Source organism: Perognathus longimembris, chromosome 6, assembly GCF_023159225.1.
Source record: "Perognathus longimembris pacificus isolate PPM17 chromosome 6, ASM2315922v1, whole genome shotgun sequence".
Lineage (NCBI taxonomy): Eukaryota > Metazoa > Chordata > Mammalia > Rodentia > Heteromyidae > Perognathus > Perognathus longimembris.
This window is the reverse complement of record NC_063166.1, coordinates 83,112,749-83,182,618: the sequence shown is the minus strand read 5'-3', so window position 1 is coordinate 83,182,618 and position 69,870 is coordinate 83,112,749. Positions and strand designations below refer to the sequence as shown.

Genomic DNA, 69,870 nt, shown 5'->3' with positions numbered 1-69,870 from the left:
CGCTCTCCTTCCCAGCGCCCCCGCGCGGCCCGGGGCCTCGTGTCTGGCGGGCGCCCTTCCGCCCTGGCGGGGCTAGGCCCGGGCTGGCGGGGCCCTCGGGGACCCTCTGCTTTCAACACCGGAAGCGCGGGCTCCGGGGCCTCGCCGCTCCCACGGAAGCGGGGTCAGGGGTCAGGGCCACGAGGCGAGGCGCGCCGCGCGGGCGCGGGCCTGGGGCCTCCGGGGCGCCGGGCGCGGGCCCGGGCGCAGGTGGCGCGGCCGGGGCGGGCGGGCGGGCGGCCGGGGCGGGCGGGGCCGGGGCCGAGACAATGGCCGGGCCCGGGTGCGCCGGGGCCTGCGGGCGGGACGAGGCGGGGCGCGCGCCGGGCCGGGCCGGGCTCCCCGGGCGCGGGGCGGCCGCCGCCCGCCTGCTCACCTCCTCGGTGACCCGGGGCTGCAGCTTCCCGCGGACGTGGCTCCAGGGCACGCGGTGCAGGTGGTGCAGCCGCCCGAGCAGCAGCAGGGGCCGGCTCTGCGGGTCCGCGTCGCCCGCGCTCGCCTGGAACTGCAGCCCCACGTTCGCCATCTTCCCCGCGCACCCCCGGCCCGGCCCCGGCCCCGGCCCCGGCCCCGCGCCCCGCGGCCCCGCTCCCCGCCGCGGCCCGGCTCCCCGGCGCCGCCCCGGCCCGCCCCGCCGCGCCTCCCCCGCCGCCCGCCGGGGGCCTCGGGCTGCAGGGCCCGCCCGGGGCGCGAGGGGGCGCCGGCGGCGGCGGGGCGCGGGGCCGCGGGGCGCGGGGCGGGGCGGGGACGGCGCGGGGCCGGGCGCGGGCGGGGAGCGGGGCCTCCTCCGCCCGCCTCGCTTCCAGGCCCCGGCCAGGCCTGGCCGGCCCGGCCCGCTCTGCCCGCCCGGACCTCCGGGAACCCCAGCGCCGGGTGGACGGCCGGGAGGGGAGCCCGGGCCCCGGGGTGGGGTGGGGGGTGACCCCGCCGCCCTCCAGGTCCCCCGGTGACCCCGCCCGGCCGCCTCCCCGTGGCTCCAGGCCTCGACGTCCACCTACCTCCGCCCGGTTCCAAGGGCCGTGCCTCGGACTCGGTCTCCACCACCCATCTTAAAACAAAACACAGCAGAGCCGACGCCGCAGCCCGGCTGCCCCCACCCCACCCACCCATCCACCCACCCACCCACCCACCGTCACCAAGCCACAAGCCAGCCCCCCTCCCGCCCAGGCCAGGACCCAAGGAGCAGCGCCCTGCAGGCAGGCCTGCGCCCGGCCCCGGCCCCTGCCGGGCCCACCCGCGGGTGCCCAGCCCAGAGCGGGCATCGCAGCCCAGCTGCTGAAGGAGGAGAAGGAATTCCTTTGAAACCCTGTCCCCCCACCCGCACCCCCCAAGTCAACACTAATTGGGTCTTATTTTCGTCAAAAGATGTCACAGCATCTGAATGTTTTCACACATTGGTAAAGGGTACTAAGAGCAGCGTGAAGATCGCCCGCTCTTTCTGTTGGCAAACAGGCTGCAGACAGGCCCGGGGAGGGGCTGAGGCAGCTGGGAGGATCGGGGGGGGGGGGGGGTGACAGGCGTGACTTGGGGGGCCCGGGCCAGGGGGTCCCCAACAGGGTGAAGTCCTGGGGAGCATCGTGGAGGGGGGCAGGGAAGTGCACCCCGCACTTGCACACGCAAGCCGCCTTTCAGAAAGGGAGAGCTGGCAAGCGCGTGCATGGGCGGCTGGGAACCACCAGTCGAGGTGACTGGGGAGAAGTTTTTCCTTTCTAATTCTCCAGTATTTACAAACAGACTGAATCGCCTCCACACCCCCCAAAGAGGCTGAATGAACAAGATGATTTATTGAACACTACACAAGAGAGCGGGAGGAAAATGGCGGCCGCTTGGAAGCGGCAAACAGTCCTGACTCGAAGAAATCCAAACCAAACGGAACACCAACGAGTCACTTCACTTCAAATGCCTGCCAATTTCCTCAAGATACAGCTTGTGACAGATACGAACGGATTCCAGGAAAGTACTCGCCCCTTCCCTGCAGACTGCACAGACTGTAACATAAATAAGACAGGCAGTACTTTGTGTAGATAAATTTTTATGAAGGTATTAATCCCCAGCTTAGTATATACTTCACTGCCAATGAAAAATTCACCTCTATTTTCTTTTTAAGTGAAAGTTTAAAATAAATTACCAGATCTTTAATGCAACCCAAGAAGCAACTTATGTTTTTGATGACTTGAGACCAAGTCTATACTCAAAGTGGGTGTGCAGACTTAAAAGATGAGGAAAAGATCTTAAAAGTCCTGGAAGAAGTCAGAATAAAGTTCCCAGGACTTATTAGGAAGTGTTTTGGGGACCATTCACACTGTAAGACGCATTTCTGCAATCCTATCTGTGTAAGATGGTGCTACGTGTCTGAAATGTACCTTTCTACTTTAAACTAAATGCCAGAGCCTCTCAGGGCCTGTTTAGGCTCAGCCAGCTCCCTGATTTCAGTATACCTTATATGAGAAAGCAACCCTTGTGTTTTTCCATCGTCTCTGCTGTTCATTCATTCATTCATTTGGTGAACTGTGAGTTCAGAATAGCTCCAGGCGCCATCAGGCTTGGGGAATTCAAGGGTGGGTGGCTGTCCACCCCGGTGTACGTGGAAAGGGGAGCACCTGGGCACTAGCCGAAGGCTGAGTTACAGAAGGGCCCGCAGACTACGGTGGTGCGTTTGACTTGGCTTTGGGAGTGGGGTGGGGTAGCGGTGGGGATCAAACTAAAGCCTTTCAGTAGGATAGTGTCCTACCACTTGAGCCTCAGTTCCAGGCTCAACCCCGGGCTTGTTTTCTGAGATAGGATCTTGCTTTTTTTTTTTTTTTTCCTTTTGCCAGTGCCAGTCCTGGGGCTTGAACTCAGGGCCTGAGCACTGTCCCTGGCTTCTTTTTGCTCAAGGCTATCACTCAGCCACTCCTGGCTTTTTCTATCTATGTGGTGCTGAGGAATCGAACCCAGGGCTTCCTGTACACAAGGCAAGCACTCTTGCCACTAGGCCACATTCCCAGCCCCTCTTGCTTTTTGTCTTAGGCTTGTTTTGAACCATTACCCTCCCATTCTCCACCTCCTGAGTAGCTGAAATTACAGGCAGGAGTGGTCATGCTCAGCATTTGAGTCTCGAGGGCTGAAGGGAAGAGGCCAGGGAGTCCGAGCTCTGCCCGGGCGGCCGCTCGCTGGGAGCTGGGAGGTGGCAAGGGGCATGGCGCGGCTGGGCGCGGCTGGACACGCACGTGGCTGGGCACAAGTGGGCCTGAGGTGCACCTGGAGCCTTAGCGTCTGCACCCGACCTTGTGGGGGAGGACTGAGGCGGAATCCGCGGTGTAGCGGGCACAGGGGAAGCCGAGGCCCCCTCTACCCCGCCCACCTCCCGCCCACAGTCCCACGGAGCCCTGGATCCCGCGTGACCTCCCTGATCACTGCCCGGGGCTGTGGAGGTGTTTGCCTTCCCTCGCGGAGCCCAGGATGTACCTCGGGGACACCCCGGAGCGGGCGGGACTGGGCGGGCGGGCCACCTCGCTCACCACTGAATGTTCTCTGGAGGAAGGAAAAGAAACCCACACAGCCTTGGAAAGCCATCGAAGCAGTCATTCACTTACGGAAAGGCTGAAAGCCATGACAAGCATCTAGATGTCTTCAACTAGACTGCCACACGTAGAAATACAGCTGTCGCATCTGTGTGATGTGTGTGCGTGTACATACGTGTGTATGCGTATGCACACGCGGTATCCGTCCCACACATCTACGTGGTGTGTCCAGTGTTCTCCTGCATCATTTAAAGTAATAAGTGGCATGTGCTTGTCCCTGGTTATCATCGGTGTGCGTAAGTTGGGAGCAAGGACACTGGCCCCCCACAGTACGGTCCCGGTCACAGCACGGTGAGCCACAGTCCCCTCATTTAATATATTCAGCAGCGCACGCTGTCCCCCCGACGTCCTTCATGGCCTTTTTCTCTTTCAATCCAGGATCTAAACAAGGATTGAGCACTGTGCGGCTGGCGGGCCTCCCTGAGTCTGGATAATCCCTGTTTTTGTCATTTATGTCATTGCCGTGTCACACTCTGGATTTGCCCACTGTTGTCTCCGTGATTGTCGTCTGGGTTCAAGGTTTGCTTCTTTTTGCAGCAATGTGTTTGCGTCAGTGTTTCCCGGTGGCCGCCCCCCCCCCCCCCAGGCCGTGCGCCCCCATCTCAGCCCGGGGGCGGGGGCGGGGGCCACGGCTACATCTCTCCACAGTCAAAGTGCATTTCTACCTTTTCAAACTGACAATGGTGACCGTGCACCGCGGCTCCTTCTCGGGGGACGCGCCGCGGGGGCCGACTGTGCTTTGCTAACCTGCTGTTCCTGACCCAGGGCCCTAACTAAGGGATCCCCATTCTCATCAGCTGTGTGGTTCAGAGGTCACTCTTGTGTCCCGCCCCCCCCTTCCAGATGGGAAACCGAGTCCAGGGCTCGGCACTATGAGAACATTCCAGCTCCCCCCCCCCCCCCCGCCCATGTCTCCAGCGTCACTGACGGTGGAGGCCCCAGTCCAGGGCTGGTTTCTAGCTTTCCCACTCCCCTGCATCCCCAGCTGGGATGAAGCCTGTCGGCAGAATGTGTGGAGCCCGCACCAGGCCGGGGTGCACAGCCGCCATCCCTGAGGAGGATTCCGAGGTGGCGAGGGCCGAGCTTTCCACCGGGCCCAGGGCCCAGTGGCTGCAGGACCCCACCCCCACCACGGGTGTGCTCAGCATCCTGCTCCCAGGGGGTGGGGGGAGGCCCCCCAAGATGGCTCCCAGAGGCCCCTGCTCCGTTACCAGCTTTGGAGAACTTTAGTTCTTTGTGAAATAAAGCAATCCTCTGGCTCCCTTGTTCCTTTCTCGGCTCAAATCTAGTCAGCCATTTCTCCAAGAAACCTGGCCCTGGGGGGAGGGGCGGGGCCGGAAGGGAAGCGCTGGCCCAGATGTGCACATCTGCTCCCCTCACGCCGCAGAGCAGACTCCTGGTCGAATCCCACCCTGCCTGCTAGCCTTCCCCTTGTCTATTCCCCTCCCCTGGTGAAGCCCTGGCTCTCAGTAGCCCTCCTGCGGGGGCCCCCCACCTGCCAGACCCCAGGCCTCCACCCCACAGTGCACCTTCCCCTCCTCGGTTCTTGAGGTATATTCCCACTGCTGGGTTAAAATGTGACCCCATCTTGGCATAGTTCATCAATGTGACCTACACACAGGTTCAACTATTGGTGTTCAGTATAACCAGCCAGCCATGATCGATTTCGATGTTTCCTTCTTGCTGGCAATGGGGACTGAACTCGGGGCTCCTGTACTCGCTAGACAGGCGAGCTACCACCTGAGCATGCTCCCACTTACTCTTCCGCTTCCTTTTTTCTTTTTAATACATAAAACATTTATATAGTTCCAATTAAAATTGTTTAAAAAAAAAAAAAAAGGAATGCTCCCAAAGCCGTTCTCCTCAGTGCAGTCCCCCGCGCCCTTCCCGGACCTGAGATTATCCCCTCTCAGGCAGCCATTTTCATCAGCTCCGGGCTTCTCTTCGCCGTCTCATTTTGAGAAAAAGAAGCCTACACATCTTCCCGAGCCTCACACACGTCCGCTCCTGGAGCTTGCAAAGGGCACGCAGTGATCTCATCTGCAAGCCTGTGTTTTCACTCTGCTCTTAGCAGGGTGAGAGAGGACATGTTAATAAAAATGTACCAGCAGCCCCATTTATTAACAACAGACAGGTTCCCGTGGACAAGGGGCTTTAGGACTTCACGGTAAGATGAAGGCTGAACTCGGAGTCCCTCGTGATTCCGGCAGCCTAAATTACCCTCCCGGGGAGGGCGCAGCGCGAGGTGGCAATAACCCTCGCGTCACGGGATCGAAATTCCTATTTACTTCTCAACACCAGCACAATTGTTTTTGTAGCTGCAAAAGTTTTCAAGGGCATATTGAAGCCCTGGAGCCCAGGGATTCAGGGGTGGGCTGCAGGGAGGAAAAGAGAAGTAATTAACAGACCAAACGTGAGTCCACATTCTTTTAAACCAACCCAACCTATGGACAGGGAGGTGGACAGCACAACAAAACGAGCGGTGAATGTGGACGGTGAGCAGGCCTCTTTCCTTCAGGGAAGGCTCTGCTCACAGGGCCCTGTTAGCCGGTGTGCTCTGTAGTGCACCGAACATGACTCAGTCTGCAACCTGCGTCATATTCTCCCCAGAAACACCCCGGGGTTGATTACACATCTGTCGGCGGTGTCTTGATGCAGACCTTTTCAAAGAATCACAAATCTCTTGCTGAGGATTCTGGCAGAGAAGCAGCGTGAGGAGGGGGTGGGGTGGGCAAAACTAACCAAAAATGATTGTGTTTTCCCCCTGACGCACACACATCTTCAGGGCAATGAGAAGGAAATATATATATATATATATTTTTTTTAAATTTTTTCCTTGCTGTATCTGTAAGGCTCCTCATTTGGGGGCTGAGCTGGTTCAGACAGGGACAGAAAGTAGCAAAATGGCCAGCCTCACACCTGTAATCCTAGCTCCTCAGGAGACTGATCTCTGAGGATGGCAGTTCGAAACCAGCCTGAGCAGAAACGTCCCTGTGAACCTCTCACCTCCAATTAACCACTCAAACACAGGAGAGTGGCACTGTGGCCGAGTCTAGGCTTGGGCACAAAGAAGCTGGGGTACAGCTCCCAGACGCTGAGTTCAAGCCCCACAACTGGCCAAAATAAAAAAAGAAAGTAGCAAAATGTGTCTGCCTCACTTACATTATAATGAAGCTTCAGATGCTAGATTGGAAATAAAATCACCTCTCTGTTCTCAGTGATTTGTAAAAGAGCATTCCGACTGGGGGTGCTGAGCTCCCCCCCTTCTTCACAAATTCAGTGATACTTAAAACATGGTCAGGAGAACCATCCAGAGACAGTCTGAAGTCACTGTCTTGACACAGTAGGAATACTGAGTCAATACGCACCACAAACTCTTATTTTTAAAACAGGACTCACTGGTTACATTGTAAACGTGGCAACACAGGACCCCAGTTGGTGTCTGTCTTCTCCCTGGAGGTGACCCTCCATTTCCCAGTAGTCGTGGGGCCATGGAAGAAGGGGGGGGTGGCCATCTGCTGAGACCAACTCTCTCTCTCTCTCTCTCTCTCTCTCTCTCTCTCTCTCTCTCTCTCTCTCTCGAGGAGGCTAGGAATTCATGAGGGGGGGGGAGGGGCACCAGGGCCAGCAACCAGAGAAGACTCCTCAAGTTGGGGTCTCTAATTTTCTGGTACAGCCGAGTCCCCTGTGGCTAGGGACCGAGATGGCTCATGGTTGCGTGGGCACAAAAATGTTGTCTCTGCAAGGCCCGATGCGAGGGCTGGAGTTCTGTGTAAATCGAATTATTAGCATGAACCGAAGGCACTGTCATTGTTTAACTCATCCGACCTTTTAAATGGATAACCAACCTTGAGGCTTAATTGGATTTAAAAAAAAATCAATTTCTAGCCATTGCATAGTGTTGAAATGTACTGCATTCTCGAGCGAATGTAAAATCAGTTTTGCTCAAGATGATTTTTTTTTTATTATTTACAACTTTAAAATGACATTACCTATCTCGGTAAGCATTTTATGTATACGTCTACCTTTTATAAACAACCACAAACTTGTATATACACATACCGAGTCACGTCACAAAAGAATCATTATATTTTTCTGTTCAGCAGCGCTTTTCTTCACACCAATTACACACACACACACACACACACACACGGAGCTAAGGATAATGACACACCACTGTTTGCAAGTCTCTCTCTGCTGCAGCCTGGCTTCATCTTTGTAATAAGAAAAAAAAAATCCTTGAGGAAGCTTCTTCTCAAATCACATCTTGACCATTAAATCTTTCTTGAAGAAGGTCATTTAATTTTATGGAAAGAAATGAACAATTAAAATGGCATAAGCAGCGCGAGTGCTGGTCTGGAAATTAGCAAGCTGGTGATCCTAGTTCTAGCCTGAGTTAACTCAATGTGTGACCTTGCTAAGTGTAGGCTACCAGTCTCAGTTTCCCCATCAAGAAGAGGGGAGGCTCTGCTGGAGCCGGGGTGATCTCTGAACCCTGCAGTTGATGAGAATGGAATTCTATTCGAGGCCTTGGGTCAGAAACAGCAAGTTAGAAAAGCGCATTTGGTTCCTGCAGCTCTTCCTCCGAGAAAGAGCAGGGGTGCACGGCGGAGAGCCCTTTGCCTCCATGGCATCTGCGAGAGAAATCCTGCTCCTAATGGTGGAATTTGGACGATTAGCTAAAAGCAATTATAAAATTGTAGTTGACAAACAGAAAATGCTAAACCCAGTGGTCTATTTTAACCAAGCCTGATTTAAATGTGCATTGTGTTGAATGAAGCTTCATCTAAATGGTCCATTTTAGCCAGATTATAGAGAACTGTGTAATTATCCCAAGCATTCAGGACAGTCCAGAGAGCTAATTTGGACAATTGGACAAATGATTATTTTCTTTTGCCTCAATTGACCAGATAATTGTGCACAAGTCTCTGCCATTTGGCTCTGTGGAATGTCCCTTTGTGTGGTAAGGAAAGTCAGGCAAAGACTGGTATAATGACATCCACCTGAAGGTGCGTGCAGCCAGGGACGGGAGGCACAGGCCAGCGTCAACGCTGAGCCCGGGATCAGAAACACCGGACTGAGACCGTCTCTGCGCGCCCACCCAGGGCCCCGCGTCAGCCCGCCTCGATGGCTGTCAACTCCAAGGGTCTGTGTTCCCTCACTTTCCACACAGAACTAAACAAAAACATGAGGCACGAGGTTAGAGGTGACACGTGGGTGGTCAAGAGACTCCGGAGAAAACCAGGAGTTCCCAAGAGTCAATAAACACAGAGGAACAACGCAGGCACACACGCCTGGCAAATGAACCCGATGTCAGGCCAATCGATTGGGTCTGCCTCCCCAAAGCTTAGAAGGGACCTTCCCAAGACTGATGAAACGAATTAGGATGTTCAGTGCTCCCTACCCCCAACTAGGGACGGCCCCTTCTGCGCACAGCTCTTTCTGGTGGCTTCCCAGGGCTCGACTGGAAGGGACCCCAGTGTTGAACAGGCTGTCTGTCCCAGGGGCTTCCACTCACGCGCAGGCCTGGGGAACCGTCTCGCTGGGTCCCCACGGAGCCGCCAGACAAAAGCGATCATTCCAAACTCGGGGTTATGGCGGGACTTCACTTAGCCGAGTCGATCCACACCAGCCTGTTCTACCACGGAGGTGAGCACTCCCGGGAGACGAAAGGCCACCCCCCAGCCAGCTCCCCGTCGGCAGAGCCCCCCGCGCAACAGGGCCGCCTGGAACCTGTCTGCCCGGCTCGGTGGCACCCCCTCGACGGAGCCGCCGGGCGGTGGCGTGGAACTGGAGGGGCTCTGCTGACCAGCCCCACGCCGGCCCCCGCAGCCCGAGCTCGCAGGCGGCCGGGGCCAGCCCGGAGGGTGCCGCGAGGCTGTCTCAAACCAACAAAAAGAGCCACTGGCGCCACGGCCCCCGGTCTGGATGCCGACCACTTCCAGAGAAAGATGCCGGCGGGCGGGCGGGCGGGCGGGCGGGCGCCGCCCTCCAGGAGCCTGCCGCTGGTCCCGTTAGTAACTGCATGGCCAACGGCAGAATCTCAGGACTGCACACACCCCGCCCTCTCCTCGGACTCCGACGTGTAACGAGAGACTCCAGCCACTGGGCTGGGCACACCTCGCACCAGGTGTGCGTGAGTGGGTCAGCACCCAGGGCTGCGGAAGGGCCCTCCCGTGGCTTGAGTTGGGCTGACGCTGGGCGGAAGGGCTGAGGGCCCCAGAGGCTCTCGGGAGGGAGGGTGGGCCGGAGCCCTGGGCTACAATGACCTGTGAGTGTTACTCAACGCTTCCCGGCATGTGCCCGGGGCCCGTGTCGTCACAGAGAGAGAACGAGCTGTTTGGAAGGTAGGTAGCAAGTAGAAGGGTCCCCCCGCAGCACCACGAGAGGGGTCAGCTTCCAGACACGGGGCAAAGGCCTTGGGGACGAAACAGAAGCACCCCAAAGATTCCAGACCTGCCCAGGCCCTCCCCCAACACAAATGAGTTAGCAGAAAACGTAAACCCATCGTTAAAATGAACACTAGGATCGCAGGATGTTCTGTCATCTGCAGGATTGCTTTATTGTACAAAAAGTTTCCAGTAACAGTAAATTCGTTTTTTAAAAAGGGACAAAAAAATGTCATTTTGGATAGAAGCGCTTCACTAATTGCTTTATTTAAGCATACAAGAGAGAAAAAAAAGTCTTATCTGACCAATTAGGTTGAAGGGTTTTATTACCTTTAAGAAGCCATTAGCTGAGATAAAACACTGCAAGCACTTGTGTCAAAACAAATAAATAATGCTCTCTCAATTAGCAGAGAAAGCGGTACATCCGTTAAATTAGAGACACACAGCTTCACACAGCCTGGTCCAACCAGTACTCCCCACCCCCCAACACAGACAGACAGACAGACAGACAGCAGCTGCCTCGGGGACGACCCGGAGCCGGGAGGCTGGCACACGAGCCGCCATTCCCCCCTGCTTCACTAGACGGCCTCTCCAGGGCTGGGCCTGGGGGGGGGGGGGCCTGCAGCGGGCCTCCCTCCCAGCCGGGCCCCTCCCCTGAGGACGAGGTCCAGGTCCAGGAGACCGGCCCGGAGCTGAGGGGCAGGACAGCCCTCCCCTCCCCTCCCCTCCCCTCCCCTCCCCCTCCCGAGGTGCCACGCCTGGAGTGCGGATCTTCCCCTCCGTCCTCAAACACCACTGCCCCCTCCCCCAGAGCAGGCTCAGGGACCAAACGCAGTAGTTCCAGGAGCTGGGGGTCCCCCTGGGCTGGCCAGCGCCACCGAGGTGCAGACGGGAGGCTCCCGGCCCCACGGCAGGTGACTTGGGTGAGCTGCGAGGGAGCAACCCACCCGCCCTCTTCGGAATGAACATGAATACATAGTGACCCTCTCTCTTAAAGGGTCACTGTTCTTCCAGGTTAGAAAGAGTCAACATTTCCCAAGGCTTTAGCCACAATCTAGAACGGCCTCTGCGGTCCACCTTGAGAAGCCCCCCCCCCCCCCCAATCTGGCCAGGTCCGTTCTCAGGAGCAGCTTACCCAACTGCCACCATTTGACCACTGAATTCAAGTCAGCTGTGACTCTGCACCCATCCCGCTGCCCTCGCCTGAGACAGGACCCCCGGAGGCCCAGGAAACCACGTGGCAGGGAAGACAGGGGCGGGCTGCCGGCGTGACTTGTCTCTAGATCTCAGGGTGAATTCTGGAAGCCACAGCGGTCCATTCTGGAGAGGCGCTTTATGTGACTGGTCCAAAGAAAACACGCCGTGCTCATGAACAGGGCGATTGTGCTCCCTAGCCACTTTCGATGACACACACAAGAAGCTCATCAAAACGTACACCAAGGCCACTAGAACTAAGCTTGCGTTGTGAGGGGCCCAGAGCGCCACGGCGGCGGTGGGGCGGGGGAGACCACACCCCGCTTTGGGACCTGACCCAGGCTCACACCAGGAAAGGATTTTCCAGCCCTCGGGACACGCCTGCATTCTGGGCATGTCCAAGTGACAACTGAAGAGCCAATAAATGAGAGCACTAGTAGATATTGTACTCTGAAATGGAGTGATGTTTGGTTAATAATTTGAAATCTTAAATGGGTGACCCACTTAAAATGGAGACTGGTTTGAACAGGTCATTACGTACTTTGCACGTGGTAAGGGAGGGAGGCCTGGAAGCCGAGGACCAGGTAGGACACTTGCCTGCACCTGGCAGGGCTGGGGCCCAGGCCCCAGGAGGGGGCGGCAGGGCCAGAACAACAGCCAGACCGCCTTTCAATGGGAGTCTGGCTCCAATCAGCAACTTTTAAGCTTAGGTGGTTTTGCTTAGTAACAACCCCTTTTGGTTTACAGTAGAAAATGCAGTGCAAAAAATTTTTAAATGAGGAACACTCTATTTACAATTAATTTAAACTTATGAAGCTGATTTAACTGGACTATCTAAATGTGTTAATTAACATCAATGATGGTTTCTTATTTCTCACACTTTGTTACGCTGATCATTCACAGTGATGGAAAAGCTAAATTAATGGGGAATGAATTGTAAGTTTTTAAAGGGACGTCTAGGCTGGTTTTCAACCAAAAGAATAGAAGAGGAAGATGTGAAGAGGCATTTTTTGCCTGGACTCATACGTGTTTGGTACAAACGTCTTAAAAACCAAATGGCTTAAAAAAAATTCCCCCCCCAAATTATTTTGACATGCTACTCAGACACGACTGCTGATAAAACAGCATCCACACAAATAACCCCGAGCAGCTTTAGCAGCGCCTGTAAACGTTAAACTCATTTCACTTCGTAAAGAAAAAAAAAAAAGATAATCATCTAAGCGATCACAGAACCAACCAAGCTCTTCTGCAGTGGTGTACCACCCTCAGCCTCCACCAGGATGGAACGACAGGCCGGTGCCCCCTCGGGAGTGAGGAGGCGTCCTTGGGAGGGCGGGCCCTGCCTGGGCCGGGCCCCGGCGGCTCCGGGCCAGCAAGGCTGAGGGGGAGACAGCCGCGCCCCCAAACCCGAGGCGTCCTCGCCGCCGCCGGCGCCAGAACCCAACGCCAACGCCACTAGCGAGACTTCACGCCGACCAGGACAACAATGAGGACAATGATGATGACAAACAAGATTAAAATCACAAGCATCTTCCGATTCTTCTTTTGGTACTGCTCTGCCTACAGAAAGAGGAGAAAACGCAGTCACTATCCAAGAACCCCACACCACCTCCGGCGCTCCCGCCGCACCGGGCGCGAGCCCCACACCACCTCCGGCGCTGGCCTGGGGCAGCCGCTGGGCGTCTCTGCGGCGGCCAGGCCACACTACCAAAACGCCAAACCTCCCTCAGCGCGAGCCGGCGGCACCTTGCAGGGCTCCATGGCCCACGCGCCGGCCTCTCTCTACTGTTGGGACAGAGGCTAAGCGATGCCCAACACCGGGGGTGGGGGGGCAGCCTCTCCCCACCCTAGCTTCTCAGGAAGAGCCCTGAGCCTGGGAAGGAGGGTGCACCAGTGCCGGCTACACACCCTCGAGGAGGACGGCAGGGCTGCGGGGGTGTCCAGGAGAGGACGCTGCGGGAACAGCAGCCTCATCCGTCCTCTTTGGTGGCCCACCAGCCTTCTGACTGGTGACCGGGCTTCGGCACTGGGCCACCCAGCGACTCCCGGGGGAGGCCCCTCTCCACAAGGGAGTGGCGGGCGGGGGACACCCTTCGAGGAGGCGAGGCGCAACTCTAAGCAGGGGAGCGGCTTGCCCCAGGCGCAGCTCAGTTTCCCTCTGCACGAGAAGCCCCGGCACCAGGGGCCGACAGCAAACAGCACCGGAAACTGGTTCAAAAGGATTCTCAGAGTAGAAACCACAGAGCTTCCAGTTCTCGCTACATTTGTTCATTTCTGCAGAAGCCTTCCCATTTGTCTGTTGCGTGCAAAGCTTATTTCACTAGCTTGCATAACTCAGCTATATATCAAATCTGGTGATTGCAAAGCAAGACACTGAAGTTAGTTAACACCGTTAGTGCCCAGGGCTTGGCAATCAAGTTCATCTAAATACTTAAGCTGTCTCTGCACAGCCAGCAAGGCGTCTCTTTTCTTCCCCATAAGGGTGGGATCGCTCCCACCGCAGAAGACCCCACACGGGAAGAGTTCTGAGGAATTCTGCTCAGACTTGCAAGGCTGGACACTAACTCTGACAACACTACCAGGGTCCAGCTCTGCGAAGGACACAGCCAGTATCAGAAATGTGACAGCACAGGCCTTAGTGCACTGGGAACATGCTCATGAGAACCCCAGAGACACAGTGGGAATCAGCAACACACGGAACTAGGCAGTTTGTTTTTTCTGTGAAGAATTATTACATTCTCTTGAAGGAAATACGCACCCAATTATATACAAGAACTTGTAAGTTTATGAATGTTTCTCCCAATTACAAGATTTCAAAGATGAGTTGCAAAACAGTCAGAAATTAATATGAAAACACCCTGAAATGGAATCCCATTACTACAAGAGAGAGCATTAACCACCGCTCACCTTATTAACACTAGAGACCACTGACTACTATTCAATTCACTAACAGGAGTTAAAACACTGACCAGGAATCTATATTAACAAGGGAACACTAACTACCACTCACTAATTAACACGAGAAAAAGCAGTAACTGCCACTAACTTCATTAACCCTGCAGAGAACACCTATGATTCCTTCTGCAACACGACCTACCACTCCCTTCATTAATGAGAGGCCACTAAACTTCTCCCCACGTTAACACAGTGTCCTAACTACTACTAACTTTATTAACAAAAGAACACCACTCACTTCATTCACGTGAACATTACCACTGACTTCCATTATGTGAGAGGGAAAGAGAACACTACCACTGACTTCAACAACTTGAGACAGAGAGAGAGCGAGAGCGAGAGAGAGAGAGCGCACGAGAGAGAGCGCACACTGCTCGGGAGAGAACGTGAGCCGTGCCCCGAGCTTCCCTCGCCCAGGAGAGCACTGACGCTCACCTGCAGACTGGCTCTGGAGGTGAGGCAGATCTGCAATTAGGGAGAAATTTAGACTGCTCCTCGTCAGGGAGGGCCTGAGTCAGTAATTATGGCAGATCTCTCCGTGTTTCTTCCAAACTCCAGTTAACCCCCAATAAGAAGAGTAAGAAAGAATGAACAAGGCAGAGCTCACAGGCACGTAGAACGTGTGCTCACAAAGGGAGAGGCAGACTTGGGAGGATGACCCGCAGCGGAGAATGATGGGCATTCCTACACTGCTGCGTAAAGAGCTGACCATAGTACTCAAATGCTAAGACAGGTCTGAAGAGAATCCTCGTTGGAATTCTTGAGATTTGATAACTGTTACCTTGTGAAGCTGTTTCAAGCCATCTTCGGTTTTAACACAGGACTGTTCAACGTTATAGTCGATTCTATCGAGGACTGTACCCTGAGTGACAGACAGTTACAGAGGATCAGCACCTGTGCTGGGAGCCCGGGCACCGGCCTCACCCTCCGTCAGCGAACCGTGGGCTGCTGTGTGTACGTGAGCACCCGGCCCCTGCAGGGAGTGGCGCTCAGGAAGAGAAAGGACTGGCAAACCGAGCTTTCATTTTTGGATTTAGCCTCTCTGGGATCTGCTACATTCAAACCTACTGGGGCTTAGAAAAACGCAGGGTTCGGTGGAGACAGGTTGCATGCAGCCCAGGGCCTGCATCAGTGCCTGCACGCTGCTTAAATACTTGGGTGAGGGGGAACCACGATGAGGGCCACAAAGTGACAAGCCTACAAACGGGAGCGTGGTTCTCCGTGGGTCAGCGGAGAGCACAGGGAAATCTAATCCATCTGGAATGAAAACGCTGGTCCGGTGGAGCCGCGTTGAATTGTTTAATCCCCTAGCTCTGGTAGGAAGATGGAGACACTGAGGCTCTCAGTGAAACATGGTGGTGAGGAGAGGCCGAGTTCATTGGCGCTCACGGCTAACACTCCATCCTGCAGTTGGTTTCATGGGGACCAGGTCCCAAAACCCTCAGGCAAGAAAATAACATGCTCTAATCAGATTCTAACAGTGGACAACCACTTAATTCTACTTGAAAGCCAGTAGTTCCAATTGCCCTTACACAATAAGCTGCCAAAATGAGAAGGGAACTCTTCAGTGCGGCCAGACTCAGTGCTGGGCTTGGTGGAAACCAGCCAGGGCTCCAGAGTGCTCCCACGAGCTCCTCTGCGCCGGGGCAGAGACGCTCAGACCCTAGTCTCCTTGTTCAATCTCGAGAAAAAGGCTTATTCTTATTTTATGGGAAATGTCAATAACCTAAGGAGATGATCCGAAATCACACACACACACACGCACGCACATCTGTACAGACACAAACACGCCCGTGAGGACTTCAAGATGACAGACCCTTGGACCCGGAGGGCCACCTGCATACCTGTTCTACAATCATGGCTCCTAGGTCCCTAAAGATCTCGTTCAGGTCGGAAATGGACTGCACGATCTGGCAGATCTCCCGCTCCCTCTCCTCCACCAGCAGCGTGTTCTGCTCCACCAGCACCAACTGGTCATCTGTGAAGCCCTGGCAAGACAACAGTGCAGAGCCCCGTGAGGGCGCCGCGGCCCCTGCGGGCACTCGGAGGCGGGAACTCTGAAACACGGACGGCAGCAAGCGTTTGTTTTTCCTGACAGGAAAGGCCCGCATTCCCCCAAAGCAGCGGGATGCGCAGCACCGCGGCCCAGGCAGGGGTGGCCAGCTCAGCCCCGGCTGCAGCCATGCAAGGGTTCAGGGATGGCCCTGTGCGCCTCGGGTTCTAGCCCTGCTTTCCTGAAGGTTCTGGAAAGCAGATTATAAGGCCTCTCTGTGGCTTTGGAAACGAAGAAACAGTATGGCTGCCCTGTGCCTGCTGCAAAGACTACTGGCTGGACAGTCAGCAGTGCGCTCCACAGAATGCGAGGTCTAGGGAGAGAGGGAAGCAGAATGGAGTGCGAGTGAACCAACGCAGTCGCTTCGCAGCCCTTCACATACCCGGTCGTACAGAGCATTATCGCCTCCGCCATCCATTAGTGGTACTGATGTATCAAAAAAATGCTGGGCTCTTTCCTCCCGGTTCTTCATGCCTATCATAGATAGGAATCCACTTTACTCCAGTGTGGAGACCATCCTGGTTACTGCTCCACCATTAAAAGGGGAAGATCTAGAGCAACACTCAACAGTCAAAGCGGAGATCTCCTGAGCCGTTCTAGAGACCTCACCTCCAGGGGAGGAGAAAGGAGCACAGTTAAACAGGCGGCAGTGTGCAAGCAGCTGAGTGATTCAAGACCAAGTCACACCAATTGTGTACAGTTCACCTGACGCCGAGACAAAATGACACAACCATCTGAGGATGTCTGCGACAGAAATGTGTACTCTAACTGTTACAAAACATTTCCAAAAAGAAAAAAGTCCGTGTTTCTCTCTAGGAGCATCTCTAGTAAGAATTCCACATGGCCCTAATCAAATCTTAGAAGTCATAAATCGGACTACAAATGCAGCAGTCGTCAGGGGAAAGGACCCTGGGGTTCTCGGGTTTGGGGAGTAGGGAGGACTCTTCAGGTACAGTGACAACAGAGCACCCCGTTCAGAGAGGAGGTGGAATGAGGGTACAGCTCTTTGGAGCTGGAGACGGGAAGGCCTATTGTGGCCAGGAAGGCTATGGCACCCTGAGTGCTCATAACTGGCTCACAGCTATTTACACCCCAACATCTGGAAGCTGATACGTTTTATAAACGCGCTGGGTGGACTTTCAAGTTCTTGGCGCCTGACCTGGGGTACAGTTTGCTTACATCACAGAAAGCTCTTCTGCACGGAGCGCCCTCCCTCCGGGCTCCGGGCCGGCCTCCGGAGGCCGGGCGGGGAGGGGGGCAGGCGTCTCCTGCAAGGACGCGCGCACTCACGTTTCAGGTAGCCGGACTGTGCGTGCCGGAAGCCGGTGGAGAGCTCCTGCAGCGCCTGCGCCAGCGACGCCACCACGTTGCGCAGCAGCCGCTCTTCCTGCTCCGTGCGCGCCCGGCGGGCCCGGCTCGGCAGTGCCCGCACCGCGCGCTGGCACCTGTGGAAGAGCTGAGAGAAGGGCCTGGCTCAGGGCGGGGCGGGGCCCGGCGGCCAGGGCACGAGGTGGGGCACCGGACGCCGCGGCCAGACCTCAGGGCCACCCTAGGGCCCGCGCGGCCCCGGGCTCCAGCGCCCCCTCCCTGGGGCCGGCCCCGGAGCCAAGCCTGGCTCAGAAACGAGCCGGCTGAGTATTTCCAAAGAAAACGTTCCGCGGCGCCAGGCTGCTCTTCAGCGACGAGAACTGTATTCTGGAATAAGAAGGGTCTAAGCACGACGCGCACGACGCTCGAGCGACGTTACGTTTCAACCCGGCCGAGTGAGTTCGCTGCTATTCTGATTTGTATGTTCACTGAACTAGCCTGTTAGTAGCAGCTCGCCAGTAACTGAAAGAGAAAGATGGAACGACGTCCAGTGAGCGCCCGCCCGAGCCTGCGCCCCGGGGCCCGTCGGGGGCGTGCGCGCCGAGCCTGCGCCCCTGAGCCTATGGGGAGCGTGCGCGCCCAAGCCTGCGCCCCAGAGCCCATCGGGAGCGTGCGCGCAGAGCCTGCGCCCCTGTGCACACCGAGCCTGCGCCCCAGAGCCCGTCGGCAGCGTGCGCGCCAAGCCTGCGCCCCTGAGCCCGTCGGGGGCGTGCGCGCCGAGCCTGCGCCCCTGAGCCTATGGGGAGCGTGCGCGCAGAGCCTGCGCCCCAGAGCCCGTCGGCAGCGTGCGCGCCAAGCCTGCGCCCCTGAGCCCGTCGGGAGCGTGCGCGCAGAGCCTGCGCCCCAGAGCCCATCGGGAGCGCGCACGCTGAGCCTACGCCCCTGTGCACACCGAGCCTGCGCCCCAGAGCCCATCGGGAGCGTGCGCGCCGAGCCTGCGCCCCTGAGCCTATGGGGAGCGTGCGCGCCAAGCCTGCGCCCCTGAGCCCGTCGGGAGCGTGCGCGCCGAGCCTGCGCCCCAGAGCCCATCGGGAGCGCGCACGCTGAGCCTACGCCCCTGTGCACACCGAGCCTGCGCCCCTGAGCCCGTCGGGAGCGTGCGCGCCGAGCCTGCGCCCCTGAGCCTATGGGGAGCGTGGGTGCCGAGCCTGCGCCCCTGAGCCTATGGGGAGCGTGTGCACGCTGAGCCTGTGCCCCTGTGCACACCGAGCCTTCGCCCCAGAACCCGTCGGAAGCGTGCGCGCCCAAGCCTGCGCCCCTGAGCCCGTCGGGAGCGTGCGCGCCCAAGCCTGCGCCCCTGAGCCCGTCGGGAGCGTGCGCGCTCCAGCCTGCGCCCCTGAGCCCGTCGGGAGCGTGCGCGCTCCAGCCTGCGCCCCAGAGCCCGTCGGGAGCGTGCGCGCTCCAGCCTGCGCCCCTGAGCCCGTCGGGAGCGTGCGCGCTCCAGCCTGCGCCCCAGAGCCCGTCGGGAGCGTGCGCGCTCCAGCCTGCGCCCTGAGCCCGTCGGGAGCGTGCGCGCTCCAGCCTGCGCCCTGAGCCCGTCGGGAGCGTGCGCGCTCCAGCCTGCGCCCCAGAGCCCGTCGGGAGCGTGCGCGCTCCAGCCTGCGCCCTGAGCCCGTCGGGAGCGTGCGCGCTCCAGCCTGCGCCCTGAGCCCGTCGGGAGGCTCCGGCCCCGCTTAGCCTGGGACGCCTGGCCTGGGTGCTCCCTCACCTGCGTGATCTCCTGCGTGGCTATCTCGATGGCGTGCTCCTCGGCGCTGCTGTCGTCCAGGGTGGGTCTGTTCAAATGCTTGTCGTGAAGACTGGCTAGTTCTTTCATCTTCTGCTTAATTCGCCCGACGTCATATTGTATCTAGACAAACGAAGGCACCGTGCACACCTCCACCCGCGCCTGGCAGCTCTCATTGGGTTCCCGAGAGACCATTAGCTACACTCAGAACACACGGGTGGGTGCCCCACAAACCGGCCTTCTCACCCAGAGGAACAGCTATCATTCCAATGACCGGGACACACTCTTACACTCTTCCAGGCTGCATGGGGTTTACATGTCTATGATTCAGGCAGTGGCTACCAACGCTAAACCTTAACCCAGTCATTCTAGCACACAATACCCTCCCCCCCCCCCCACCACCCTGAGCTTTTCCTGGGTTATGTAAAATGGATAAACCAAAGCTCTCCAGCAGCTTGGGACACACCCTAAGCCCAGCCAACTCAGTTCCAATGGCAGACATCTTAAAATGTGTTGTGATTCCAACTTAATAATAATAAAGGCCCTCGACCATTCGCACTCGACCTACCTCATCGACTCCATCCACCCACTTGGGCGGGGAGCGTTTTGTCACACCAATTGCTGCTTCGGGGTCTAAGCTGATGCCGGACACCAGGGCCATTCGGTCATCAGCAAGCTATGGGGAAAGAAACAGACACGGTTTAGATGAGGGAACTCTTGGGTCTTAAAGACAGAGACATGTAGGAGTAAAGACACGAGCCTGTATTGTGAGCACACCCTGACATGGCTGTGATTTGAAACTGTCCTATTGTTTCAATCTCCAGTTCTTAATTTCTTTGGCTATACCTGTGAGCATGAATTTGACTTGATCTGGCTACAGAAATGTAATAAGCAAGTCAATGAAAGATCCCTAAAAGAAAAACTCTCAGCACTAGACCATGAACAGAACAGAAAGGACCTCAGCCATCAATGTGGTCAGATGGACACAAATTATTAGGTTGAGAGTGGAGCCCACACTAGCTCTCTATCAGTGGATTCCCATCTGCCATGCTTACTTTGGGAATCGTTGGGATGCAGTCATCTCTACACACGGTCACAGTGCTGACTAACGTGGGTGGGGGAGCAGCCCAGAGGGTGACCTGAGCATCCTGACAGGACAGGGGCAATCCTCGCATCGGTGGCCCGCCCCACCCGGGCACCTCCTTCCTGCTGCTCAGTATGCACTGGCGACAGTTCTTGTTTTGAACTGGCCTTGCTTTTTAAACCTATAATATGGTGCCTTAGTAAGCTTTGAAGATTGGGAGGGAGATTTCAGGAAAGGGTCTTGAGGAGCCCTCCCGATCTCAGAATTTCTATGTGACAGTTTCAAAACATCCAAATGATAAGCAAAATATAATGGGAAACAGTCTATAAAAGGTAATACTTTGTAATACTTCACAGGTAATACTTTGTAAATTATCCAATTCTAGACAATAACTGGTAAATCTTCTAAACAGTATAGAACTGGATGAGGAATTTGTATTCCTTTGTTTTCCCCTTCTCTGAAATTTAACTGAATTTGTTTTCCCATGCTCTTAGTAAGTATTTATTTGCTTACCAAATGACAAAGAACAAGACAAAATGTTAAAATGTGTAAAGGAAGCAGGGAAATACCCCATATGGAACAAGGTGAACAAGAAGAACTCTTCAAGGGACAGAGCCTGTCTTGGACACACGTCTCACATTCCAATTCCTAAAAGCCAACTGGTACTTTCCCCTCCTCAGCTGCTCGAGAACTTTGCACAGTAACCACAGAAGGGACCGGAACCTGGGACGGCGGCTCGCTCTGCCTGTGTGTACAGGCATCCTTCAACTAGGGGTTCGTCTCCCTAACCCCTAAGAGCTCTCCAAGTGGTGCCTCTCTATCACACTGCTGTTTGTTTCCAAGAGTTTACGAACAGGACTTGTACATTCATTTCATTATCTCAATCCTTACAAAAATCAGGCAAGCTAGGAATTATTACTCACACTATAAACTTGGAAATTGAGACAGAAATGTTAAGTAATTTGCCCAAGGCCATAGAGCTACTCTGACAAAATATGTCTAGGTCAGCTGACTCTATCAGCCCTTTCCACCCTATAAGTTACCCATCAGTCTGGCAGACACATGCACTATAACTGCAATTTACTAAGAAAATGAAGCAGGTCAACATATCAGATTAAAACAAAAGGAAAGTCCGGCCTTTGATTCATCCTCCATCAACTGCACAGGGACTGGAGGAGACTCCAGATGAGCTCCAGTACACACCACCAGAATACACCATCAGTACACACCACCAGTACATACCATCGGTATATGCCATCAGTACACACCACCAGTACATACCATCGGTATATGCCATCAGTATACACCACCAGTACACACCATCAGTACACACCACCAGCACAGCACACACCATCAGAATGTGCCATCAGTACACACCATCGGTATATGCCATCAGTACACACCATCGGTATATGCCATCAGTACACACCATCGGTATATGCCATCAGTACACACCATCGGTATATGCCATCAGTACACACCACCAGTACACGCCACCAGCACACAGCCACTCTTGCTGGCCCTGGAATGGTGAGTAAGGAGCGTGCTGCCTCAGGACGCTAGGGGCAGGGCCGCTAAGAAGTATACAACTCTGCACACACCGAGTAAGGCTGGGAACAGACCACCTGCCAGACTCTCGGCCTGTCAGCTCCTCGGCAGGCCCCAGACAGTCTCTGCCAACTACACAACTGGAACTCACATCTCCAGCCATTGGTGCAAAGCCAAGCCTAAGATCAGCGAAGAGCCTCAACACCACCGCCCCCGCCCAGCACCTCCCCTCCACTTCCTACCACGCCGTAAGACCGACTGGGCGTCGCTGCGCTTAGTTTCTGAGCTCAGGACAGAACGACGTCATTCTGTTTACAAATACACACGAACTAAAAGGACACAGGAGGATGATCTAGGTTTACCTGGGCAACTCCTAGCCCATTCCATCGGAAGCAAGTAAAACAAAGCTAGCTGACATGGGCTTAGTTCTTCTATTTTATTCTTTATTTTACACAATATGTTCCCCCAAACTCAAGTGTAAATCAAAACCAGAGAATGGACACTGCTGAAAAGGAGAGGTCTCTCCAGAAGGCCCCGTGCCAGGCTGTCGGCTGTCGGCTGGCTTTGCCATGCCAGCGTCGGCTGTGACAGAGAGAGCAGCCGACACTTGGGGCCTTGTCACTTGGCCCTGTAAGACATGGTCCAGAACAGCAGCACAGTAGCTCATCACAATGAAAAGCGGCTGCACGTGTGGGTGCCCACAGGGGACTCCTCCAAAAAGAGGAGTGTGTCTGGGGGGGAGGGAGCAACTGGGAATAAACACACACATGAAAATACCACACATGCACAAGAACGGTCTTTTCGCCTTCCACACGCCAGTGCCCGGTTGCACGGCGTATTCCTGCTTGCTGGCATGCGGCGGCGCCTCCGTTTACCTCGCCCTCCACACCACGGGCGTCTCTCAAGTTCTTCTTGCCTAATCTCAATTGACCTCTTCCAAAAATATGACCGTCGTGGTGAAAGCTCTCCTGGAGGAAGGCTGTACGTCTCAAGTAAAAGGTCCATCCCCGTGCATAAGATGAAAAACGTCATATAAACTAAGCCTTTGAGGGTGGAGAATTTCTGCATTCTTACCTACTTGATTTGTGGTTGTCTTCCAGGAACTCTGGGTACGCTGCCCCCACCCGGTCGTGTTCTAAGGGAACGTAGAAAGTTCTGGCAACGCTCAGGGCAGCCCTCTGACAGGCTTTCACGCTTGCTATCTTTTGCCCTTAATCCGTGTTTGATGAGGATATGTGTCCTCTTAAAGAGTGCCAGACGGTATGGGCACATTCTTCATCTATGGAACATGTACACAAACACTCTCTCTCTGACTCTCCTATAAATCTTGCTGTTCCCAGCGCACACTCCTCCCACCTCCCACGCAGGCCCGTGTCGTGTGTGGTAGGGCCAAGGAGGGGCCGAGCCTCGGCAGACACGCTGAACCCGGTTCAGCCACAGCACGTGAGAAGGAGAGCCTCGCTGCCTGCTGGCCAGCCACGGTCCAGAGGGGCCCGGCGGGCGGGGCCCGGGCGTGAGGCAACTGTGGTTGGCAACTAGTGAAAAGCGGCTAGAACCGCTGGCCAGCCCCTGACCACCACCCGCTGGGTGGTCCGTCTCCTTTGAGGCAGAGGGGTGGGGGCCCCTCCCTCCCCCACCAACACGACCTTTTGGGGGTCACAGGTACAGACTTGCACATTGCTCAGGGTGGCATGCCATCTGGAACATGCTTAGCTGACTTCCCGTCCACTGTACTCCAGGGCCCCTTCACGGTACGGTGTGGGAGCCAGAGGTCTCCCGTGTGTGCGGGTCCCATGCCCACGCAGGGGGCCGGCCGGCAGGGGAGGGTCCTCAATGGGGGCAGGAAATGGCTACTCAGGTCTGGCCCTGGCACCTGCTCAATGAGCTTCTGCCCAAAGATGTGTCTAGAAGAAGACGGCTCCCGGTGACCCGTGGTTAAAAGTATATGTTCACCCTAAGGAAAGGATCTGCAATGGAAGATATCCCAGACCCCACACCAGGGAGGTGCCCACTGTGAATGGGTTCTTAGGCATCTAATCAGAATTCTTCTAAGCACACAGAAAAACAGATCAGGGTGGGGTGGGGTGGTGTGTTTGTTTTTAATCTTGACAGGAAAAAAAAAAAGTCCCATAATAAATCTCATGTTTGGACTCGGCTCTCCCCCGACCCTGTCACGTGCCAGGGAGCTCGGCTACGAAGCTCTTCTAGACGGGCCTCGCTCCGTCAGAGGACTAAAGAGCTCTAGTATTTATTTAACTGGATTGCAGTGAGGAGATTTAAGTTGTGTGTGCTCTGTTGGTTTTATCAAGTAGTTAAAGCTTTTTCAATTTAGAGTTAACTCTGTCTCACTCTTGGTTAGGATCTGGCTGCTGTGGAAAGTGGTGTTCCCCACCCCTCGGCACCCTACGAGGTTACACATTAAAACCCACCACCCCTTCCCTTCCATTACTCTTTAAAAGGGAAACCCTCGAGAAAAGGTGTCCTTACTGAGACAAACAGGGTGACAGCTGAATCTCACTACCCCTCAACTCATCTAGTGGAGCTACCAGAATACAGTCCTGGGGAAGCATGCTCGTTCCCTGTCCCCAGGTCAGATCGTGTGAGCAAGGCAGAGGCTGAGAGCACGCTGCCAGGCAGGTGCCCGTGTCCCAAAGCACACAGACCATGCCTGCTCCGGCCCCAGGCTCGAGGGGCTAGGGAGGCCTCGGGGTCCTGTGTCCGTCCAGTCCACCTCCTTGGGGCTGCTGGCAGTCGGCTGTCCCCGCTACTCCCCCGAGCGGCGGCCCCACTCCTTGCTCAGACGTTGGGGTGTCGTGGCTGGCTTCGCAGGGAGGAAGACGCACACCCTCGCCTGCTTCCAAAGATGAGGCCCTTCCCGAAGCAGGAAATAATGCTTCTAATCCTCTTCCTAAATCATCAGCTCGGACGGTGTGAAGATAGACAACATAAACCTCAAGTCTTAAGTCAGTAAACACATACCATAATCAAAACAAATGCTAACTACGCATAAGCCCGATTAGCATTTCACAGACGACCAAAGGTGTCAGCAGAACAGGTGTTGTGGAAGCTAAGGTTACCTAACGTGCAGAGAGATCCGGAAGGAACACTGTACCTCATCCAGCTCCTGCAGATGTGTCGTCGCCATCCAGCCGGCCCAGGCAGGGAGAGCAGGAAGGCAAGCATGGGGCAGACAGACAAGGCACCATCAGGTGAGAAAACAGGTGGTAAACAACTAAGTCGACTACAAAAGCAAACATCTACTAGCCAAGGCGTTTACAAAATCCCCTCTGATCATCCTTTCTTAAAAAAAAAAAAAAAGCTCCACCAGCTTATGTTTTTCTTTTTATTTACTTAAATTGTTTTGGTGAGACTGGAAACAACAATAGCTGGAAAAATGGAAACAAAATACACTTGTTTTGGCTTCATTAAAATATACTGTTAATCTGCTTCACACATATAAAATATCACATTCTAAATTTCCTTACAAGATTAGAATAAAAGTTAAAATATCATATTCTAAATTTCCTTAGGAAGAAGAGAGTGAAAACGCAATGTTTGGAATTCATGCATATTTTAGCACATAAATCAGTTATGCAAACAACGAGATAAAGAAACAACCAACACAGTGTCTAGGGCTACATTCCGATATTAGTGTGAACACATATACAAACTAAGCCCCACAGACACAGCTTTAACTCTGGTAATGGAAGGCTGCGAAAGCCGTCGCTCGGAGACACACACAGGTGGGAAAAGAAAAGAACGCTTATTTTCCTGCACATATTGTTATTAGCCTAGAAAGCATGGGTTACGGGGTAAAGCAGACAAGCAAGAAAAAAGACAAAAGGTGAGGAAAGAAACCTTTACCGGGGAGGAGAGGGAGTGCAGGGCACCAGAGAGTTAAGTTCCAATTGGAAACTAAAGATTCTTTCTTAGATCAACATGGAATTCTATCTTCCGATCAGACAGTTACTAATGACAGATAATCTACACAACGAGGTCTTTTTGTTTTCCTTCACAGTATTGATCATGGAAATAATTAGTGGTGAATTTCAATAATCAACGGTGTTGATTTTTAGCAGTAAGTTCAGAAAAACAGAAAATATAGCATTCTTATCTAAAAATTAATGGTGCAGATGAAGCTGGGCCATCAGAGTAAAATATTATTACATAATGATAGCACTAAGTGAAATCAAACACTCCTTCGTGCAAAACTTCACTCAGATGGCATTACAGAAAGAGCAGACCCCCCCTCACACACACACACTCCTACGATGTGCTGAGAGCACACAGGAGAAATGTTTGTGCAAATGTTTGTGCATATTGCTGCTGCAACAGGGCTTCGAGAAACAGCGGTAGAGAAGACAGTATCAATGGAAATCCTGTCTCATTTGCTTTTTTACTTTAAAAAGGAAAAGTGTGTGTATTTGTAAAAGCCCAGTACCTCCAGAAGTGCTCCTATCAATAAAACCAGATGCAAGGCAGAGCCCCCCCAGCGAGACAGGGAACCTGTTTCCGTCCCCCAACCCCCCCAACCCCAGCTCCCTGGCAGGAAATCTCTCCACACTCCTCGAATCCACTGTCAAAATCTAGACTGGGCAAAAAGCCTAGGTGGCTGGGTTATTAGCCCGGCACACACATCCCAACCTTTTGATTTCTACAGTTATGAGATGATAAGAGGCAAAATTGAAGTCATGAGATTTAGGAAGAGAAGCAAACTCTTTTCAAACAAATAAGAAAACTGAGATTCAAAACGTGCAGACGCCTTGCCTGACATCTCAGGACATGCTGAAGGCCAGGCTGGGGACGGCTCGGGGACCAGGCCTCTGCCCACCCCACCCGGAGCCCCTCTAATTGCATTAACAATTCGGGGAGTTAGCTGTAACAGGCAGCCTCCACACCACTGCTCCAGGAGTTAAATTCACAAGACCGTCTTTCCAGACACCGCTCCCCCACACCACCCCTTAAAAGAAAAGCTTTCAAAACTCCCTCTGCCACGAAATTGCCAGGAAATTTAGTCAAGACCTGAATGCAAACACTAAAACCTGTTGCTATGCACCGTCACCTTCTAAATCTTTAATGTCTAAATCCCGGGTTTGACCTGCCCGTGGTGTACAATCAGGCAAACAGTGCAAACTCCAAGCAGCTTGTGGAATTTGCAGTTTAAAGAACCTTCTACATAAAACTGAAAAATGAGTGGAAACCCATCTGTGTTTACTCAGGAAGTCTGGAAAAGTTGAGCAAAATGAGTTGAAAATACAGGTCTGTGCTATCGTGATATTTACCTCATTTCCATTACTGCCAAAATAAAAGCTCGCTTCACTTTTATCCCACAAAGTGCCCTTATTCTCAAGCAAACCTCCCTGCTCAGATGGAATCTTTACAAGTAGAAAAGCAAATAAATCTACAGGGAAACATACAGTGATTTCATACTTGGATCCTAAAGCCCTGATTTTCCAGCCGACTCGGCCTGGGCAAGCACTGAGGACCTTTGATATGCCCGTTCACACGGACGAAGGGAGGCTTGTGAAGCAGGATGCAGAAAGGACCTTTCCTACTCCACAAAGTATTTACACAGTAAATCCTGCCACTTTCCAAAACCTGCAGTTTTCAAGTCCTAGAAAACAGCGGGCCCAATGCAGCCCCGGAGGCTGCCCAGGGCTCCCTCGTGAGGTGACGGAGCCTGGGCCCGTCCCAGTTCTTCTACTCCTCACGCTCCTTGCCTGTTCTGAGCACCCACTTGCTCAAAAACTAAAATCAAATCTCAGTCTGTTTTGAGCAATTAATTTTACTTAATTGGGCACCGTGAGGAATACATCTGGTTGCATACAGAAAGGGCTCAGCCTAATGCCTGGCACAGAGGAGCGTTAATACACTGTAGACTGAATAAGTACCTCCGGTTCCCTAGAACCACATTAATTGTTTTTATCCCTAAAGCACAGGTTTTATTAAAAAATAACGTGCGAGTTTCAAACTAATCCAAGACCAATTACCTCTAGCTTCCACTTATAGATTACGAATTATTTGAAAGTAAGAGTATAGATTAGCCAGTAAACACCAACAAAGTGCTCCAAGCCCCTGTATTAGACTCATTCCAAAAATCAAAGGAAACACCAATCTATCAGTACCACACCAGATCAGAACAGCAACTCAACTTCCACTTGTCATTCATTAAGACTTTGCCCTTTAAAAAAAAAAGAAAGAATTATTGATTTGACTTTATCAATCCAGTTCAGCTTCCCGAAGCCAAACTGCTTGGCTGAGGTGCTGCCATAGGCCGGCCCTTGGCCAGCGAGACGGCAAAGTCGCTTCCGCCCAGTACTGGGGCTACTGGTGGGTATTTCTGCCAGTGAGGCCGGGCAGAGGCTCCACAGCGTGGCCGACTTAGATTTCTTCTTTGCAAACCAAAGTGGAGGCTGTCCACTCCGGTCAGTGAAACAGCATCTCAACACAGCACTCGAGAAAGTGTCAGACATCACCGCAGTCAAAATCCTCAATTTACAAATGAGTGATTAAGCCCTACACAGAGTGGAACTCATCCTAAATTCCCTCGCTACAGACCCAGGCTCTTTCCTTCCCCCACGCTACCCTGGGCTCGCAAAACCGAGGGCAAAACGGTGCCTCAGAATTAGCAGTACCTTCTGCTCAAAGGATTAAAAAAAAAAATCAAACCTCAGTCTGTTCTTAACTGCTAACTTTACTAGCATTAATATAACAGAAATCACACATAGGTAGAGCTTTGTTTAGTTCTGGATGTGGAGGTTTAAAAAGGATTCAGAAAAACTAGACATTATTCATAGAGAAGAAACTTAGCCGTGCGTCCGAGCCGGGATTGCTGAGCCTAGGAAAAAAAAACAGCAACAACAAAAAAAAACTGGGTCATCAAGCCACAGCAAGAGGCGTCCTCGGCACAGACCCTCAGGGAGAGAAGTGGGGGGCAAGGGCCACCGAGGGGAGACACTGACCCCCACTAGGATCAACACACAAAAGACTTGGTAGTAAGAGGTTTGCAGTGCCCCGTCGCAGGGCCTCCTCACACCGACACCCCCTCCAGCCAGGGAAGCCCGAGGGCCGTCACCATCAGGGACCCAGGGTCAAGTGACCTTTAGGTCCCCTCTGGCCATTGGGCTTGATTTGTTCCTTTGGCTTCTGCACATACTTAAATTGCTGCTCTAAAAAAAAAAAAAAAGCCCCGGTAGATTTACTAGTGCTGCCGCCATCTGCGCCCATCCCTGTGGGTACCCGCCATCACCCTACCACCAAAGGACACCTCGTTTCTCTTCAAAGTAGTGTGCAAAAAAAAAAAAAAATACTGCCTTAATTTTCTCTTTTAAATGATAACATTTAGGTGTGCTTTCCTCTGAGATGCGTGAGCCACACACCCCGACACGGCAATTCACAATCAATTTCTGCAGCTTCTCTTCAAGCAAAATATGAAGATTCACCCAAAGCTACAGTTTAAAAAAAAATCTACTAGTTTAGGTATTTATTTTTAATTTTGCATGAAATAACAAATATACCAAAATCTATTTCTATTGTTTTTCTTCTAATTAGAAACTTAAAAGTCCCAGGAATAATTTTGTTAATTTTAAGTTAAATTCTTAGGTCTTGTCCACTTCTTTTTAAAATGTCCAAGTCTAAATAAATATTTACAAATTGTCTTTTTAAAATTGTCTTATTTTACTATGTCAAGTATATTTCTTTTAAGTTTTTATTTATAATTTTTCAAACTGTGTAAAATGGTAGTGTCCCTGTACATATAAGCCTACAGAAATGTATGTAAAATGATAGTGTCCCTATACACTTTAACAAAAATAGGAAAATGTGTAAAATGGTACATATATATTCACCAAATAGAATGAACAATTATAGCATTTTGTCTTATTTGCTTTCTCTTTTTTTAAGGAGTATTAAGACGCAAAACAGCCGTCTTGCCATTTTACTACTGAACAATTCAGTAGACATCTCTAATAAAATTACCAAATTTAATTATAATTAGCTTAACAAGTGCTTAATATCACCTACTGGCTAGTCCATATTTAAATCTGACATGTACTTTTGATTTGCAACATGACTTTAAAATTTACAAGACAGAAATAAGGTTTAAAATATTTTCTGGGCTAAATAAACAGTGAGAAACATTTTATGTTATTTAGTATAGTTTTTAAAAAACTGTGTTAAATGTCTTTTCCCCCAAAATATTTACAACACTGTCCTAATTCCAAGAGTTAAAAAAAACTGTAATCTCCACTTGTGTTAATATCTTGCCGTACTCGAGTCCGTATATACAGAAATAGTTTCTGTGATCACTTCTAAATAAACCAGATATTAAGCTCTACCACTAAACACTTCAGAAATTTATAGCATGCAATGTATTTTTAATGTTCACAATTAAAACATATAAAAACACATTTTATTTTTAATTTCTAACCTAGGAGTTTATTTATGTTAAACTGTACAATCTATTTTTTAAGCAGTCTGAATTAACTACAAGGATTTAAAATGATCTGATTATTTTCAGTAAAGAGAATGATTCTAAATGCTTAGGCTAATATAAGCATGCAATGTTTTCAATAGTATGATATTTTAAAATATTCTTAATGTTCTGTCTTAGATATGTGCTTTAGTCAGATTTAGAAACCTTTCAAGAAGCTGTGTGAATTAGCTAAATATATATTACCTGAATAGATCTGTACATTTCCTGATACATCTATTTCATCAAACTGCATACTACAGTGATCCACTTCATTATCTTACATCTTATATATCTTATGTTTTTCAAAAATTGTCTGAGTTAGAAAACCATCTTAAAAATCAGTTTGAATTCAAGATACACTTTTGAAAGCTTCCCGTCTCCCCCAGGTTTTAAACTGTCTGAAATAATCTCCCCCCCCCTCCTGGTTACCCAAAGGTTCAGAGGGTGTTGAGCCCTACACAATTAAAAATTTAAAACCAAACAATATCTTTTTCAGTTAATTAAAACTGAGACCCCAGATGCACTGGCGCGGGGTTTAGTTCAGTTTCTTTCCCCCCAAAGGTAGCATAAAATCGAGTCATTTAAGGAATGAGCTGTTCTTATTTAACATAACTAAAGATTCACTGAGGATTTTATTCATTCGGTTTCCACTCTCTATTTCTTGGCTTATTTCAGCACACACTTTTCAAAATTAGCGCTAGAACCTGCCCGGTCCCGGTTCCACGTTAACAGACACCTTTCCATTTATTTCTATCTTTTAATACCACTTCTTTCTGTTTATAAACGTAAAAATTCTTCAAATTCTTATGCAAATAAAAACCCCAACACACTTCATTCATCCTTGTTTTCTCTGCTTCTAGGCGAGCTTACATTTTTTTATTCCTAAAACTGCTCTCACGGCTTTAAATTGCTTTTCTGTAAGAAATATGGTCAAAGATATTTTCCACAGTGGCTTAAAGAAAGGAAAAACTGATCGGTGAGTATATCTATGATCACAACACATGGCATGATTTTTCATTTGCACTGAGAAATGTGATAAAGAAAAAAAAAATCAAATGGCTATACTGGTCCTTAAGAGGTAAATCATTGTGTGATTTCAAAACCAGTACATCTCAGGCATAATCCCCAAGAACCAGGTCTTTGGGTGGCCAACCATTCCCTCAGGCTCCAAAGCTTTCATTCAAAACCAGTCTGTCCACAGCAGGAAGCCCCCAAATACCAGTTTTCTAACTTCACTTTTCAATTAAAGACATTAGGGAGCTAATGACATTGACTCCCACATCTCACAGAATAATAAACTAAGGCTCAAAAGTAAAAGTTTTCCCCCATCAAAAACAAACCAAACCCAGCAATCTTTCTAGGGCCTTGGCTCAAAAAAAATAAATAAACAACAACAACAAAAAAACAAACAAAAAAAAACCCAGCTCTACTGCTTGGATAAGTGTGAAGATTCTAAATCAATAAAATAAAAAACCATGTGCAATTTGGAGGTTTCATTCCCACATGCACCTCATGCTTTTTTTTTTTTTTTTGCTTTTTCTTTTTTCCCCAAATGGAGGGAAAGCTTCATTTCCTGTCTGGTAAATGGAAAACAAGGACCTAGCACCTTCCAGTTGTAACAAACCCCGAGCCCCCAAGAAAACCAGGGAAGCAATTATTCATAGAGAACATGGCTACACAGAAGACTGAGGTCATTAAATGAAAACGCGTGTGAACACACACACACACACACACACACCACACACAAACTCCTTCCTCTACGGGGGTGGGAGTGGTTCACTTGGGAGGATTTGAGTCTGAGATCCTGCCACCTGGCAGTCAGGACCAAAGTGAGGCCCACTTCTGAGTGGGGAGGGGAAGCTTAAACAAAACTAGACAAATCGAAGGTTCTAGAACGAAAGGCCCCGTGCTTCCAAATCCTAGTGTTAAAACACATGTAAAGCGAAGCAGGCCGTCGAGCTGGGGCGACGCCAGGAGGAGGAGGAGGGCCTCGGAAGTGAGCAGACAGGGCCAGGCAGGGGTGGGGCTGTGGGGGGGTGGTAACTGTGTTCCCCAACCAGGTTTATAGGTTGCCCCTTGACCCCAGGAAAGGGATCTGGAACTTCTCTATTTGTCTGATTACTCTTATCTTCTTTTTTTTTTCTTCTTTTCTTTTTAAACAGAGAGACAGACAGACAGACAGACAGGCAGAGCCGCAGTGCACACCGTGCGTGTGTCGACGAGGGTCAGGAGACTCACCGCGGCAGGGCTACGTGAATGCAGAGGGCTGGAGGTGGTGTGACTACTCACTTGCTCGGCTAACAGCTGCCGGTTTTGGATGGAATTATTCCGCAACAACAAGAAAGCGTCGGTTAAACGCCTGGTGGCCATGTCTCAACCTTTGTGACCCCCCTCTTAGGGTCCCCCCCCCCTTCAGATTCCTGCTGGATTCACTTTTTTTTTCTTAGTCTGGCCTAGCTGCCCCCCCTCCCCCCCTTTCACAGATGCCTCTCTCGACGAGGCCCCAGGCCTGGAAGCCCAACAGGCGCGGCTTTGCGCTCCTCCAAAGCGCAAAGACCCCTCCCCAAATAACCGCCTAGGCTTTCCAATTGTCTGAGTCCCCCTACCCACGATCAGATTTCGATCTCTAAGCGCTTAATCCCCCCAATCCAGGCGTGGCAATCCGACGTCCCGGAGACCCCACCCCAATCCAGCCTCGGATCTACAAGCGTTTAAGGCGCCAATCGCCGGCTGGGAACTGGGAGCGCCTGAAGCCCCCTACCCTTCTTAAGCCCCGAGACCCCTAAAGGTCTCGGCCCCTAGCCCTAACGTGGCTCGCGGGCGTGTGGGCCGGGCCCTGGGTGCTGGCTGTCGGTCACTCGCCCTACTCCAGCGACGCTTTGGACAAGGGCAGCAGGCCGGGCCCTGGGCGGCCGGCCGGCGCTGCTGCTCCCTCTCTCGGAGGAGGCTGAGCCCGTCACGCTCGGCCCGACCTCCTGACCCCTCTCTTTCCTGAGTGGCCTGGTGCTCCACGGGCGGCGGGCCGCCGCCTCCCGGGGGGTCAGCGAGGCCGACCCGGCCTCCTCACTCCTCGGCTCCGGCTCCCTCCATCCCCGGATCTGAGGGCAGCCCTGCCCCGGGCCGTTTCCGCGCTGTGGTCCCGGGTTCTGGCGTTCCCCCCTGGCCCTCTTCCTGTCCGTCCCTCGCGGGTGCCCCCCTGCGACGCGCCAGGGCTTTGCTCGCAACGTTCCGGGCGCGCCCGGCCCCCGGCCCGCGGTCCCGGAGCGGGAGCGTCCCGCCCGCTCTCGGGGCGCTCTCGGGGCGCCCCGTTTCCCCTTCTCGGAGTCAGTTCAGGCTTTGGGCCAAGCAGGCCGAGCGATCCGGGCCTCGAGGCTCGCGCGTGGCCCCCACGCTGCCAGGGGCCCGGGCGCGCGTCGGGTGGCAGGTGGGCGGGAAGCTGGCTCGAGGCTCGGCCTGGCCTCGGCGGGGGCGGCGGCGGCGGCGGCGGCGGCGGGGAGGAGGAGGGCGGGCGGCGGCGAGGGCGGGCGGCGGTGGCGCCTCTGCAGGCCGCGCACGCTCCACTGCAGGCACCGCGCGGCTCTTTTTTTTTTTTTTCTCTCTCTCTCTCTCTCTTCAGAATTTGAAAAAAATATATATCAGAAAAACAACCGAGGGAAAAAATGGGGGGGAGAGACGGCGCGCGCGCCCCAGCCTGCGGCCCGTCGGGGCCGCGCCCAGGGCCCCCGGGGGTCGCGGGGCGCCCCCCCCCGCCGCTGCCGTCCTCTGTGGGGGGCACTGCGGGGTTGTAGGTCTCAAGGAGGAGGGTTCCCCGAAGGCTTGACACCCCCAGCCCACCCCCCCCCGAATAAGCTGTGTCTCCTGACTGTGCCGGACCCCCAAAGACCTGGGCCCCACACCCGCCCCGCCCGCGGGGCTCGCCGTCGAGCGGCAGCTGCCGCAGCCCGACGGACGGGGGCCGTGGGCGAGGCGGAGGGGGGGAGGGGAGGGGCGAGCGCGGCCTGCCCGGTGGGCGCCCTGGGCGAGGCGGGGTGCCCGGGGCGCGCGGGCCCGCCGCCCTGGGGTCCGCGTGGGGCCGGCTCGTCGCACACGCGCGGGCTCTTAGCGTGGCACCGGCCCCGCACCCGGAGCCCTCGCGGCCGCCCGTGGTGGAACTGGACACGAGTGTGAAACGTGTTCTCGGAAACATCACGACGACGCGCGGGAGGGAGCCGAGGCCTGCGCCGTCGCCGGCGCGGGGGCCGCCGCGGGACCGGCCTCGAGGGGGGAAGGCGGGGTCGACCCCTCCGAAGGCGGCGGCGGCCCCGACCCCGGGGCCCGGGACCTGGCGTGTGCAGGGAAGTGCAAGGCCCCGCGGGCGCGGCCCACGCCGGCCCGCGCCTGGAGGGCGAAATCCGCCGCGGGTCCCCGGCCGTGGGCGAGCCCCCTCCTCCTCCCCCCCCCCCTGGCTCCGGGGAGCCGAGCTAGCGAATAACAGCCGAGCCGGGCTCCAGGCAGCTCCCGAGCCGCGGGCCCCAGCCTGCCCGCGCCATTCTCGGGAGCCCTCCCGCCCCTGCCGGGCTGGGGCTTGTTTACATCTGGCTGGAACCTGATCTTCCTCCTGCGGGAACGGCTTTTTAGTCATCTTTGTTCGGAGCTGCCATCTCATCTGGCTTGTCACAGGCTCGGATAAATGCCTTTTAAATATGTGCATTCATGAATGATTGAGAGACCTGAGGTTTAGGCCCCAAACCCGCTGACCCCTCTCCAGTGACTCTTAAGCCTTTAAGGAGACCAAAACAAAACAAGACAAAACAAAAAAAGCGCGGCTTTCATAATCCCCACCATCCATGCCCTGTCCACCTCCCTGGGGTTCTTGTGAAGATCAAATCAGATCAGTGAAAACACTTTGTAAACCATCAGATGCTGAACAAATATTATATAGATGGTAGTCACTCATCCCCTCTATTCAGGAAGCTTAACAGTAATTCCCCATACTGGGCTTCATCGCTTGGTGGTCACTCTTCTCGGGCAGCCTTAAATATTTATTGTGGGGACAGTCTCCTCCGTACATTTAGGAAATCAGTCAAGCTTCCATTTCTTTGAGAGGAGTGAACAGTGTTTGTCCACATAAATAATGGAAGAAAAATCCTCCTGTTCTCCAAACAGTCACCCTAACGCCACGGGAGAGCCCGACTGCAGGGAGATGGATGGTGAGGAAGCCGTGGGCACAGCAGTCAGAAGGCGGCCTCGCCCTGGCTATGCCCAGGCGCGGCATTCGGACTGTGAAAAGTTTGAACTAAGGAAGGAAGGCAGCCCTAGAGAGGTCACACACACGGTGTGCCGTCATGTCCATGCGCGTCCTGACCCGCGTTGGAAGGGAGCGGGAGAAGGATGTAAATCATTACATCCCAATCTTCCTTGGCTGTTTTATTTTCTTGTCAAGTGGCTTAAACTGGGATAAAAAAAAAAAACATTCCCTTATGGCCAAGTATGTGTTTCCTTGGAATTGAAATCTAGGTTGATGGTTTTGTATTTTAAAAGCTCTCGCGGTGACTCATTCTTGGCCCAGGGACCCAGTGCTGAATGCTTTCCGTGCTTGTGGAGCCGCAGTGTCCTGTTTCTTGGTCCTTGTCCCCACGCTCGAACGTGTTGCCAATGTCTCCAAGAAGTCCCCTTGGGGGACAAGTGTTTGCTTGCCTGTCACTGGCCTGATCAGTGCCAAAGGGAGCCATCACCGCAGGCTTGTGCCTTTAAAGCCAGGCTTCCCCGGGGCAGGCAGAGGTCTTCAAGTGCTGACAGGCCGGTGGTGAGATACAATGGGTTTATATGTGAGACTTGCATCCTCCGGTGCAGAAGTTTCCACGAGAGAGGGCTGGTACGGAGTCTCCCCTCATGTAATCATGTAGTATGATTTATAACCGCTGCAGCCCTGCTATGGGAGAGAGCTCACGTGGGCTCCTTACTCCCTGGAAGGCATCATAGACTCCAAAGAAGAGACCGGGGTTGTGGGAACGGAACGCTCTCCGAGCACATTTTCCAGATTCCTGTCCAGTGGCTTGGGAACCCAGATGTGCCTGCCATGTGCTGTCTCGCGGAGAAGAGGGGCTTAACCCGTCTCAAATGGACATCTTTGAACTTGGGCCTCCCTGTGCCTGTAGAAAACCAGATGCTCCTTATTTTACCACAATGAGCAGAAACGGGCCCCAGGTCTAAGAAATGTGTCATTTGCACAGAGCTGGCATAGCAGGCAGACGTGGGGAACGGCAGCTCTGGGTTCACTCCATCTACCCACATCATCCTGCAAAGCCTTGAGGATTTCCAAGCCCAGACAGTGCCGCTGTGCGGCTTGTCTTCAGCTCTGACACCTCTCTCCCGAGCCCAGGCATCCGTTTTGTTTGGTCCCAACCTCGTTGGCTTTTTAATTCCAGATGATTCAACCCATCAGCGTTTCTAAAACTCTATCCATGGTGGCTAGTGCCTCGCTAGGACTCAGAGGATGTAGGCAGCCTCATCACGCGTGACTTTTTTTTTTCTAACAGACTCTTAACAACCACACGTCTCTTTCCCTTCATCCATCCTCTACCCTGCAGCCACGCTGACCTTTCCAAAGCACAAATCTGATCATGTCACTGCCTGATGGAGGCCCTAGAACAGCTCCCTCTGGCCACAGCAGCCCATCTCAGACGACACACAGCAGAAAGCTAATATTAACTAATGACGCGCCTCTCTTGGTTGGCAGAAAAAATTAAGCTAATTGATGGACTAGTCTCCCTCTTAAGTGTTTCTCTCCTCTTTCTCTTAAACCATTGGTCCTGCTACCACATGGCTGGGTTAGAATACATGGATTTATTCCAGGAGCACGCATTTCATCACAGTTTTGCCTTCTTTATGTTTCCATGGTGCTCTGCATGCTAGTCTTCTCGCCTCTCCCAGGGAGATGAACGCCAGCCGGGCAATGTCGTTCCCCATGGCACCGGCTGCCATTGCAGGACGAGGCAGGCCCTTTCCCCTTCTGCTTGAGGAGCCCTTCCTTCAGATTCCATATCTTCCCCCACAGCCACCATCCGGTGGCCTCAATGTGTGTGGAATGGATGAGTGAATGAATGGATACCCAGAAAGATGAGCTTGAATGTACTAGGTCCCAGAGTCGCCCAGACACATGAGCCACAGGAAGGGACAGCATGGGCCGAGGGTAGGAGTTCTTCCACTGCGCTGGCCTTGCCATGGCCCACCCTCCCTCGGGGGTCTGCGGGGGCCTCCCTCCCTCAGAGGACTTGGATCCACTCCTGCTTTGTCCACATTGTGGGAAACAAACTGTTCTTCTCAGAGCCCCTCCTCAGTCACCCTCGAGATGCAAACAATCTCTCACATCCTGGTTTTCAGTCCCGGAAGCCAAGAAAGGAGCTCTCTTTGGTAACAGCACATGCCAGAAAAACATATCTGTGTTTCTACAATCTCTTTTTTTTTGGGGGGGGGGCTCCAGATGCTGCTGCCACATGTGTCTTGAAATACATCAGCTCCTGTCTTAACCATCACCCTTGGCAGGAACATGAAGTTGCTGTGCCAAGCCAGAGCTCACCACGGTGACTCACCCCTTGGAATAGAAAGGAAATCACTGTGTTTTCACGCTAGCAGGTATTGAGATGCAGCCAGCTCATCCATTTCGAGTTATTTGTTTTTTTGTGCACCACCCCCTTCCACAGGCCACAACCATTGACCTGCTTGTGATGCACAGGGCTGGACTCTCGCCTTCTCCACCTGCAACTTTGTCACCAGTGGGTGCTGGCTGGCCACAGGGCCATGTGTAGAGCAGGACTCCTTTGGGTGATGAATGACAGAACTCAAGCAAATTGGCTTAAGTTAAAAAGCAAAGCCATGGTCATTGGATGGATTCGGCCACTTCTGAGCCCACGTTGGTGAAGATGCTGGTGTCAGATCCAGCCAAACAGATCCACCATGAACCAATCTTTTCTGAAACCAGCATGTTCCAACCAACAGGGCTGCTGGGTGTCCAATGCGGCCCGGTTTTCATCCCCTCGTCCTCTCCACACTGCCCTACGGCCTGTGTCCTTCCAGCTGGGAAGGGCTACCATCCAAAAAGCCCATTCTCTCCACACCTGAGTGCACACCTCTATTCCTCCTCCACACCAGACTTGTAGTCTTGACACCCACAAATACAGCCATCTGTATCGCTGCCATCCACGCTTCTCTTTGCCCCTGCCACCTGCTCATGTACGTCCATGACTAGAGCACCAAAGTCTCGGGTTCTAAAGACCAACCTCACCAGCACCATCTGTCCTACCGTCCCTTCCTCCTGGAAGGTCAGAAATGTCCAGTAGCCTAGTGAGACTCCACGCCTCCAATGTTGACCTCAGTACCGAATGTTTTCTAGGCCATCAGGCTTCTAGAAAGATCACCGTATTCATAGGCTTCCGCTAGTGAGGTGTCTGCTTAGTAAACCAGAAGATGTGAACTGAACTTTTCCTCTGCAAGCTAGAGTGGCCCAGGACCTCCTGGCCGTGCCCAGCTCCTACTCGCCATCTCTCCAGACTCTGCGTGCTGTTTCTGATCCTGCTCTGCATCAGATGTGTGCTCCTGGCCATCCCTGCTTCCACCCCTACCCCCTTCTCCAGGAAAATTCCCACTTGCCTTGATCTCAAGCTCTGTGGTCCTGGGGGGGGGGTCCCTGCTCCCCTCCTGGGACATCGGCTCTTCTTGGTGCACACAGGTGGCTTACAGTAGGCACCACCTTGTCTGTGTTGTCTCTTTTCACACCTGTCTCCTCCGCTGGACCGGGAGGGGAGGGCAGGCGCTGGCCAGCTCACCCTGCAAGTCTTTAGGACCTGCTGCATGGAATCCGGAATCCGGGGCCTTCTCCCAGCTCAAATGCCTCGAGGGGGTTTTGGTTAATGAGGAGGTTATATAAACCCAGGGCAGTGATTTTGTGTCTCCAGCTGGCACATCCCCCTCATTTTGAAAGGCCAACTCATCCTTAGCTGGCAGTCTAAATCAATTTGCGCCTCGAGCTTGGGTTGTCTGTGACAGGCACGTGTCTCTGGCTCCCTCTTTTTCTTTTTTCTCTTCTGAAGCTCAGTTCTGAACCCAGTTAAGTGTTTTCTCTTGGCTCTATCAGATGGAACATAACTGTTCCACCCTAATGGGATTGACAACCTGCTTCATGTCTTTTTGATGGGAATGAAGGCCAATTGAGCAGGAACTTGTGTCAAATTATGTGTGGCAACACGGCTGGGCATGGGCCCTGCGTGAAGTTCATGCCATCCGCTCTGGGGGCTCTGTTTTCTCTGGGTCTGGCAGCTCCAGGAACTGGGGGGGGGAGGGGGGAAACCTGTGATGGTTGCCCTCTGAAGCAGGTATGGTTTGCTGCAGGTCTTTAAGGACAGAACTCGATGGGGCCAGGAATGTGTTTTTGCAAGAATCCCAACGTAACTAGGGGTGACAGGGATGAGCAAGAGAAGAGCCACAGGAGCTCCCTACACCAGGACGTTTTCTAGCCCTTCCTTGGTGCCCCAGGGACAACATCCAGCGATCAGTGGAAGGATCTGACTCAATCAGTGAAGAAGTCAATGGATCTATTAATACAGGAGTAATAGAGAACTCCCTGGTCTTGCATGGCTGGGGACGCTAGTGTTATGTAAGATGCTCTGCTCTCAAAGAATATGCAATCTAGCTGGGGACACAAAACCAACAGACGGGAAACAATTAGTGAGCAATGGAGCTTGAAAAAAAAATACGGCAAAGTGACTATCCAGGCGGCAGCAGTTGGGAAGAGGGAACGATGGTGTTTTGGTGGCAAGCCTGCATCACAGAGCTGGTGGGAGACCGGGGCCTCGAAGGGTGGGAAAAGGCTTCCCAAAGGGGAGGGTGCCCCAGACAGAGACATCCGGGGCAACGCCGAGGGCAGGTGAGAACCAGCGAGGCAGCCATGTGTGTAGGGAGGAGATGAACGGAGGGCAGACTCGGCTCCCTCGGGACCTCTGGCAACGTTCACATGAAGCATGGGCAGTGAGACTGGCAGCCCCAGGACAGCGGAGGCCCGGCTCTGGTGTTCCTTCAATTCACAGACCTGTTGAGTAGCTCCAGTTGGTCAGGTGGACCCCAGGGGCAAACAGGACACGGGAAGGCAGCTGCAACAATACCTCACGGTAATGGTTACGGCAGAGATGGGTGCACAGTGCCCAGAAGCCAGAAAAGGCAGCCAGTCTTCATGAATGTGCTTTCAGCCCTGTCACAGAATGCATGGGGAAATGGTCTTCTAAAGGGGAAAGGTTTGCTCGGGGTTCAGAGTTCCAGAGGGCTCGGGGTTCAGAGTTCCAGAGGGCTCAGCGGTGCACAGGTGGCAACATTGTCTTGAGGGGCTTTTAGTGAGGCAGATTACCACAACAAATAATGTGTGGAGAGAGGACAAGAGAGGCAAGGAAAGGAAAGAAAAGGAAAGGAGGACAAGACAGAGAGAGAGAGAGAGAGAGAGAGAGAGAGAGAGAGAGAGAGAGAGAGAGAGAGATCCTTCAAGGGCACCTCCAGTGACCTTACTTCCTCCAGCTAAGTCCCATCCCCCAAGATCTCCACCATCTCACAGTAGTATCACAGACTGACAACAATCTTCCAGCACTGGGTGCTTTGGAGAATACTGAAGATCGGAACCATACACAACCTAACACCTTAAAAAGCTAGGTCGGCTTCCTGGAGAAGTTGCCATTTCTCCTGAGTTCCATAGATCACAAGTAGCCAGGCGTAGATGGGGCAGCATCACAATCTAGATCCATCTTTCCAAGAAACTGTGGTCCAAGTCTACGGAATCACATGCTGCCATTCAAAGGAATAAAGCAGTTTATATATTTTTAACTTGGAAAGACTGTGAGATGCAATGCCAAAAGAAACCCCAAACTCAGAATCTAGAATTTCATGTGAGAAACATATATATATATATACACATATATTTATGTAAACACATGTATATTTGTATACACACATATTTATATACATGTATATATTTACACACACACGCACACACACATATATATTTGGTCAATGACTAGGTCTTTCTTCCCTGGAAAAGAGCCACAAGAAGTGTGGGAAACAAATCGTTCCCAGCAAAAAGAAAGGGAAGCGAGAACTGTGAAGGAGTCTGAGATTTAGCCTCAGAGCGCAAAGATTCCAAAAGAGGATGTCACGTGACACCAGAAAGACCCTGGGGTCCCTGGGAATCTAGGTGAGGCTTGGGGCTCTGAAAGGAAGGGCCCGCCCCATGGGTCTGGGCCGCCGGGAGGCGGGAGGCAAGCCTGGAGCGGGAGAGGGCCGGAGCGGCTGGACGGGCTGGCCACACCGGGCTGGGGTACCGGCCTCAGAAGGTCACGCCGGAGCTCAGAGCCATTTCACACTCCATCCATCAGGGCCGCTGCAGACCTGTGATGAGGGCCGGGGAATGCGCGTGCTTGGCTGGCACTTCGGCTTTTCCTGGAATTCTCTTTCTCTGAGGCTCACAGTTCCAGTGGGCCGCCGGGGAGGCTCTTGCAAGATGCGGAGGGGAAACTGTAGGAGGGTGCAGCCGCCCCTCCTCGCTGCGAGCCGTGGCTGGCTGTGCTCTGGGATAAGGGGCTCCGTGTCATCCGGTAGCCTCGGCACTGCTCAGGGCCACGCTTCAGGGCAGGCGGCTCTGCTGTCCTGGGGCTTTGTCTGGCTCATGAGAATGGGGTCCAGCTTGCTGTGCTCTCCAAATTTTAGATCCCCACCCCGGTTCCCAGGACCAAAGCAGAGTGGCTTGCTTAGATTGCTGTAGTTCCGAGCCCTCTTCAGACCCAGACTTCCCAGGCAATGGAGGGGGACGGGACCCAGCTAGACAAAGACCCACAGGCAAGCCAGGGACCAGGGGCCAGGCCCTGCCGAAGCACGAGAGGCGTCCTCCAGGGACAGGGAGGAGCCAGGCACAGTGCTCCCAAGGACAACCAGCTCAGGGTGAGATGGGAAGCCAAGATTGGCTCCAAACTTGTTGGGTTTGGAAGCCAAAGTAGGGAGTTTCGATTTTACACTTAAGAGCATTCTGGAGCGAAGGAACCTTCCAAAGTTGGCACGTGAAGGTCACACACAGATCTTCCGTTGAAAAGTAAGGATAAAGACAAGGTATGTGTGTGTGTGCACGCGTGTGTCTGTGTCTGGGTATGAGACAGAGAAAAAGAGAGAGGCGGTGAGATCACACCTTAATGTTTGCCTAGGCTTGACTTACAGACCTAGCACAGCTAGGAGGCCCAGATCCCTGCTGGCCTCATCAGAACTCCATCTTTCCAAGGAAATCAGACTTACTCCTTCCTGCCAAGGAGTTCTTTCCAGGGCCTCTGATAAAAAGCATTATGGAGCCGAATACCTCGTGTGGTTTTACACTCCATTTCCCCAGGATTCCATTTGTAACATCAAGCACTCCTGTCTCCTTTCCTCGGTATAGTTTCTCACTCCGCTCTGCCTGGAACTGGAGAAGACAAAGGAGAAAACAGGGTTGGGAGTTGGGTTGAGTTCAGTAGAACAGCCATTTCGGGCGGGGACTCGGAGCCAAGCAGAGGGGAAGTCTGGCCAGATCTGGCAAGGGCAGCCATCTTCCCGAAGAATCGCTGGTCAGCCCACACATTCTGGCGCAACCCAAGACTCGCGGTCTCAGCATTTCTGTCTAATTGATTCAGAAATAATGAGTGTGTTGAACAAATGCCTAGAGATTGGATAGCCTAGGGAAGTGGAGGTATTTGCTCAAGGTCACTCGGTGACTCGGGAGCAGTTTGAGCTTGCAGCCAGCCTTTTAGCTACCTCTACACACACACACACACACACACACACACACACATGCACGCGCGCGCACACACACACACGTGCGCCATGCTGAACACCTCAGGACAAGAATGACTCTCGTTCCACAGTCCCTGTAGAGACTAGTGTCCCTGAGAGGGCATTCTGGACCATTGGTGTCATTTCGTCATTATTTCTCACTTAGGTCTGGACCTTGATCAGGATGGGGTGGGGGGAGGGCAGGAGGGAGGGATGAAAGGACACAGACCCACCTAGGATCCAGTGTGTCTTCACCAAATGTTAGGCGGGGCCCTGAAGGTGGACAAAGGTCCGTCCGTGAGCGCCAGCCGTGTCCTCTGAAGAGGGGCCGCTTCGACCGCAGGCCGCGCTCCGGACGGAAGGACACCCAGGCTCCTCGACAAGGCCATGGCGACCTCCACTGCTCCCAGACTCGCGGTCGGCCCACCGAGAGCCTACAAGGGTCTCGGTGGCCCGAGTGGAGTTCCCTCCCCACCCCCCGGTGCTACGCGGCCCATACTCTGGCCTGGCCATACCCTGACTAGATACCTTATCCTGCCTGCCCACACCCTCTACGCCACTCGCCTGGCTCTCTTCGTTCTGCTGGCTCACCCACCCAGCAGACAGCTATAGCTGCATCAGAGCCACTGCCCGCCCCTGGCCCCCCACCACGGGGGCTGAGGAAGGGGCGGTGGCACCCCTTCCCAGGGGAACCTCGGGTGTCCTTACCAGAACACCCTGGCAGGCAAAAAGAACAGGAAGCCCTACCATGGGCCTCCAACATGGATTTCCTTATCTTCCTTTGACTCCACAGAAGGCCGGGGGCCTGTGTGTGCTTCATTCGTCTCCCTGTGGTTCTCACCCTGGCGAAGGCCTGGTAAATATTTGCTGAGTGAATAAAAGAATAAATGAATAGGAAATGAATGAATGAATGTCCTGAGAGAGAAAACGAGTCCTTGCTGGGGGGGGGGGGCCGAGGTGCCCCCCTGCTGCTTGGGGGTGGCCGTGGGCGTGCGGGCTCCCGGGGCAGGAGGGGCCGTTGGCACCCACCATACTCTTGAGCCTCGGCGCTGTTTGGACAGCCGAGGTGCTGGGGGTGCGGCAGGCTGAAGGCGTTCCCGGGCCCGACGCCCAGAGCCCCCTGGGACTGTGCGGAGGTCCCAAGAGGCAGACTCAAGATGGAAGTCGGATCCCGCTCACTGCAGGACCAACCTCTTTGCCTCTAGTCTTGGAACCGATCTGGGGATGCACGCACGCCATGGCCATCACCCAGAGGCTCCGGGATGCCCTCTCCTCCCAGCGGGGGGAGGGGGAGGGGGTGGGGGGGCAGACTCCCGCCCGCCAGGCGGACTCATGTTCACATCCCGTGTTCGCCTGCCCTCACCGCTGTTCAGAATGGAAAGCTTGCGAAGCCCTTCTCCAGACATTTCTACAGACCTTCTCGACGTGTCACAGGTGCGGAGGGCCCGATGGAGATTCTTCCCGGGAGAGCCTCTCCTCCCTCGTCTCTCCTGACTTCCCTCCCTCTTCCCCTCCCGTTTGTTTTTCCTTCTCTGTTTCTTCTTGCCTTCTTCCCTCCTTCCCTCTCTCTCCCCCTTCCCCCTTTCTTCTTTCTTTTTCAGTAATGCTTTGGTCTCTCCACAGATTGGCTCGACTCTCTTTCCTCGGATGGAAAAGATCATGGAAAAGTTCCTGGCACTTTCTATACAGTGGTTTTTGTCTTTAAAGGTGAACCGGATCACTTGTTAAAGAATCAAATAAGAAAGAGGGGAGAAGGGAAGGCAGGAAGGAAAGAGAAGAAGGAAGATGGAAGGAGGGAGGGAGGGAGGGAGGGAGGGAGGGAGGGAGGGAGGGAGGGAGGGAGGGAGGGAGGGAGGGAGGGTGGGTGTTGCTAGGTGACTGACCCAGGTCTTTAAGAACACCCTCTCCCTAGCTCCTCTCTGGGTCAGTTTGCACGTCGGGTGCGCACAGCTGTCTGTGGCCAGCACAGTCCCTCCAGACAGGAGGACAGGCGGCCTGGGAAGCCGCCAGGGTGACGGGAAAGTAACTGCTCCAGCTAGGGCCTCACCGACTACGTCCAGGCAGCACCGCCCCAGCTAATGCTCCACATGGCTCCAGCGGTTGCCAGATGTGCCCTGGAACCACTCCTTGGTGTTCTCACCCAGAGTCCCCGAATTGTTCCCCGGGGGCCAGCGAGGAACTTGGGGGCTTGGGCTGGAGTAGCATCTTGGGTCTGCTTTGCTGGGGACGCCGTGCCTGTCGGGGTCAGAGGCTCGGGTACAGGCAAGGCGCTGGGTTCCCGTCTGGGAGCACGAGGACCTGGGAAGGCAGTGGGGGCCGCGAGGCCCTCCAGGAAGTGCTCTTCTCTGACCACCCAGGCCGAGGAGGCGCTGCCTGAACTCGACTTTCATTTTTCACCCGCCCCACCCCCCACCCGGGTTTCTTGGCTCTGGAAGAAGTGGGAAAACACATCCAGAAACCACACTGTGGATGCTGGGTTGAAGAGAGGAAAGACTGTACAGGAACTGAGAGAAAACACCAGCTGACAGGCGGGCTAATAAATCACACCCCCACGTATGTGCTCTGGGTGTGGCTCTCTATGGCGTTTTTCCTTTCTCAAGAAGAGAGCATAAGCTCTGGACACACAGACAGGGCCCATTAAACAGAGCCTTTCTCTGGCCTGCTTTGGGCAGTGTTCTTGGCAGCATCCATCGAGTGAGCCCCAAGTCCCCTTCTCTTGCCCTGGTGGGAGGCAGGGCTGTACATCCCACGGGGCAACTGTGCCCTGAGATCTGCCTTTGGGCGTGGGTGGGTGGGGTGGGGTTTACTACCCACGGTCCATGAGCTTTGAAACAAGAAAGGCGCCTTTCTAGCCAGGGCCAGGGCCACCCCAGCACCCGGGGCAGGGCCAGGTACACTGTAGGTGCCCAGCAGGCACAGAAAGAACAACTTCCTGTGTTCCGATTGGCAGGGCAGTCGACCTGTGTCTGTCTGGGCACCTCCCATCTCCTTCCTGTGGGGCAGCCTCATGGTCCTAGCTCTCTGCTCTCCTAGGCCTCTCTTTCCACTTAGCTTGCCGCCACCAAGCCATAAAAATATCAGAGACATAAACTATTGATCAATCAAGAAATCTTTTTTTTTAATCTACCATGTGTACCCACTGGATCAAGACCTAGAAAGTATCTGAGGATACTTGGGGAGGAACTGGGGTTTTGGGTAAGGAACAATGTGCCAATACATGGCACTCCTGACTCCACTCCTCTTTCCTGGGCTCCTAGAAGACATTGCTAATCGATTACCACACACACACACACACACACAGCTTCAGAATAGCGTTCAACATATAGCTCCAGGCTGTTCATTCCTCCCAGGAAAAGATCTTTCAGCCCAGGGAAAGAGAAAAAGGTCACCCATTTGGCCAGCCAGACATGTTGTATTGATCCCAGGAGAGCAGATCTCACAGATGGATTATCCACATGCTTCCCTAGGCTGAGTCTCTGTGGGAAATGGGACTCAAGAGCAGCCCCGCCCTTCGTGATGGAACCCGCGAAAACTTCCTGCACCATCGCTGCTCACCTTTGCTGAGGTAGCCACAAACGCATTTGTCTTAATAAGCCTGAGTCCTTCCCCAGCCCCCAGATCCTACTAGAACTGTCCTGTGGTCCCATATGATAGCTTTGTGCACATCCACAGAGCCGGCCTGGGCCTTTGGGTCTGCTATCCCTGTGTCTGGGACCTTCTCTCCCACTAATGGCTGCTTCTTCCTCTCCTGCGAGACCAACTCAAATGGCTCCTCCTCAGAGAGGTCTCCTGACACACCCTTAGCAGCTCCTCCTGTAAGACCGTCCGGGCACCCTGTTTAATTCCTGCAAACTGGCCTGGCCTGCTGGCATGGTAGGCCCAACACCTGGGAACCGGCGCCTGATAACCAAGGGTGAATGAGGCTCCCTGGGTCCCGGGCAAGGGCAGCCATCACCTGTGCCTTGCGAAGAACCCCACAGAACCCGGGCCCCTGCTTAAGTTGCCCCCAACTCACCCCCTGTGAAGGACCTGTGTCCCCATGAACTCCGAGTCCTCACTGAAGTTGACTGCTTGTCAGGATTTTTTGTGTGTTAGCTGTGCGCCCGTCCTAGGGCTCGAACTCAAGGCCTGGGCGCTGTCCCTGAGCCTTTATGCTCAAGGCTAGTGCTCTACCACTTTGAGCCACAGAGCCACTTCCGGCTTCTTTTGGGGGGGAGGGGGGAGGGATGTTAATTGGACAGAAGAGTACTATGGACGCTGCTGCTGCTGCCGGGGCCGGCTTCGCAACACGATATTCAGACCCTGACCTCTTAAGTAGCTAGGATTAGGGAGCCGCCAGTCCCCCACCCCACCCCAGCCCCGCCCCTGCCCCCGGCTGGTGCTTTTTTTAAAGAATTTTTATGAGCACGTGTTAGTGGTCCACGAAGGGGCAGGGGTTCACCGTGACATTTCCACTCACCCATACAATGTATCTGATTACACGCGCCGCCCTCCTCTCATCCCCTCCCTTCTTAAAACAATTGCCACAGATTTCATTTTTCCAGTTCATACATGCTAATAAAGTGCCGCCAGCCAGCTCCCCACCCCCCCACCGCTCCCCCTCTCCCCCGGCCTTCCCCTCACCCCACCCCGCACCGGTCCTCACTCCCAACAAAGGCTGCTTTCCTTGCCTGCGATTCATTATTTTCCGCCGTACAATAATTGTACAAAGAGGTTTCACTGCGGGTAATTCACACGCGCATCTATTATAATTTAGTCAGATTATATTATAATTTAGTCAGACTGTTTGGGGGGGCGGTTGTCGTGGCGGAGGGAGAGGGGAAGGAAAGGATGGAAGATGGGTCACGTGGAAATACACGGGGTCCGTGTAGACGGAGAAGGAAAGCCCCCCCCCCTTGCTGCTGGACAACAGGCATGGCGGGATGGGGACAGCGCCCCCTGTGAGGCTCGGTGAACCCGGCTTCTGAGCCCCGCCCCCCCACGTGCCCAGAGGCTCGGCCTCCCCCGGTCAGCCCAGGTGGGGCCCTTAGGTCCCAAACCCTTAAGCGGGGCACTATGGAGCCAACCATACTCCCCTGGGCCAGCCCGGCTCCAGGCCAGAACTCTGTCATCGAGGCTTTGCCTTGCTGGGGGGCGGGAGGGGAGCCCCTCTCCTGCCTCTCTGGCCTTGGGTGGCTCCGTGCCTCCCTCGGCCTTTGGCACCATCCCCCCATCTCTGCTTCTCTGTGTCCCGTCCTTGCCTCTGCTCGTAAGGCCTCGGGGATCTGTAACTGTAGCTGCAAAGGACTTATTTCCAAAGGAGGTTGCTTCCTGAGATTCCTCCCGGGGGGGGGGGGTGGAGCTCCTCCTGGGGTCTTCCGGTGGCTGGGGACTCCAGGGTGCTCTGGGGAGGCCAGACATGGCTGTCTGTTGTTTGGGGGTGGGGGGTGGCAGAGGGAGGTGAGGTCACCCGGATGCTGTCAGCTCCTGCCTTGCCCTCCGCTGTGGATGCGTGCGCCGAAGTCTTCTTGGTTTCCTAGGAATCACCAGGGCTAAGCTGAGACCTCTAGGTGCTCCCACTGTCACTGTGGGGCTGACGGAAGCTGTTGCCCCTGGCCGGTGACCCCCGAGGGAGGTGTGAGGCCTGGGGCTGCCCCCAAATCAGGCTTTGGCTGGGAAGCAGGCTGTGTAATAGACGCCCCGAGAGCTGTAAACCCCAGGCAGGGACGAGACATGGTTTCAAATGCTCCTCTTTGCAGGAAATAATCTGCAGCCCAGGCGCGTGGCCTTCTGGGCCGAAGCAGGGTCCCCTCGCTGGGACAAGGCCTCAGGTGGCGTTTCTACCCACGAAGGCACAGCGATTCTCCCGCCCGCCTCCTGTCCGGGATTAGCTGAGCAGAGATCGGCCCTCGTGGAGTCCCCAGCTCACAGGACAGCAAACCGCCAACTGGGAGGCACGGGCGCAGGGTGAGGACGGGCAGGGGTGGAGGGGGGGGGGGGAACCCAGCCTGGAAGGACTCCTAGAGGGTCCCCACGGCTGCCCGGAGGACGCCCCGCACAGGCCCTCCCCGCGCTCCCCTGCATTCCCCATGGTGGAACCAGGAGACTGGAAAGCGTCGGGCCCAAGAGCCACCATCTTGTCCGGGGTGGCGGCAGCCTTGATTGGAATCCACTCCCTCGAAGCCGTCGGGGGCCCCATCTTCCTGGCCTTCTGTGCATTGTCGCCTCAGTCTTTGGTCAGGGAGATGTGTCGCGGGGACAGGAAGGGCCATGTTCAGCCACAGCAGGCACAGAACCTCCAGGCCGCCGGACGCCCCTTCCTGACCTCTCCGGGGATGAGTGGGCAGAGATGTCTACCCGCCAGCCCTCTCTTCTTTGAAAGCCACAGCCTCTTCTTAAGATCAAAACCACCACTGCCGCCCGGAAGGGCCTCTGAGCCAGGCAACTTCTCGCCCACGGAGGAGGGCACCTTCACAGTCACCAACAGGAGCCTGGAACTAGTGACTGGATTCCGGAAGGCCTCGGCGGGGGGCACGCCCCTCTAGGCGGCTACAGAAGTACTGGCGTGGTGTCTGGCCTACTGAAGAGGTTCAGCAGTATTTGAGCAAACTCAGCCGTCACCCTAGGAACAGGAATGGCGGCAGCGGTGGTCCCCAGGCACACAAACACAACTTGTCGGGAGGGACACCACCTCCTGGCACCGTCCTAGGGGCCAAGCATCTTTGGGGATCTTCTGGGTATGGGAGACAGTCAATAGCCCTGCCACTGATCAGGGTTGAACAGCCACTCGATGCAGCGGCGGAGGAGACGGTCAGGGCAGTGTCTAGGGAGGGGCGCGGATGATCAATGTTTTAGGAACTCGAAGCGGGGAGCCATTTTTCCAAGTCAGGCAGAACAGACAGACACCGGGAGAATGATTGCGCACGTTCAGAGGAGGGGGGTTGTTGTCTGCCAGGGTCATTGCCCCACAGCTGGAGTTGGGAGAGAAGAACCCTTTAAAGGAGAGAGAGAGAGAGAAGGAAAAAGGAGCAAGTCTAAGATTCATCTCCTCGCCGATCTCGCCCACTGCCCAACTCAGGAAAGCAGCCCGTCCCAGGACAGGACACGCAGAGCCTGTGGACTCAGTGTTTACGCCCCTTCCGGCCGGGCGGGCTCTCCAGGACCGGCCGCCCTTCCGGCCGCCCCTCCAGGAGCGGGGTGGCAGCTCAGCATTTGCACGACAGTACCCGGGTTACAGAGGTGAGCTTTGTGCCCCCAAGCAGCCCAGCCATCTCTCCGTTGGCACACAGGCTCCCGTCACGTCGCAACAACATGGCTTTCAGAGAAGTGAGAAGACTGAAGAGTGCTGGGATTTGTTGGGTGTTTGTTTGTTTTTTGCCCCTAACTTCAAGAGGCTAAAGCTGAGAAGTTTCTTTGAAGTTCTCAGGCCCTGGGTTGTGTGAGGCTTGGTATCTATTAAGAAAAGACTCCTTTCATCACAGCTCATACCGTGAATTGGCCCACAGATGCCCAAGGCTTTATCTCCTCGCTCTGAGACAGGCCGTGGGGGGCGGGGGGGGGGGTCGTCTGCTCGCTTAGAAACCTCAGCACTGGTTGGGGAGATGAGCAACATGTCTAAAGCGCACACAGCTCTGTGAGCCCCCCTTGCTCCCGGGCTGCGGCGGGCAGGGTACAGCTGCCGCTCAGCCCAGTGGGGCCACTTGGCTGCCCCTGTCAGGGAGAAAGCAGATGGCTGGTGATGGATCACGGGCCTGTCATCTGTAGGGGGCCAGCTGGTGATGTCACAGCTGGGGAGGGGCCTTTGGGAGCCAGGATCGACCCCTGGAGAAGGATGTTGGGCCGGAGACTGAGTTAGACACAATGCTCCCCACCCCTTTTCCTTTCTCAAACCTAACTGGCTCCATCCCCTCGTGAACATGCCGACATCTGCAAAACCCCCAAATCCTCAGAGCGAGAAGCCATGCCAGCCCCCCACGCCCCCCTTCCCCCGTGGTCGCCCTGGGACGGTGCTGGAAACCTTTCCATGGAGTGAAGAGGCCAGGCTTTGGGCTCCAAATCGGGGCTGTGTCCTGCCGGCTTCTCTAATACTAGCTACTCATCCTTCTCCTTTACAAGAGGAGCCTTGGAAACGGGGTTGCGCTAGCATAAGAGGAAACGACACAGGCCTGGCGGCAAGCCCAGGGATGGGCTGGCTTGAGTTGAGGTGAGTCCTTACCACCCAGGAAGGCACCACTGGAACAAATGGCCCCTGACTCGGGGTCCAAACCCTGCAGTGCTGGGCCAGCCCACTGACCTCCTCGGGGGTCAGAGGACAGGGCCAGGGGCTGCAAAGACCCGTTTACCTGGAAGTCAGGGGCAGGAAGCACCAGGGAGTAGAGGTAGTCTGACCAGGCCCTTTCTCCAGCCTTGCGAGCATGCTCAAGACAAGGAAGGGCTGGGGGAGAATTTCCGGGCTGGACACCATCACAGCTTGAGAGGTAGCAACAGCCTCCTGTTTACAGGACAGCCTGGGAGGTGGCGGGCACCGGGGTGGGAGAGGGAAGGGATGGGGGAGGGGTTCTGTTGTTCTTCTCAATGAACCATAAGTTCCGTCTGTGCGGTTCCCCAGGAAGGTGACCTTCGCATGGGAAGTCCTGGCAGTCACTTGCAGATGGGCTCTCCGCGTGACAGGCTGACAGAGAAGATGTCACCAAGTATTTCCTCACCCCTTGGAGCGGTAGGAGGAACCGCCCGGCATGGCCAGGAAGATGAAGGAGGGAGGAGGGGGACGGCTTTCCAGAGACGCCGGGTGGGACATCCCCCCGCACATGCCACGTGGCAGAGGAGAGTCTCAGGAGCAGAAACAGTCATGGTTCACAGCCCGTCCTCGAACCCACGGCACCAGCAAGGAGGCTGTGCCAAGCACAGACACTCCTAGGAGTGCCCCCCCCATCGCGATCGAGTCCAAACTCAGTGGTCCTACCAGAAAGCAGTAGACATGGCAGAAGAGAGGCTATAGAAGTGGTGGGGCCAAGATTTGAACCCAGGTCTCCATCTTCCATCCCCCCACCCCCCCAGTTTGGCCTCCTAAAATGGCTTGCTCTCTCCTACCACCCTTCCACCCCGTGAGCAGCTGGGCCACTCCGACACCACCCCCTGGTTCCCCTCCACAGATCCAGGTCTGCCTTGCCCAGGTCCGCGGGGGATGCCAGGGCGCCGGCTCGTGGTCGCTGCCGTCCAATCTATGGCCCCGGGATCAGGCCCGGCAGTGCAGCCCCCGCCCCCTCCAGGACACACCTGAAATGCCAAAGCAAAGCCTCAACCCAGCCACCTCTGGGATGGCGGCCCGGGGACCCCAGAGTCACTGCTGGGGTGACTTGGAAAAAGCCATCCAAGTTGTCAGCCAACGGCAACGTCAACCAACGTGGCAGGAAAGGCCAGCATGTGGCTTCCTCCCAGGGGGTCCTGGAGACTCGGAGCAGCATTCCTGATCAGAAGACCCACTGCTTGGGCTTTCTAGAAGTTTCTGCTGCTAGCGTGATTTCTTTCTGTGTCACCATTGGCAACAAATGGATCTGTAGGCTCTACAAATGGCTTCTCCAGCCCCCCACGGTCCAGCTTGCTGAGGGAGGGGCTGGTGATGCTCGGGTTCGGGTTGGCTGAGGGATCTCACCTTGCACCGGGGCAGGATGGCACCTGCCCTCTCCTCGTTCCTCCCTGAGGTAGCACGAGGGAGAGGTAGGGAGACGCCAGATTCCAGGCGGCCTTCCCTCCGCGGGAGCTGGGGCAAGCCTGTGTGTCTTCGCTCCTCTGTACATTGGGACCATCTCCCCCCACCCAGCAGCTCTCAGCTTCCCATTGTAGACATGGGCCGGGCGCGGGGCAAGAACTCAGGCCTGGGGTTCCCTGGTGGAGGGACGGAGTCACAGACAAACATGGGTCTCAAGGGGACAAATGACAGTTAGCAGGTGCACTGGGCGCATGCCTATGAAAAGTTCAAGCATAGAGAGGACAGAGAAGATGGAGAAGAAGAGTGGGGTGGGGGGGGTGTCTCTGCTAAGTTCTCTCACTGAAACCGTCCTGCTGCTATTTGTTCTGGAAGCCAGAGGACTGTGCGCGGTGCGTGACAGGCCTGTCCTGCCTTCCCGTGGCCTTGCGTGCGGAAGCCGGTCTCCGTCCACAGACACGAGCCCAGTTCTGCCCTCTCCCGCTGTGCTCCCGACAGGCCTTGCCCACGCACCAGTTAGTTCCCACTCAGACCCTGGCACCGGCTACCCTCGAGTTCCTTGGGCCCTGCCCCCGTCGGCCCTGCGCCCTGTCTGCCCTGTTCATCCACAGGTCCTGGGCTCCCAGTGAGTGCCAAGCCCGGGGTTGGGATGGAGGCAGGAGGCCGGCGCGGCCCTGGCCTCGTGGGGTTTGCGTTCCAGTCCTCCAGCCCACCAGCAGGGCTCCCCCGAGCCCCGCTCCAGCTCACAGCCGGGCCCCTCCCTGGCATGGTGAGGCCTGGACTTGGTGCCCCGTGACACTTTCTCTCGAAGCTTCCAGACCATCCTGGAAGGAGGCACGGATGACCCTGGTCAGGACGAGCGTGGCTCTCCCCGTAGGAGCCTCATAGAGGCCCGGGCATCAGGTGGGACCCCACTCCTGTAGGAGGGAGCTCCCCACAGATGTAGGCTGAGCATGGGGGGAGCTGGCCAGCCCCCCCTCCCCGCCCCAGGGCTCCTGGGAAGGGTCATCTGGGCCCCAGCCGGCTGCCCTCCGATCTGCGTTGCCGGCTGGCAGAAGGCAGAGCTCGGGCGGCCTGGAGTCGGGGCTCTCCCCTCCCCCTCGCGGCTCCGCGCGGCTGGCGGGGGGCCCGGGCCCCCGGGAAGGCGTGGGCGCAGCTCACAGCTGAACGCGAAGGCCAGCGGGGAGGCCGTGCCCAGCGAGGCCCCCGCCGCCCGCCTGCCGCTCCGCGGTGACTCACTGGGCTCCGGCTCAGACGCCGGCTGCACACTGATGAGACTCGGGAGAGACAGAGGCGCACGGAGAGCAGGGCTGGCGGGCGGGGGCACGGGAGGCCAGGCTGCCGAGCACACGAGGAGCACCCTGCACACTCCCCCCCTGCCCTGCCTCCCCCTCCCCCGCCCCTCCTGGCTTGGAACGGAGGCTCTGAGCCCAGGGTCCCCCCACACCAGGCCTAGGATACCGTACCCATGAATTCCACGGGCATCTCCAGGGGCTTAGCCACCCTCCCTGCCGGCCCAAGCCAGGAGCGGGACCGAGTGCACACACGTGAAAGGGAGCTACCAAGAGGGGTTCCGGGGGCAAGAGGCGGCTCAGCGGGCCTTGTCTGGGTCCCCGGCTGAGCCCTTGGCTCTAAGAACCAGGCCTGAAGGTGTGGCTTCTGCACTTGCTCCCCACCAGGACGCACCTGGTGACACACATCATGGCGGCGCCAGTTCACGCTTTGTTCTTGGTTCTGAATGTCACAGAGTGACCTGGTCGTGTTCCCAAAGAGAGGTATGAGGGGAAAACATCAGAGGCCCGTTCCCCTAATTCAGCCCAAGGTGAACCCCGAACCCACAATAACGTGATCCCAACACATCTGAAAACAGAGCTCTAATGCCATCCACAGTCCAACCCGACACCTACTTGGCGCTAACTCTAGCTCCACACCATTCTAAACCCAACTCAACTTCAACGCCGACCCGGAACCATCCAGCCCAATCCAGCCCTGCTTCAACCGCAACCCAGCCCCACCTGCCATGGTCTGTCCCCCAAAGACTCAGTGTCGGTCCCCAGTGCGTGAGTGGTGGAAGATGAAGGCTTGGCAGGGGCCTGGAGTGGTCAGCCCCCTGCTGACTCCGTGGCTGGGTGACAGGTGGTGGGGTCTGGCTGGGGGACGCAGCTCACCAGGGAGCCCCGGAGGGACCCGTCTCCTCCCCAGCCCCTTGTCCTCTCTGCTCCCTGGCTGCCTTGAAGTGAGCAGCTCTCCTCCACCTTGCCTTCCACTGGGCTATTCCTGCCCCGCCCCAGGCCTAGAAACAAGACGGCCAGCCCACCGTGGGTTGGAACCTTGAAAATCATGATCCAAAAGAACCCTTCCTCCTCTGTTTCTCTGAGCTACTTTTGACCCAACCACGGAAAGCTAGCACACAACCCAAGTCAAACCAACCCAACTTTAACTCAACCCAGTCCAGACCAACTTTATCTCCAACTCGACCCAACCACCCTCTTGTAACTCTCATCTCAACCCGATCCTATGTCCCCAAACCCGCCTTCACCCAGAAACTGACCCCTGAAAACGCCCCAGGAAGGCCTTCCAGGGGTACCAAGCAAGCCTCCACGCTTTGAAGTGAAACAGGTAGATGCTTCTCAGCTCAATATCCACAGGAGCCAAAGGCCTTGGAGAACCAGGAGCCCCGTTCGCCTCCCGGGACAGCAGAGCTCCTGGACAGGCCGGGCTGCGGTGGACGGCGGAGCCCCGTGTGCCAGAGGTTGCTGGAACCGCCTCTGACCTCATCTCATGTGCCTCTTCTTGGAAAGCCTTCGGTGGCTCAGGTCGGCGGGTGGGGGGGGAGGGGGGGGCTGCCCGGGAGAGGAGGGCCCTGGGAAGGAGGGATCTGAGAGGGGCAAGGCCCCGTAGACACCCGGGCCTGTGCCCTCCACTGACAGCAGCAGAGACGCTGGGTCCAGATGTGGCGGCAGCGCGGGGCACAGCCCCCCAGTCTCTGCTGCCTGTCGCACTGGTACCTGGCAACCGGGGGCACCCGCACCCCGTCTCCCGCAGTTCCAGTCCATCAACACGGAGACCGCTCCGCCTGGGAAAAGGTGACTCCTGCTGCCTCCGCCACCCGGGCTGTTCCAATCTACCAGAGGGCAGAGGATCCACCAAGCCGCTCGGTGCCTCAGTTTCCCCACCTGCAGAGCAGAGGGGGCAGAGCTCCTTGCCAGCACCGAGCACGGCCGTGCGCACCAAGCCCAGCTGCGCCCCGGGCTCGCCACACCGCCTGCGCTGGGCCACCACGCCGGCGGGCGGCTTCCGTGAGCGCGGGTCCCGGCGGCCACCTTGCCTGAAGTCGGGCCTTGCTCTCACCTCCTCCTCCTCCACGCTGTTTTCTTTCCTTCACGACTCGTCGCACATCTGTAATTAGATGTTTACGTGCGCCATTCTTTAATTGTGTGCGTTTCCTCTACCAGATGAGTACCCTCCAGCCGGCGGGGGGCGCGGCGGGGGCGGCGTGGGGGGGGCGGCGTGGGGAGGGGGGCGGGCGGCGCAGCCCTGGTGACTGGCGGGACTCAGTCAATGTCAAAGGCAGAGGGGAGGGGCCAAGCCACCTGCGCACAAACAGGGTGACTCTGCCGCCGTGGCCCGGCCGGGCAAGGCCTTCCGGGGCTGTGGCCCAACGCAGGGAGCCCCGGCCGAGCCGCTCCTGAGCCTCGGCCCCATGGCTCCCCGGATTGCCAGGTTTGGGTTGGGGGGGGGGCAGGCATCTGAGAGGGGTTTGGGTAAGGCCACGCCTGCAGCTGGCTCTGCCTGGGGTACACTGCCCTCTGGGACACATCCAGAGCCCCCTCCTCACCTGAGCCAGGCAGGTGGGGCTCTGCCTCTGCCTGTGGCCCACAGAGAAGTATTGCTCAGTCCATCCCAGCTCACCCTCGGACCCCGGCCAGGCAGGACATGGCTGAGCTGGTGGGGGCGGGGGTCTGGTCTCAAGTCCTAGCTGACATGCTAGGGCTGTCTGGAGCCCGGATACAATTAGAGTCCCACTCCCACCCCCTGCACCAGCCCCCTGCACCACCCAGGGCTAAACGTGCCTGCGGTCCTCCCATTCATCCGTGCTAACCCGCAGGCCTCCGCTTGGCTGACTTGTTCGAAGCACCATTTCCCCAAACGGAGCCACTGCAGTTCAGTGAGAGAGAAAGACCTCTGCATCGTCTCCCTCACCCTCGCAGAACGAGCAAACCCTCTTCCTACAGAGGAAGGGGCGTGCAAGACCCAGAAAACACCCAGGCCACCAGAGGACGGATGGACAGACGGACGGACACGAGTGGAGGGGAGAGGCCAGGCCCGGACGTCACAATAATGTCTAAAGCGAAGCCAGCACTTGGCTGGAACCTGGATGGAGAGTGTGGCGGGGGTTATACACTTTGCCCAAACTCCGAATCCTCCACGCGTGAGAAGCGTCCCCCACATTTTGCTTTTCAACCCCAGACAATAGATGGGTGCTTTGTACAAAGTATTTGCCACACGGGAGAGTGTGCGGTGTGAAGAAGCCGGAAGTCGCATGCAAGGAGAGACCAAACACCAGAGGTGCTGGAGGGGGGGGGCTGGGGGAGGGGGGGCCCTCCATGTAGACCACCTCTGTCACCAGTGGGGAAGGTTATACACCAAAGATGCAAAACATCAGGATCTTGGCATCAGCAAAGAGCGGTGCGGAGCCGCCGAAGCTGAGAGGGCTGGGCGGGGAAGGAGCTTTTTCATACAATGAGATTCTAGAACAATTAATTAGCGGATTAACACACAGGCCATTGTGTTTAATGGCTACACAAGTGCTGTCCAGCCTGTCACAAACGTCCACCGTTCTTGTCTCTGTGATTTGTATGTCCTCATGGCAGGCTCAAGCTGTCTGGCAAATCAGGAATTGCTCCCGTCATGGGAGGGACCCCATCATTCTCAAACGAGCTTCACCAGCCCCCCTTACCCGGGGCAGAGGGAGGGGCAGGGGGCCACAATCCTACCTGGGGCCTTTGGCCAGTGGGCACCACGTGGAGCCCTCAATCTGTAATAAATAAACACTTGTTCAGTAGAGGAGAGAGAACTCCTGAGCCCCTCATTCTGCCCTCTCTGTCTCCAGAATAGGTTGTTGTCCCCAGGACCATCTCCAAAGGACTCTGACCCTATGGAACACTTACGTCTCTTTCCCTCCCACACCTGGGTCATCCCGGAGCTCAGCACGTGCTCCCCACCGACGCCCCTTCCGCCGTCACCGCCCAAGCCAGGCACGCATTCCACAGACAGGGCCCCGTCCACCTGCCCGTCCAGCCTGAACACCCCTGCCCTTAGCGGGGGCCTTGCCACCTGGAGAGACGCACCGCGAATCGCACAGCTCTGGTAGAGGGAGCCTACAGGTCAAGGTGAACTTAACCCCCCTCGGGGTCTGCAGCAAAGTGTCAGGGATTCCTCCGAGGAGACGGGGCCCCCCAGGACGGCCCAGGGTCCCAGGCGGCCCGGCAGTGACCTCTGCAGCTGGAGGCGGCCCCTGCCTGGCCCTGCTCCGGGAAGTGGGCAAGGTAAGGCCGGAGCCGCTCGGCCCTGCGCCCCACCCACGGGGGCCCACCGCCCTGTCTCCTGAGAAAGTGGGAATCCAGGGCACCCCCGTGCCCGAAATAGCAGCCCCTCCACTGGGCCTCCACGTCCTGCGGAAGCTTCCGGAGCAAGGAGGAACAATGGGGATTGTGTGGGTCGTGGGGCCTCCCAGGCAGGAAGCGGGGGGCCTGTAAAGCCCGTGCTGACCTCGGCCCCACACCACAAGGCTGAGCAGAAGCCTGGAGGGAGGGCAGGCTGTCCCTCCCGCGGGGCGGCCAGGCTTCTCCCCAGAGCCCAGCGGGTCCCGCGGGCTGCCACTGGGCCAGGAGCCTTGCCACGTCGGGGCACCATGTGTGGCAACCTTCATTCCGTTCCAGCGACGGCAAGGTCACCTCATTGCAGAGGACAGGGGTGAGGAGGCCACGCGTGGAGAGCCGGGCTGTGGACAGCCCCGAGGAGGCTTCTATGGTGGGGGTGAAACCCAGGGCCCAGGCCGGGAGACTGGATGGTCTCCCTCGAAGCCAGTGTCTTCCAGTTCGTGTTTGAGATGGGGTTTCACTTGGCCGGGACCGGCCTCCATGATTCTCCTGTCTCGGCCTCCCAAGCAGCTGTGACTACAGGCAGGCACTGGGACACCTGGCTCTTCGAGAGACTTGGATTCTCACCCCCAGGGACCAGGGCACACTGGGACACGGAGGAGGCACCTGGGCGCTGAGTGAGGGCCCGGGAGAGGCGGGGACCCCGGGGGAGGCCCGTCCTCGGAGCTGCTGTTCCCTGACCCCGAGGGAGGCCCGTCCTCCCCGAGGTTACGACGATCGTAAGGCGGGTTGCTCTACCCGGGCTCCCGCCCCTGGGTCGGGGCTGACGCTGGCTGAAGCCTCCCTGTTGCTGCTCGCGTGAGTTGCTCTGGCGATTTTCCCTGGCCCAGCGGGTGGTATGCACTGTATACGGCATTAGGCACACTGTACCGGAGAAATGCCATCAGGGTCCCCAGGAGGGCATGCCAGGATCACACGGGAAAGCAGCTAGCAACTCTCGGCCTGGTGCAGGGGCTACTTGCAAAAATACACGTGGAGTCCTAGTTGAAGTGCAGCCCAGAGCCTGGGCCGTGACGTGATGAGGAATGGGGTTTGGCCCCCCCACAAAGAACCCCCATAGGAGGAAATCACCTTCACACACATGAAGGTGCACACGTGAGGCTTTCGCAGCCCCCCCCCCCCCCAGATTGTACCAGTCCCTCGGGAGGGACGCACGTCAACCAAACGTGCAGGAGGCCCAGGCGTAAAGCCCAGCCTGCTCGTGCGTTTAGAGAACACACGTGACTCCAGGCCGGAGCGGGACCCCGGGGGCTGTTCCTCCCAGCTTGTACGGTGGATGTGAAGGACTTCGGGGTGTCCAGCAGACCACTGAAAGCCGACGGAGGCCCGGCCCCCGTGACTCGCGCCTGTCATCCTAGCTACTCGGGAGGCTGAGATCTGAGGATCACAGTTCGAAGCCAGCCTGGGCAGGGAAGTCCATAAGATATAGCGGTAGAACTCTAGCCTCGAGCATACAAATACACAAAAGCAGGGGACCCCGGCCTTGGCCTGTGCCGGCGGGCTGTGCCAGTGCCGCTAAGCCCTCAGAACCCCGGCACCGGTGGGAGACTGCGGGGGTGACATCCTTGGAACGGAAGCAGAGCGGTCTAGGGTGTGACTCCCCTGGCCCCGGCCACCCAGAACACCCAATCCGCGGCCTAGCCGGTTGCCCTTTGACCTCGCGTTCCCCCTTGGGAGGCCTGGTTCAGCCCGTTAGCAAAATGGGGGAGAAGGAACAGGCCGGGCGAGGTCTCGGGGGGCAAGGTGGTCCTGCGGGAATGGAGGTGTGCAAGGAGGTGGGGGGCGAGCCAGGCTATCGTGGGGGTCAGGGCAGGGAGACGAGGAGGGGTCACGTCAAGGCTGGTGGGGGTGGGGAGGGGGGACTTCCGGTCGCCCTGCCCGTGTCAAGCACACGGGACACACCTGGGACTTTGACGAACGTCTGGGGGCCCCCGGGATAACAGGGTGGGGGCAATCCTCCAAAGGTGGGGTGGGGAGGCATCCGCGGGGACTTAGCAGAGGAACCCACAGGGCACCGGGCTGAGCTTGAACAAGACACGCGCCTGGTTTATCCGCGAGGGGCCCGGCGCCGCCCTTCCCACAGGCCGTGGGACTGTCTGGAGAGCAAGAGGTGTCCTGCGCTGGGCGGGGGGGTGGCGCTGGGGGTCCTCCGACGCCCACTTGGCAGCGCCCCAGGGAAGGCGGACCCGGGGAGGCCCTCCTCACCCCGATGGGGAGCCTGAGTGAGGCGCGCTTGCGGAAGTCCGTCCTGGAAACGAGTGGAGGCTCAGGGATGGGCAGGAGCCTGGGGCGGAGTCTGCCCCCCCCCCCGTCCCCCCTCCAGGCAGACCTTCCCGTAGGCCAGGGCCATCTGGGCCGAGACGTCCACCGCTGGCGGGAAGGACCCACCCTGCCCGGGGGGCTGCTTCCCGCCCGGCGTCCAGATGGCCCTGGGAGCCGGAGGTGGGGCGCAGCGGAGCCAGGCCAGACGCCCTCCCCTCCCTCCCTCCCTCCCTCCCTCCGGTCTGGCGTTTGACTCATTTCTGGGAAGGGGATTGGCGTGCGCACTCCCGGGCACACACGTGTGCACACGCAGGCAGGCACACGGGACCCCACAGCGATCTGGCTGTTGCGTGGCGAAGCCTCAGGTTGGAAAGGCGCCCGGGCGACGCCCCGCCGCCGAATCCCTGAGGGTTGGGGGCCGCCGGGCCTGGGGGGGGGGGGCGCCTCGTAGGCCACTGGAGCATGGGCATCCTCCCCGGGCCGGGACCCGGGCAGGAAACCCAGAAGGCCGCAGCCCACCAGCTCCGGGGAGCCCGACGCGGGGCTGGGCAGGGCAGGGTCCTCCATGGGTCCCAGGGCTGCTCTGGCGCTCTGCCACGGGCTGGAGAAGCTTCTAGAATGAGCGAATGAGCAAACAAAGCACACAACTGGCTCCCAGGCATCCTGGCGACAGAGCTGGGAGTGACCGCAGCCCTGCCCGGATGCGGGACGGTAAACCGCGAGCCCCCCCACCCACGCCCCCCCCTCCCTGGCGGGCCCCCCGGGAGCCCGCAGACACGGCGGCTGGGATAACAAATGCGAACCGTTTTAATTGCTAAGTTCAGAAGCAATTTGTTATGTGTTAACAGACAATTAATAGTGCGACCCGCAACCGGGAAGAAAGGCCTCGCGCTCACGCACCTAACGGCACACACGGCCAGGATGGATGAAGGAACCCTCGCAGCACAGTAATCAAAAAGCAAAGCACTCGAGAAAACGGCCCAAAGATCCGAGCCGCCATTTCCCCAAAGATATATGAATAGACAATAAACACATGCTTAACATCGCTAGTCATTTGAGAAATCCAAATTAAACTATATTGAGATATATCTCCGTGCCTATTAGAATAGAAAAAATAATTTAACTCTGACAACAGAGAGCGCCGATAAGATGAGGAGCCTCCAGAACGCTCATTTATTGCAGGTGCGGGGGGTGGGGGGTACACAAAGGAGCAACCACTTCAGAAAACAGTCTGGAAGTTTCTCACGGAGGCGTGAATGGCTGGAGAAGGCCCCGTGGCCGGGCTGGAAACGGCCCGCCTGATTCTGCACACATCGTGGCGGATCCTGCCAGGGACACCAAACAGGCACGAGCCACGGCTGGACAGACAGACGCACAGACGCCGGACGCCCCCTGCTCAGCGAGCCGGGATTCCTTTGTAGGATCTTTAAGTAACGACGCCAAAGCTTCTCGAGGCAGCATGGCCGTTTACGAGCACAGCGCGCTGTGGTCAATGTCACCCCTTCATTGTTGGCCCCGCCTCTCCCATCCCCGCCCATGCGGAAGGCCAGCTCAGCATCACTGTAAGGACGCGAGAGCTTGGGGGTCCCCAGGGCTCGGGGCCGAGCTCTGGGACAGCGTGGTAGATGGGGGAGAGGAGACCTGGCGGGCCACGGTGCTGCTGCTCACGTCGGGGGGTGGGGGGTGTCCACCGCAGAGCACACGGGTCGAAACACACAGCACTGTATGTCTGCGAGGGCCGGACTTCACGTGAGAGAAGTTATACCTCGGTAACCTTGACCTTATAAAAGCTCCCCCACTGGAGAAGAGCGCGGAGGCCCCGGCGAGGAGGGTCAGCCCCTTCCACAGTAGATGGTGTCCATGCACAAATGAACCACATGGACCCCTCCCTCACACCTCACACAACCTCCGTGCAAAACAAAGCCAAGCGTGAAAGCTAACACTCCACTAAGACTCTCAAGATTGCCAGGTGCCAGTGGCTCACACCTATCATCCTAGCTACTCAGGAGGCTGAGATCTGAGCCTCACAGTCAAAAGCTACCCCAGACAGAAGAGTCTATGAGACCCTATGGCCAATTAACTACTCTCTCTCTCTCTCTCTCTCTCTCTCTCTCTCTCACACACACACACACACACAGACACACACACAGAGCAGCTCAAGTGGTAGAGCACCAGCCTTGAGTGAACAAGCTGAGTTCAAGCCCTAGAATGGCAAAGAAAAGAAAAAAAAGATGGCGACACATCTTCAACACTTTACGTTGTCAGAGGAGTCTTAGATACCATGCAAAAAACTCAAGGCACAAAGACCAAAGAGATAAGCTAGACTTCTTCAAAACAAAAAAGTTTCTGTGCTTCACAGGAAACCACTGAGACATTGAAAAGACAACGCAGAATGCAAGAACATGATCTGCAAATTGCAAGTCTGACAAAAAATTTGTATCTATACTATATAAAGAGTTCTTACAACTCAGTAACGAAGAGCCAACCCGTTCTTCAACAGTGGGCGGAGGACTGGGGATCGACTTCTACCGGTGGGAGACGTAGTACACCGTGGTGTGGGAAGATGCAGATCAAATCCACAGGGAGAAACAGCATCAGGTCCACAGGGTGGGAGGGCTCGGGGCAGCTGATCGAGCTTCCTCTTCCCACAGCTGTGGTGAGCACCTGAGTGTGGCCGGGAGGGAAGCTACGTGGAAGGCAGAGCTAGCCCGTGGCCCAGCAGCCCCGCTCCTGGGTACATCTCAAGAGAAATGAAAGCCTGTGTCCAAGCGAACCTTCTACACGGATGCTTACGGCAACACCCATCCCCATAGAGGAAGACACCCTGAGTTCCCTCCAACGGACGAAGGGGGAAGCGGAGTGTGGGCCGTTCGCTATCCAGTCACGAAAAGGTCTAACGTACCGAGAGTCGCAGAAGTGGGTGGGCCTGGAAATGCTTACGTGTGCTTGTTTTCTCTCGTGCCTGGTGGTCGGGGCTAAAATATAAACATATGGAAACACATAAAGGATCCCATGCAGATATACACAATCAGTGCACTGCAGGATGGAGTGCCCAGGGGAGAATCTCTACCGCATGACTCCCGCCAACAATTAACTGACAGATCCGCAGGATGGATACCAGAACGCCGGAACGTGTGCTGTCTGAGGGGGATAGGCCTTCAGGGGAGGGACAGATGAGTGCGAGAGAGAAGTAGTGTGCAAATGCAGTCATAATATTCAATGTTCGTGTGTGAAAAAGCAAATTGTGTTTTATGAAGCTTTTGGAGGATTCTGACGTGAGCTGGGCATCACCAAACCTACCCCACCTATCCTCCTACCCATCCATCCACCTATCCAACCACCCTCCTGTCCATCTACCCATCCATCTGTCCATCCACCGTCCTGTCCACCTACACATTCACTTATCCTCCTCCACATTCATCCATCCATTCATCCACCTATCCAACCACCCTCCTGTCCATCTACCCATCCATCTGTCCATCCACCGCTCCTGTCCACCTACCCATCCACCCATCCACCTATCCTCCTCCCCATTCATTCATCCATTCATCTACCTATCCATCCACCCTCCTGTCCGTCTATCCATCCATCTGTCCATCCACCGTCCTGTCCACCTACACGCCCATCCACCCACCTATCCTCCTCCCCGTTCATCCATCCATTCATCTACCTATCCATCCACCCTCCTGTCCGTCTATCCATCCACCCTCCTGTCCATCTACCCATCCTCCCATCCATCCACCCTCCTGTCCATCTACCCATCAATCTGTCTATGCATTTATCCACTTGTCCATCCATCCATCTACTTGTCCATCCATCCATCTATCCATCCACCCACCCACATATCCTCCTACCCATTCATCCACCTATCCATCGACCCTCCTGTCCATCTATCCACCCACCCGTCCATCCACCCTACTGTCCATCTACCCATCCATCTGTCCATGCATCTATCCACTTGTCCATCCATCCATCCACCCACCTATCCTCCTCCTCATTCATCCATCCATTCATCCACTTATCCATCCACCCTCCTGTCCATCTACCCATCCATCTGTCCATCCACCGTCCTGTCCACCTACACATCCATCCACCCACCTATCCTCCCCATTCATCCATCCATTTATCCACCTATCCATCCACCCTCCTGTCCATCTATCCATCCACCTGTCCATCCACCATCCTGTCCATCTATCCATCCACCCGTCCATGCATCTATCTACTTGTCTATCCATCCATCCACCCACATATCCTCCTCCCCATTCATCCATCCATTCATCCACCTATCCAAAGACCCTCCTGTCCATCCACCCATCCTCCCATCTGTCTACCCTCCTATCCACCTAGCCATCCATCTATACATTTATCTGCTTGTCCATCCATTCATTCATCTACTGTCCATCCATCCATCCATCCATCTATCCACCCACCCATCCATCCATCCATCTAGTCCATTCTTACTGTGCACTCCCAGAAATGCTGGTGGTACATGGGTAAAAAAGTCAAGAACGGGACGCGGGCTGTCTCGGGCCGACCCAAAAGCATGTCCCAGAGCCCTGTGATGATGAAGCTTTAGAAAAAGAACCATTGGGAATATAATTAGATCATCCTGGACTCACCAGGGCTCTGAACTCAGTGGGAGGCATTCTTAGAGACTCGGCAACAGGACCAAGCTAAAGGCAGAGATTGTACTGCTGCAGCCACAAGCCAAGGAAGTCTTGAAGTGCCAGAAAATGGGTTCCTCTAGATCCTTGAAAGGGAAGCAGGCTGGAAGGTATCTTGGTTCCTGCTTCTTTGTGAAAGATCATTTCTATTCTTACAAGCTGCCCTATGGTAATTTGTTCCAAAGGGAAACGGATACACACACACACACATAGGGTTCTGACACGATACATTTACATTTTAATGGCAAAGGGTAAGAGGGAGAGTAGGGAGAGAGAGAGACATTCAGGGACTCACTGGCTTCTGCCCAGAGCCTGGCCAGGTTTACTATTGCTTGGTTGCAATAAGCTCACAAGCATTCAGAAAGGAGCAAGAGAGAAATCCCCGGGGTTTGCCTGTGTGTCCTCAGGAGCCGTCTCCCACTCCTCCGCACACATTCAATGGGTTAGGAAGCCAGTGAGGAGGAATAGCCCACTCGGGGGAACTACCCACGGGCGGACGTTTATCTGCGCACACTCGTGTCTGGGAGCAGACCTTTCCTCGAGGCTTGGGAAGTGCCTGGCCCTGGTCTGCCTGCCTCCACCCACCCGACTCCCTCTGCTCCCCTGTGAGTGGGAATCTCAGCCCTTGGAAAGACAGACTCGGTCCAGCCAGATGGAAAGCTGGATTTCTACTCGGCGAGCGAAACGTGTCTGCACGCTGGCTCCGCGGCCCGGACCGCTGGGAGGGCGGCTGCGAGAACACGGAATTCCAGCGGCTGCGCAGCTGTCACCGAGCCAACGAGCTTGAATTATGGCCGGGGCCGGGGCGGGGGGCGGGGGGGAGCCCATGGAAACTTGGAGGTCACCCACGAAGACTTGCGAACGTTTGTTTGCACAGTACACTTAATCCAACGTGAAGTATTGTATATTACATTTTCTCCCTGATTGCAGTCCTGCTCATTCTCAGATGGTCTCTGGCACCCGTCAGGCCCGGCTCGGATGCTTCCTGGTCGGGGGTGGGGTGGGGGGGGCGCCCTGGTCTGGGCCCGGGGCCCACACATTTCATCCTGGGATCTCTCAGGCCCCGGGGCTGCGCTGCAGCAGGAAATGGGGCTGTCAGCTAAGCAGCCAGGTGGGCCCCCGCGACACCCCCGTCCCCCCGAGAGAAGAGAGGAGCAGACAGAGCTCCGGGATCACGCAGGTCCCGGGGCGGGGGGAGGTACTGAGGGGCAGGCGCCTCCCCAACTTAACGCTATTAAGTTATGAAGGCTGATTACACGCGAGGGCCTTGGCGGGCAGGTCCCCGGTGGGCAGCCCTGCTGGGCTTTTATGGGAACAGGCTGAGATCACTGAGCACGGCAGCCCCGCCCGCCCACGCCGAGCCCCGGGAATTACGAGGCCGACACCGTGGACGGCCCATCTGTAGTCCTTCCCCCCCCCCCCCCCCCCGACCCCCTCCAGCCCAGCAAGGAAGGCTGCTGGTCACAGACACACTGGAGTCGGGCTCCTAGCCAGAGAGGGAAGGCTGCGCCCCGTTGGGGCCCAGCCCGGGCATCGGGATTCCCAAGGAGCGCCTTGTGCACAGCAACCCCCCTGGTTTGATTTAGGTTGTTAGCTTCTGAGGGCCTTTGAGGTGTCTCATTTTATAGGTCTGGCTGCTATAACCGAGGCCGGAAATCATTGTGCCTAAAGAGAAGTCCACTGCTCTCTGCCACAAAGTTCTCGCATGACACATCAGAGCGGGCGCTCTCCACAGACTCAACGCTTTCTGCTTCGTGGGTCAGCATCTCCCCACACCGAGCTTCCAATTCACAACACAAAAAATGGCTGCTTGGGGGCTGGGGATATGGCCTAGTGGCAAGAGTGCTTGACTCTTATACATGAGGCCCTGGGTTCAATTCCCCAGCACCACATATACAGAAAATGGCCAGAAGTGGCGCTGTGGCTCAGGTGGCAGAGTGCTAGCCTTGAGCAAAAAGAAGCCAGGGACAGTGCTCAGGCCCTGAGTCCAAGCCCCAGGACTGCCAAAAAAAAAATAAAAAAAAAATGGCTGCTCCAGTCCCTGCCATTACATCTGCATTCCAGCAAGTAGGAAAGAACAAAGAGGCAAGGAGCGGACTTGCCCCTTCCCAATGAGAGGACCACACCCCTTTCGATGGCCAACATATTGGACAAAATCAATAGGTGAGCGCTCCGAACTGCAAGGGCAGCCATAGGTGAGCCCATCTAGGAGCTCCAGGGGCAGGTGGGAGGCTCGGCCTTCTTCTGGGTCATATTCTGTTCCTATAGACAGAGGGGGACTATCGTCGGTCCCCGCGGGGGCAGCCTCCAGCCCTATGCCTCCGGGGTGTGCCCTCCCTTGGCCTGGATTGATGATCCCCCTCCTTCTCCTCTCAAGGCACTAAGCAAAACCCACCTCTTCCCCCTCCCCCGCTGCCCCAGGCCCCTCCCCCCTTCTCTCAGGCCCCTCGCTCACTGGAACATGGCGGGCGCCCCTCCTGTCCTTGCTGCAGGGGAGGGGAGGGTCCTGAGGAGAGGACGCCTCTGCTGTGCGCTTCCACTGCATCCAGTTCTCTTCCGGAGAATTTGCCAAGCAAATCATCGTAGCGCAGAAATAATCAGGAATGGCGGTGTATTGATAAAGCTTTATTTATAAAAGTAGACACGGACAGGGCATGGCCGGCGGGGCACTGTCTGCTAACTCCTCACCTAAAACGTGAGCGGGTCCTACACTGGGGCGCAGAGGAGCCAGCTTGTGCGCACCCAGCCGAGGGGTCGAGGCAGCTTCGAACCCGAGGCGGCTGGGTGGAATCGGGGCCCCGTCTTTCTGCGTCTTCTCTGGCTGGGTGCACAGAGACCCGGGGCTGGCCAGGCCGGGGACACTGGCTCGGGAGAGAGCCCACCGGCCGTCCAGCGGGGAGAGGCAGGGGGCCCCCAGCACCCTGTCAGCTCCCTGACACTCTGGGGACCACTAGGTGTGAATAACCCCTGGGAGGGAGGCGGTGGGGCGCGGCTGCCTGCCTTCCTTCCCCGGGCTGGGCTGCGGACCTCCAGCTTGCACCCTGAAGCTCATTTTCTGAACGAGCTCACGACTTCCCCCAGCTCCATGAAGAACGTGGCATACTTGAAATCTCTGCGCACACACGCCAGGAAAAAAACACATTAACCTTTGGGAAGGGAATAATGGCTTCATCTTCAAGTGACCTTATAGATTAGCCTGCGACAAGCTCTTTCTGGAGCGGGACCTGCGCCTTGGACGCCGCGGACGCACAGGATGGGGAGGAAAGGAGGAAACGCAAGCCGCCAGCCCCGCTGATGGCCCTGGACCCGAGCACGCGGGGACCAGCGGCCATGATGGCGGCCCCGCCCTCCCCAAGGCCAAGGGGAGGGGACCGCCCGGCTCCCAGGCGCTGCTGCTCGGGTCTCCTCGCCCACCCCCTCACCCCGGAAGCCCAGACCCCCAGGGGTACACACAGCGCCAAGCTGCACGGTCAGGGCAATGGTCTGTTGAGACTCTTACCTCCAACCAACCGGACGTGGCGCTGTGGCTCGAGGGGTAGAGCACCAGGCCCAAGCAAAAGAAGCTCAGGGGTTCAAGCCCCAGAACAGACACCCAAAACAATGGCATGCGGGAGAGAGGATGGCGCTGGGTGAGGGCCAGGAGGAGACCCGTGGGCCCCTCTTGTCCTCGGTGTCTCTGCCTCCTTTTCAGGAAGTGCCCTGGCTTTGTCACTGTGAGCCAGGCACTCAGTGAGTCAGGAGCCTGGGGGGACAGAGCGCGGTGTGCGCCCCAGCGCTCCGGGGTGGCCCGGAGGGTCCCGGAGGGTCAGTGTTGGCAACTCCGCGCGAGGTCTTCCAGCCTGAAGCCATGTTTGTGGATGGGCTGCTGTCACGGCCCGCTCAAAGCCACACCAATCCCCCGTCTTCCTCGAGAAGAAGGCCCAAGCCCTGACATCCAGGTGTCACCTCAGGGATCTGGTCCCCACGGAAGGGAGACCCCGGGTCGTTGTCTCTTCCAGCGTCCAGAAGCCGCCCGCAGGTCTGGGCTCGCGGCCCCTCCCTCCGTCTTCGCAGTCAGCACCTCCCAAGCCCGTCCCCCTCTGTCTTTCTGCCTCCCTTCCCCAAGGACCCTCACACGTTCAACGAGCTAAACCCCATGTCAAGATTTTTGACCCGTTCTGGAAGTCTCTTTCGCCCCCTAAGGAAGCGCCCTCGGGCTTCAGACCTAAGGGCCTGGAGGGCTGCGGCGCGGGGCCCGCATCCTGGAAGGGAGACAGGAATTCGCTTAGTGCCCTGAGGCTCCCCCAGAACCCAAGCAAGCACGGCAGGGGGTCCACCCGCACAGGCCCCGCCCCCTCCGCAGACCCACACAGACACGCCCCCTCCGCAGACGCACACAGACACGCCCCCTCCGCAGA

The 69,870-nt window shown here is 55.9% G+C and overlaps 2 protein-coding genes across 8 annotated transcripts in view; both read right to left on the bottom strand.

Moving 5' to 3' along the window:
* Npepl1 (aminopeptidase like 1) overlaps nucleotides 1–632 on the bottom strand; it is a 13,632-nt gene extending 13,000 nt beyond the window's left edge. For both annotated transcript variants that reach the window (XM_048349662.1, XM_048349663.1), the window contains exon 1: nucleotides 416–632. In XM_048349662.1, the coding sequence (XP_048205619.1) occupies nucleotides 416–565 (150 nt within the window). In that variant the 5' untranslated portion in view covers nucleotides 566–632. The remainder of the gene's footprint in view (nucleotides 1–415) is intronic.
* An 11,567-nt stretch (nucleotides 633–12,199) lies between these two features.
* Stx16 (syntaxin 16) lies at nucleotides 12,200–61,130 on the bottom strand. 6 transcript variants are annotated; one of them, XM_048349664.1, is made up of 11 exons: nucleotides 61,119–61,130; nucleotides 49,475–49,494; nucleotides 32,631–32,785; nucleotides 25,032–25,043; nucleotides 19,856–19,963; nucleotides 19,270–19,410; nucleotides 17,484–17,649; nucleotides 16,576–16,667; nucleotides 15,985–16,128; nucleotides 14,922–15,002; nucleotides 12,200–12,745 (listed from the first exon to the last, which is right to left on the bottom strand). In XM_048349664.1, the coding sequence occupies exons 3-11, from the start codon at nucleotides 32,760–32,762 to the stop codon at nucleotides 12,641–12,643; spliced, it is 981 nt and encodes a 326-aa protein (XP_048205621.1). In that variant the 5' UTR covers nucleotides 32,763–32,785; nucleotides 49,475–49,494; nucleotides 61,119–61,130; the 3' UTR covers nucleotides 12,200–12,640. The 6 variants fall into 6 exon arrangements, with proteins under 6 accessions (XP_048205621.1, XP_048205625.1, XP_048205623.1 ...); XM_048349668.1 differs by having other exon boundaries at nucleotides 32,682–32,785; XM_048349666.1 differs by lacking the exon at nucleotides 25,032–25,043.
* Nucleotides 61,131–69,870: the final 8,740 nt, after the last annotated feature.

What these genes read in the sequence shown, in the direction of transcription:
- Stx16 (XM_048349664.1), bottom strand. Translation starts at nt 32,762, where the DNA reads ATGGCCACCAGGCGTTTAACCGACGCTTTCTTGTTGTTGCGGAATAAT. An exon ending in CCACGCAGGAGATCACGCAG is followed by an intron (nt 17,650 to 19,269) that starts GTGAGGGAGCAC and finishes CCCTTCTCTCAG; the next exon opens with CTCTTCCACAGGTGCCAGCG. An exon ending in ACAGTCCGGCTACCTGAAAC is followed by an intron (nt 16,668 to 17,483) that starts GTGAGTGCGCGC and finishes TATCTATGATAG; the next exon opens with GCATGAAGAACCGGGAGGAA.